Source organism: Glycine max, chromosome 1 (genome assembly GCF_000004515.6).
Source record: "Glycine max cultivar Williams 82 chromosome 1, Glycine_max_v4.0, whole genome shotgun sequence".
Taxonomy (NCBI): Eukaryota; Viridiplantae; Streptophyta; class Magnoliopsida; order Fabales; family Fabaceae; genus Glycine; species Glycine max.
Genome location: NC_016088.4, coordinates 45,398,882 through 45,470,970, shown reverse-complemented (window position 1 = coordinate 45,470,970; position 72,089 = coordinate 45,398,882). Strand labels below are relative to the sequence as shown.

Genomic DNA, 72,089 nt, shown 5'->3' with positions numbered 1-72,089 from the left:
GTAGGCATATTAGAAAATTAGCTAATTATGTATAGAATGATACATAGGTTGCAACCAATTCTCTCTATTGTCTGCTATTGGATTGTAGCATAATGCATTTCATTTATAAAAGTTTGCCCCTATGTATCCTGAATGTTGCACCATATCTTCATTGCATTTGGTTGAAAAGTTTTGATTCATTTCTTATATAATTCTTTTACTTTATTTGTTCTATAATTTTAGGTGGAAATAGTGAAAGTTTGTCGAGAACTTGGTCTTGGTCCTGGAGGATTCTATCAACCGGGTTATGCAAATGGAGCGAAACTTCGATTGAAGATGATGTGTCTTGGTATGGACTGGAATCCTCAGTCTTATAAATATGGAAAGAAACGGGTGATTGATGGTAGCAAGCCACCGAGTATTCCCTATCACTTCAGTCAACTGGTTATAAGAGCAATCCAAGAAGCACATTCTATAATTAAAAAGGAAAATAGAGTATTCAAAGTGGAGGACGAACTTCCTTCAATGACTCCTGATATATGCATTGTCAATTTTTATACAAACAATGGAAAGCTTGGTCTCCATCAGGTCAGCTCCTTTACTTCCTACACTACCATGGTTTGCATTTTCAATGCGAGAAAGAACTCATAAATATTTGGATATTGTAGACGTGTCCCAAGAAAGTTGAAAAGATATCATAGATATCTGATAAATTCTTCTCTTCCAACATTCCTAATTTTCACTTGTGGCATTCCTTTTTTTTTGTTTTTTATATAAAATGGAAAGGACATTTGTTGAACATTTTGGTTGAAATCTTGATATGATATTTGGTTGTTCTAGTCAGTGTGGTGATTGTCACATTGGTGTATCTGCAGATTGCTGAGTACTGAAGCATTAAGCTACTGTCTTATGCTTCTGGCATAAATGAATGCTGTTTTATCGAGTATCTAATGTCTCATCCATTTATTTTGTTAGCCATTCTTTGATAACATGGACAAACTCTCATGCTTCTATCATGAAACTACTCGGTGCAGGATAACGATGAAAGCAGAGAAAGTCTCCGAAAAGGGTTGCCTGTTGTGTCCTTCTCTATTGGCGATTCAGCAGAATTTCTTTATGGGGATGAGAGGAATGTAGAGAAGGCAGATAGTGTATTGCTAGAATCAGGAGATGTGTTGATATTTGGTGGTGAATCTCGACATGTTTTCCATGGTGTGTCATCAGTCTTACCAAATTCAGCCCCAAAGGAATTGTTGAGAGATACTTGTCTTTGTCCTGGTCGCCTCAATCTTACATTCAGACAGTATTAAACTATTAATGACCCCTCATCTGTACTCTGAAGCAATGCCATTGTTTTTGTTATTTACATGCTTTTATAGTTATAGGTTATTGTCCAAGTGAATTGTGTAAAGTGAACATTAATAGCTTGAATGTCACTAGTGTTCGTAGTATTAAATATGTAGTTAGCTAGTTGGATTTAGTTCACTATTTGAAGTTGTGATCAACAACGCAGATTCTTGATGAGTTAATTTCCATGTCATATTTGATCAAAATTACCTAGGCTTTTGATGGCTTTCTTCCCTGTTCAGGATTGTTGATGAAAATTCTGTTTAGTATAAACTGCTGCAATACTTTCTTGTGAAGATATATATTTGATAAGTTAAATATATTCATGTAATTTTAAGTTATATGTGTGCTAAGCATGAAATAAATTATATATGTGTTCTAGTGCGCCTGCATGTGTGGGAAAATTTTTAGTATTACCTACTAATTAGAAATTATTTTATTTTTAATTATATAACAATAAATGCTTGGGTGACAATATAGTATTTTAAAAAAAAATAATATACTTCAATTAAAATTTTATATTAGTATAATACATCCTATAAATTGTTTAATTTATAAGTAAGAATTTTAATAATGAAATTTTCAATATGATTTAAAGTGGTTTTATAAATATGATCCAGTGATCCGATTGACACTAATTGTGGAAGTGATTCAATTCTGAAAATGTTATCTATATTAGTTGGTACAAGTGGTTTAGAGTTTGAAGTCTGATATTGGATATGATATTAATCTTGTTGGATGAAGATTTCTAATTTTGTATGTGTTTGTAAACTCTAACAATGATAAGTCATGTCTTTCAATAATAAATACCTTATATTAATATTATAGTAAAAAACAGTTAAGTCTATTAGAGTTAAAACTTTATAAATTAATAATATCAGGATCTGAGAAATTTATTAATTTAGAGAGTTATTAATTTATCGATAAATTAATAATTATTAATTTAAAGAGTTTTTAAGTAATTATACTGTACATACCAAACAAAAAGTAAATTAGTCTATGTCTCTTAGAATTACATTGCATTAGGACTCAATGGTAAGTTGGCATATATAATTACATAATGTGTTAGATATTCAAATCATATCACAAGATGGCTCTCATTTAAAGTACAAATAGACTTGAACTTTAAAGGAAAACGCAATATGAATCATATTTCAATTTCAATAAGTGTAATATATTTTTTTCAGTTTCTATGAATTATTAATTTATGATTTTCTTGGGACCGAAAATTATAAAGGATCTCACGAAAAATTATTATCTTATTATTTTATCGAGTTTTTCAATTTTTTACATTGGCCAAGTCGGGACCGGACAAATTTATTATTTTAGAGAGTTTATTAATTTACCGAGTATTAATTTTAAGAGTTTCTACTATACTTTCTTATGATCTTTTAAGTTTTAAATTTGAATTATTTTGATTCTATAACTTTCAAATTTGAGTCATTTTAGTCTTTTATCTTACTAGTAGTATAAATTATTGTGAAGTATGTTTTATAACCATCACAAAATGAAAATACTAATGATATGTTAAGTTAATGAAAAGATTAAATTGAATCAAATTTGAAAGACAAAGAATCAAAATAAATTTTTTGAAAACATAAAAGATAAAATTTAATATAAAAAAATTGAATAAAGGAATAAAAGTATAATTTAGTCCAAATAATACAATATTAAATAGGCTTAATTGAATTTTTTTTCTCATACTTCAATTTATGTATAAATTTAATCTTCTTAAATTTAATTGATAATCAATGTGAAATATAATTTAAAAAATAAAGAAAAAAATAAGCCATTTTTATTTTTTATGTGTTTATATATTTTCCTTTCTTAATATAGACAAATTATTGACATGTCACATTTTAGTTATATTTTTATTAATTACTGGATATGATTTAAGGTAAAAAAAGAAATTTTAACAATTAAAAATTTATTAAAACTCAGCAAAAATAATTACAGTTAAAAGAGACTTCAAGCATAAATTAATTAAAACTAAATTAGGACCCGTGCAATGCATGAGTGGATTGTTGTGTTACTTAATATGTATTTCTCACAAAATATTTAGATCAATTTGCAAATTTATTGTAAATATTTTTTTAATCTTAAGAATGTTTTTCCTAAGAATACAAAGAAACTATTTTTTTGGGTTTTTTTTTTTAAAAAAAATGTGTAATATATGTGGCAATACTTATTTTATTATGTTTTAACAAATGTGCGAATAAATTTCCGATCCCATATTCCCAAGAATAAATAAATAAAACATGAAACTAACACTCCAAATTATTTATCAAGCAAGTTGGTAATATTTTATCTACATAATCAATTATTATTTACTTTAATGCCATTAACTTTGTATATATTTACATTAGCAAAACATATACTGCATTATATATTAATATTTAACAAAATGTGTACTGCATTATAGCCTTTAAGGGTATAGTATTATATCTACATTATTTTTAATTGAGAATCCTACCTATATGCAAAATTCCAAAACGTTTATTGCATCCCATTTTGGATTTTGCTCGTGAACAATTCCTTTGCAATATGACACAATTCTGAACTCACTGAATTGGCTTTCAAGACATGCTACCGCTACCCTATCCTAGCAGCATATACCATCAAAAAGCTGCATAAAACCATACCAGCTAGAATCAAATTGCAACAAACATCCACATAAGAGTCTCAATAAATACACCAAGATTTGGGTCTAAGCAAGCATGAATCTAACTCAATACCCTCTTCCTCCTCCCACCTCTAATATATTAGGGTTCCACCATAATTACCCTCACACCATCAACATGACAATGGATATTTACAATCACAATGAAGCATTTCCAAGTACCAAGAGACCAAAATAACCATCTCCACAATCTCTTTCAAGTATCTCCTCTCTTTATAATAAAAATAGTTGAAATTTTGTTGTCTCAAATCATCCACACTGGTGCATAATTTAATCATGAAACAAAAATGACTTCAAAGAATTACTTAGAGTTCTCCCACGTTTTAATGCCTTCGACATCTTTGTTTTTGTACATAAAAGGAAAGTACATAGCAACAAAGAATCATGACTCCATGAGACTACAAACCCAAAGAGTAATAACTTTATGGAATATTGAAATAAGTCAGAATCAAGTCATTCAACTGCTATTCATTTTGAAGCATAATTTTAACCTATTTTTTCTTTTTTTTTAAAGTAAAACTTGCATTAAATTTGGGTTGGACAAAGGAGAACCTAATTTTAAACCTTTTTTTTTTGGCTTTTTTACCAATCAGGGGTAAAAAAATTGTTATTTTCCAATCGAGGTATATTTTAAAAAATTATCCAAGACGGGATAAGTCGTAACAGGTGTTACGACTTCTAATTTACAAGTCGTAACACCTGTCACGACTTGTTATTTTTTTAACTGAAGTCGTAAAAATATTTACGACTTTAGTGCAAAGCTTTTTTTTATGACTTTAAAGTCGTATTTTTTTTATTTTTAAAAACAGAAGTTGTATTTTGTTTTACAATTTTAAAGTCATAAATGTTCTTTTTTAATTTTTTAAAAGTTTACGACTTCAAAGTCATAAATCTATTTTTTTTTCTTAAAATATCTGCTTTTTTACTATTTATAGTCATGTTTTTGTTATGTTAACCTTTTTTACAAGTACATGACTAAAATAACTTATAATTTTTATGTTTTTTTTTATTTGTATTGTGTGTTTTATATTAATCTACTAATTATGTTGTTTTTTTATTTTTATTGATAGATTATTTAAACTTTAAATAAAAAATATTTAAAGTAAACTATATTAAAAATATATATAACATGTTTTAAATAATAAAACATTAAAATAAAATAATAACATATCAAATAAAATCGCAAAAAATATACTAATAAAATTAACTTAATATTGTTTATTGCATTTTTAAATATATTTTTTTAAATTTTTATTTAAAATAAAAATAAAACTGTAAAAAATATTAAATTTAAAAGAAAAATAGATTTACGTAAAGAAAAAAAGGTTAACATAACAAAAATATGACTACAAATAGTAAAAAAGCAGATTTAAAGTCCCTTTCAAAAATTAAAAAAAAAAACATTTACAACTCGTAAAATAAAATAAGACTTTCGTTTTTAAATATAAAAAAATACGACTTTAAAGACTTTATAAATTAATAATATCAGGTCTGAGAAATTTATTAATTTAGAGAGTTATTAATTTATCGATAAATTAATAATTATTAATTTAAAGAGTTTTTAAATAACTATACTGTACATATCAAACAAAAAGGTAAATTAGTCTATGTCTCTTAGAATTACATTGCATTAGGACTCAAATGAGTAAGTTTGGCATATATAAATTACATCAATGTGTTAGAGTATTCAAATCATATCTCACAAGATGGCTTCTCATTTAAAAGGTATTGCAAATAGACTTGAACTTTAAAGAAAAACGGGCAATTACTGAATCATATTTCATATTTCAATAGAGTGTAATATATTTTTTTCAGTTTCTATAAATTATTAATTTATGATTTTCTTGGGACCAAAAATTATAAAAGGATCTCATGAAAAATTATTATCTTATTATTTTATCGAGTTTTTCAATTTTTTACATTAGCCTAAGTTGGGACCAGACAAATTTATTATTTTAGAGAGTTTATTAATTTACCAAGTATTAATTTTAAGAGTTTCTACTATACTTTCTTATGATCTTTTAAGTTTTAAATTTGAATTATTTTGATTCTATAACTTTCAAATTTGAGTCATTTTAGTCTTTTATCTTACTAGTAGTATAAATTATTGTGAAGTATGTTTTATAACCATCACAAAATGAAAAATACTAATGATATGTTAAGTTAATGAAAAGATTAAATTGAATCAAATTTGAAGACAAAGAATCAAAATAAATTTTTTGAAAACATAAAAGATAAATTTAATATAAAAAAATTGAATAAAGGATAAAGTATAATTTAGTCCAAATAATACAATATTAAATAGGCTTAATGAATTTTTTTTCTCATACTTCAATTTATGTATAAATTTAATCTTCTTAAATTTAATTGATAATCAATGTGAAATATAATTTAAAAAATAAAGAAAAAAATAAGCCATTTTTATTTTTTATGTGTTTATATATTTTCCTTTCTTAATATAGACAAATTATTGACATGTCACATTTTAGTTATATTTTTATTAATTACTGGATATGATTTAAGGTAAAAAAAGAAATTTTAAAATTAAAAATTTATTAAACTCAGCAAAAATAATTACAGTTAAAAGAGACTTCAAGCATAAATTATTAAAACTAAATAGGACCCGTGCAATGCATGAGTGGATTGTTGTGTTACTTAATATGTATTTCTCACAAAATATTTAGATCAATTTGCAAATTTATTGTAAATATTTTTTTAATCTTTAAGAATGTTTTTCCTAAGAATACAAAGAAACTATTTTTTGGGTTTTTTTTTTTTAAAAAAATGTGTAATATATGTGGCAATACTTATTTTATTATGTTTTAACAAATGTGCGAATAAATTTCCGATCCCATATTCCCAAGAATAAATAAATAAAACATGAAACTAACACTCCAAATTATTTATCAAGCAAGTTGGTAATATTTTATCTACATAATCAATTATTATTTACTTTAATGCCATTAACTTTGTATATATTTACATTAGCAAAACATATACTGCATTATATATTAATATTTAACAAAATGTGTACTGCATTATAGCCTTTAAGGGTATAGTATTATATCTACATTATTTTTAATTGAGAATCCTACCTATATGCAAAATTCCAAACGTTTATTGCATCCCATTTTGGATTTTGCTCGTGAACAATTCCTTTGCAATATGACACAATTCTGAACTCACTGAATTGGCTTTCAAGACATGCTACCGCTACCCTATCTAGCAGCATATACCATCAAAAAAGCTGCATAAAACCATACCAGCTAGAATCAAATTGCAACAAACATCCACATAAGAGTCTCAATAAATACACCAAGATTTGGGTCTAAGCAAGCATGAATCTAACTCAATACCCTCTTCCTCCTCCCACCTCTAATATATTAGGGTTCCACCATAATTACCCTCACACCATCAACATGACAATGGATATTTACAATCACAATGAAGCATTTCCAAGTACCAAGAGACCAAAATAACCATCTCCACAATCTCTTTCAAGTATCTCCTCTCTTTATAATAAAAATAGTTGGAATTTTGTTGTCTCAAATCATCCACACTGGTGCATAATTTAATCATGAAACAAAAATGACTTCAAGAATTACTTAGAGTTCTCCCACGTTTTAATGCCTTCGACATCTTTGTTTTTGTACATAAAAGGAAAGTACATAGCAACAAAAGAATCATGACTCCATGAGACTACAAACCCAAAGAGTAATAACTTTATGGAATATTGAAATAAGTCAGAATCAAGTCATTCAACTGCTAATTCATTTTGAAGCATAATTTTTAACCTATTTTTCTTTTTTTTTAAAGTAAAACTTGCATTAAATTTGGGTTGGACAAAGGAGAACCTAATTTTAAACCTTTTTTTTTTGGCTTTTTTTACCAATCAGGGGTAAAAAAAATTGTTATTTTCCAATCGAGGGTATATTTTAAAAAATTATCCAAGACGGGATAAGTCGTAACAGGTGTACGATTCTAATTTACAAGTCGTAACACCTGTCACGACTTGTTATTTTTTTAACTGAAGTCGTAAAAATATTTACGACTTTAGTGCAAAGCTTTTTTTATGACTTTAAAGTCGTATTTTTTTTATTTTTAAAAACAGAAGTTGTATTTTGTTTTACAATTTTAAAGTCATAAATGTTCTTTTTTAATTTTTTAAAAGTTTACGACTTCAAAGTCATAAATCTATTTTTTTTTCTTAAAATATCTGCTTTTTTACTATTTATAGTCATGTTTTTGTTATGTTAACCTTTTTTACAAGTACATGACTAAAATAACTTATAATTTTTATGTTTTTTTTTATTTGTATTGTGTGTATTATATTAATGTATTAATTATGTTATTTTTAATTTTTATTGATAGATTATTTAAACTTTAAATAAAAAAATTTAAAGTAAACTATATTAAAAATATATATAACATGTTTTAAATAATAAAACATTAAAATAAAATAATAACATATCAAATAAAATCACAAAAAATATACTAATAAAATCAACTTAATATTATTTATTATATATTTAAATATATTTTTTAAATTTTTTATTTAAAATAAAAATAAAACCATAAAAATATTAAATTTAAAAGAAAAAACAGAATTACGAAAAGAAAAAAAATAGGTTAACATAACAAAAACATGTTTACAAATAGTAAAAAAGCATTTAAAAAAATTTAAAAAAAAAAAAAAAATTTTACAGATTTTAAAGTTGTAAAACAAAATATGACTTTCGTTTTAAAAAAAAAGACTTTAAAGTCGTAAAAAAATAACATTTGCACTGAAATCGTACATATTTTTACGACTTCAATTAAAAAATAACAAGTCGTAAAGGTGTTACTGACTTCTGAAGTTAGAAATTTTTTAAAATATACCTTGGAAATTGTAAAATTTTTTACCCCTATTAATAAAAAAGCCTTTTTTTTTACCCTCTAATTTTTTTTCCCCCTTTTTTTTTTATACATGGCACAAAAAATATTCATTCAATATAAAAAAAATAGTATGTGGAATTTTTTTAATTGAAATTCAATAATATTGGATAGATAACCAAACACCTTAGTAAGTTTCAATAACTAAAAATTTAAGTAAATAACTAAAAGAAAATACATAATGACAATAAAAACCACCAATAAAAAATGAATAATTATCACTCGGATAATAAGGTAATATGCACATTATATGAGACACATGAAATTGAACACCAAAATGCAGGAAAAAATGCATAATCGTAAATAATTTGGTTGTCCTCCGGTGAGACTTGTATGTTTAACAAATTCCACACCATACACCTAGGAAAAAAGTATAAGAAAACATAAATTAGTAATATATATATACACACACAGCAATTCTCCTTTTTTTCATAAAGTAAAACTGGAAGAAGAGATGAACTCATATATACTCAGAAGACAATTAACCTTCTCTTCTCTTCTAGTTATGTCAATGTTCAATAACGGACAATGCACCAATTTCTTGAATAGTGGTGAGCATGATCCTAAGTTGTTACATTTACAAAACTCGTTCTTTAAATTCTCTTTGTCTACATATGTCAAATGATAACTTATACAGGCAGGTGAATTCATAATTTCTTATTCTTGATCCTTAGCCAATGCAAAGTTAGATTTAAAGTCCCTTTCAAAAATTAAAAAAAAAAACATTTACAACTCGTAAAATAAAATAAGACTTTCGTTTTTAAATATAAAAAAATACGACTTTAAAGTCGTAAAAAAAAAAGCTTTGCACTGAAGTCATAAATATTATTATGACTTCAATTAAAAAAAATAACAAGTCGTAATAAGTATTATGACTTCTAAGTTAGAAGATTTTTTAAAATATACCTTGGAAAATTGTAAAATTTTTTACCCCCTATTAATAAAAAAGCCCTTTTTTTTTACCCCTCTAATTTTTTTTCCCCCCTTTTTTTTTTATACATGGCACAAAAAATATTCATTCAATATAAAAAAAATAGTATGTGGAATTTTTTTTAATTGAAATTCAATAATATTGGATAGATAACCAAACACCTTAGTAAGTTTCAATAACTAAAAATTTAAGTAAATAACTAAAAGAAATACATAATGACAATAAAAACCACCAATAAAAAAATGAATAATTATCACTCGGATAATAAGGTAATATGCACATTATATGAGACACATGAAATTGAACACCAAAATGCAGGAAAAAATGCATAATCGTAAAATAATTTGGTTGTCCTCCGGTGAGACTTGTATGTTTAACAAATTCCACACCATACACCTAGGAAAAAAGTATAAGAAAACATAAATTTAGTAATATATATATACACACACAGCAATTCTCCTTTTTTTCATAAAGTAAAACTGGAAGAAGAGATGAACTCATATATACTCAGAAGACAATTAACCTTCTCTTCTCTTCTAGTTATGTCAATTGTTCAATAACGGACAATGCACCAATTTCTTGAATAGTGGTGAGCATGATCCTAGTTTGTTACATTTACAAAACTCGTTCTTTAAATTCTCTTTGTCTACATATGTCAACTGATAACTTATACAGGCAGGTGAATTCATAATTTCTTATTCTTGATCCTTAGCCAATGCAAAGTTAACATGTTGTATGATAAGAATTTAAACTCTGATTATTATAGACTTTAATTTTATATATATATATATATATATAACATGTTAAAAAATTGACAGGCTATTTCTTCATAATTCATAGTTATCATCAAGAATCTAAAATAAAACTCAAATTAAACTAATATCATTGAAATAAAATATTTTCTTTAAGTTGATCTAGCTACTTTTGGTACTATATAAAGGACCAAAAGATTGTCATGGAAATATAGTGAACTTACGTTGTTCTGAAAATAAAATAGTAATTCATGATCTACAAAATAAGTTTGAAAAACTTTAAAAGCAAAAGATTGAAGAAAAAAGAACTCTAACTCTTTGGCTATGAAAGCATTTCACTTCCTCGATCAGGTGCATTTTGCCATTAAAACTCTTATTCTTAGGAAGAGAGAAACCAAGTTGTAATATTTTATTAGAAAATAATTTAATCAAAGGATAAGACATCCAAAAATGAACCGTGATTAATAACCCAAAATAAAAGAACCAGATAGTAAGAATGTGAATGAAAAAAGGCCATGAACCAAGAGATATTAGACATGTATGCTTTTAATTAACATCACAATAAATATGTAGTCATCTTTAATCTTGACGGATTTAACTTTTAAAAATGATATAGCAAAATGACTATAATTAAAAGCATTTTTAATTGATATTACCTTGGTGCTATTGTCCACTCATCTTTATTTTCATTTTCCTGCTGCAAGCTTCCTTCTTCAATTTGGTAAATGTCAAAATTTGACAAAATCAGTAGAAAAAAATAAGTAACATATGTATGGGAAAACACATACAGGAAATGGATATTTCTCACCATACAAACGAAAAAAAAACATAAGTTATTGTCCAAACCCATAAATCACACCAAACCAACACAATCAAAGAAAAACACAACCAAATAAAATTAAAACAAATAATGAAAAAAAAATTAAGGAAAATGAAGAAGTGGGTATGGTGAGAAATGATAGAAGACTGACACATATGTGTCCTCGCCAATTAGCTCCAACTTCTCGAAACAAATGATGCTTCTTTAACCCCACAAAGGAGACTCGTTCACGTTGAGTTGCCCAGGGGTTGCCATAGCCATTACTCCTCCTCGCAAATCCTAGAGGCTCTTCTTCTGCCCTTAAAAAACACCGAAGCCGAAGAGTATCGAAAGAGGATCTTTTGCATCAAGTGATCGAGGGAGAAAGGGGTTGAGTTAAAAACCATGCATGTACACGTTACAATGTTTCGAAGATTACATAACACTGATAACGAAGAGACTACAATTAATTGGACGGCTGTCTCCTCTAGTAATGATAATTTATTGTAGGAGTTAATTGTGGATTATAAAGGGTTATATAGAAATGAGCATTCAAAATTACAATTTAAACCCTAATTTCAGCGGGGAAAGTGATTGGAGAAGTAACTCGATTTATATATTAAGATATATGTTAAATAACGTGTTTTACGTTTATATATACTCTATGCAGAGGAGAGTGCTAATCATCTTGATCTCCTTTCGATGATAAACACGATTAGGCGAATCGAATTGCACACGTTTAAAAGATACCTCTTCATTTTTATTTTTATTAAAAAAAGTATGTAGGTATGCACAATTCTAGTGACTTTATTTTATATATCAGGACAGGTGTTCCCCACTCAAGCCCAATGTATTTTTACAGATTGGAGCATTTGGAGCATATGCCCAAAATGTGATTAAATAGGAATCGGCTTGAATCATGTTTGGTATGTTGTCATCAGTTGCCTATAGCAAGGGATGATAATGGGTAAGTTTTGAATAGGCTTTTTTTTATATATAGTACTTACTTTTATGTGTGTGTTTAAAAATAATATATGTATCTGGTTTAATTTATATCCATATAATGAGTAATTTTAATCTTATTTTCATACTCGTTGGGAATTTATATACAGATACTTGCACCACGACCCATACTTTATTTATATATAAGGTTAATTAATAATAATAAATTAATAAAAATTAATTAAAATAATTACTACAATTAAAATAAAAAATCATTCTTAAATAATCTAAACATAATATTAAAAAGTATACACATAATATTAAAAACAAACAAATATAATATTGATTCGTCCAAACTTAGGTCATAAATAAAAAAAATTACAAAGATAATCTCTAACATAACAATTGTTAAAGTTAATGTTCTAATCTTTTAACAATTTCTGCAAAATTCACTTTTAGTTCATAAACAAAATTTTTGCATTTTTTATCCTATACTTTTTTTTTTGTTAATTGTTTTAGTCTATATTATCAAGAAGTAACATTAACTCATGATGCGACATCCACAATGGTAGCCAAGTGACTTGGAAGATCATTACCCTATCAAACATGACAACTGTGTGTAGGTAAATTATGTTTTTAATCTCACTTCAACTAGTCTAACGTCATCAATTAGTTTGAAAAGATGAGGAATTAAAAATATAGTTGATAAAAAAAATTACATGTGCCAGTCAAGCTAGACTTCTTGATGACAGAAAAAGTCATGTGAGTTGTGACTATCCATGTGATTGTCATCTCATCAATTAACGCTTCTACTCATAGCATGGACTAAAACTATTAATAGAGAAAAATATATATATGGATGAAAACACCAAAAAATTTGTTTATGAACTATAGGTGGATTTTGAAAAAAAATTGGAACCAAAAATATAATTATCCCTATTACCAAATATGTTTCTCAAATATGGAAAAAGGTAGAATCTTGGTTTTCAAAAAAACAAAAGTTAAAAATGTTTGTCAAACATACTTTTATTTCTTAGCTAAAATATATTTTTTGTCCCTATAAAATAAAAAATGTTTGTTTTGGTCCTTGCAATTTTTTTTGTATGTTTTTAGTTCTTAAAAATTGAAATATATATCCTTGTTTGGCCTGGAGCTAGGTTTGGGTTAATTGAGTCTAGCTTCAAACCAAACAATGGTACATTTCGATTTTACAGGAACTAAAAATATACAAAATAATTAGCAAGAATAAAAGACAAGCATTTTCAATTTTATAGGAACAAAAAATATATTTTAGCCAAAATTATATAAAATCGTTAAAAAATAATTTTTTTTTTGTGAAATTATATGAAATGCCCAACAACGTCAATAACCTCCCCGGCTTTCCTAATGGCAATCTCATCAAGAACCTCCCTAGCTTCCCCAATGGCATCCTCATCAAGAACCTCCCAGGCTTCCCCAATGGCATCCTTAGCAGTGAGCTCATGGACCACTGTCAGAAGCAATCCAATGGTTTTTTACCAAGATCGACTCTATCATCATCGTCAAGCTCCTCTTGTAATCCAACTCTGGCAATGACCTCGATGACTGTTGGAACAACAAGATCTCTCACTCTCATTTATACTCTGATTGAATAGCGTTGTCATTCTCTTCTTTAACTAGTGCAAACGAGGACAAACACAAGTTTCTATTCTTTATGTTAAAGATTTTCCTCCCCGTTAAGTCAATTGATGCGGTAAAATTTTCCTAGGTTCTTTGTGTCACTTATAGTGACGAGAAGAAGAGTATGAGTTGTATGGTAGAGGATGATCTAAGTTGACGTAAAAAAAGAGAAAATGAAAAAAATTTGTTTTTGGTCCTTGTGAATTAGTTCCTGTAAAATCGAAATATACCATTGTCTGGTTTGGAGCTAGGTTCAACTAACCTAAACCTAGCTCTAGCTAAATGGTGATATATTTCAATTTTATAAGGACTAAAAACATAAAATTATTTTTAAGGTGATAAAAATGAACATTTTTTTTATATTATAAGGACAAAAAATATATTTTAACCTACTTTCTTTCTATCCTATATTTATTAAATTTTATTTTTATCCTATTTATATAAGATATGATTTTATTACCATACTAATCAACATAATGAAAGTATAATACCTACTCCTATTTTTTTTAGGAAGTATATACCTACTTAAGTGCATGTCATTTTTATTTTATTTAAAAATTGATTGAGAATATTTTAAGAAATAATACAAGATTACTAGTAAATTAATGCACAATATAAAAATATAATAATTGAAACTGAAATAATATAATTTAAGAAATTGATCTTCAAATAAGTGTTTAAAACTAATTAAAAAATATAATTATAATTATTCAAAATTATATTTCTACTCATAAAATTAAATTAAAATTTATATAAAAAATAACATTTAAACATATCCAGCGAGGTAAATCTCGATGATCCTAAATCTCTTAAAAAAGGTTTATCATGAACTACTATTAAACTCATCCATTCTTTCAAAAGGTTACAAAAACTTACGAAAAGATTTCAAAAAGTTGACCAAAGATCATTTGAAACTTAAGAAAATCCTTCAAGATCAAGTAGATGTTTTACTGGATGAGTGATAACGGCTGTCGAATTGATTTAAAACAAATAAAACTAGGAAATGCTACAATACAAGATTAACCTAGGTCGACTCAAAGATACAACTCAATTTGGTTCCTACTTTCATTCACTTATAAACAGTAAGGGGAATTTCAATGAATAGTTTATAGGTATTGGAAAGAAATGCAAAAATGTAGAACAGAGATATGAAATCTAAACTGAAACAAAGTTTAGTTGCAGAATGTGACATCCTCTATCTCGACATACATATAAATAAATAAAACATATAAAAATACAAAATTTAATTGAACCAATTTTATTTAAATCACGTACACAAATTCATGTAGGTAAAATGATCATATTCGCTTCACTATTATCAAATTAAAAACTTATCAAATAAGAGTATGAAAACATATCTAGCCCAAAACAAGGTCATCCAATTTTTTTTATAAAAGAAAACAAGTTAAGCAACAGAGTAACATAAAGTAACATGTTCAGAATATTATGAAAATAATATAGAAACTCATGTCCCAATGTCACATCCTATGAAAGCATTGTATTTCAACATCTTCTAACATGAGGTTCTTCATAGATATCCACCTAACCATCTGCTTCCATGAACACAAAGTTCGAGATCATCGCTGGGTCCAAACACAAATAACACATAGGGAGTGAGCTATCACATTCCTAACTAAAATACAGATAAACAAATACATAGGCAAAATACATTATAAAAATATTTATCACATAACTCAACTTACTACAATTCACGTCACTTCTCCACTTTATTATTTAAAACTCATTTTTCAATCACCAATCACATTACACATGAATCACACACTCAATTCAAAACCTAACAACACTCATCAATTTCATAATAAATAATTCACATGCGTTATGCAACAATTATACTAAGACTCAAGCCTATCTGCAATGTGGTACCATGTCAGTGAAAAACAATACCAAGTTGCTTAGGAGTACATAAGAAGATATGTCACACAATGGGTATGTCAAGTCACTCTCACTAAGTAAAATTATAAGGTGACCAATCAGGGCAGGGCCACTCTGTTTTACGAGAATGCTCCAACCATGTGGGATCAACATAGGCTTAAAAGAGCATTGGAGCCGAGTGTATTTACCCCCAAGGCCAAGACTCTGAAAAATCCGTTAAGGTCTCACCTTCTTGATTCAAGTCCAACCCCTAAAACAAATTTTGCACACAGACACTGCTCATGAATTGTACAATACCCACGACCTCACACTTATTTTCAAACATATTTAACACATTGCGCTATAATTTAACATCTCAGGTTCCTAAATTGGAACCCTACACCTTTTTAACACCTCGTGTATTGCACTACAATTTAACACCCAAGGTTCCTAACTTGGAACCCTACACTTTCATTTTAACACCTCGTGCATAAACATTTTTCTCAAGGTAAACACTAGTGAGATTATTGTATAATTCACAACTCACAACACTATTAATTGTCACATTAAGTATTAACCACACACTTATTCACAACCATATCTCATATCCACAATTTAACATCTCACGATATCACAATCCACCATCACATGTTTACGTGTATCTCGCAAATTAATACCTGTTCAACTTTGCACTTATACTCAATCGCAATACTAATGTTATAATCTCAAGGCAACATGTTATCTTACAATTCATCACATATTCAATTTATCACTTACACACAAGTTAAATCACAATTTCATGATCCTAATATAACAATTTATCACGCTAATTGTTAGTTGTCATTTATGACAAACTTTGGTATTGAATAGTTTCATGAAATTAGCATCTTTCCTTCAATTTATGGTTCTTTTTGTAGGAGTTGTACATATTTTTATGTTTAGTTTGATTTTACTCAGTAGATACTCCCATTTTGTGAATTAATACTGAAACCACATCAATTTCAGGTTAAAAGAAGAGAAGGTCTAGCAGTTGGTGTCAAGCTAAGCAAGGCATATGCGCTTAGCGAGTGACATCCGCTAAGAGAGACACTCAACTATCTTAGCGCATTGGGAAACCCTAAAAGAGGATTAGTCACAGATGCCCACGCCTAGCGCGCCGTCATCTCACCCAGCGAGTCGATCGTGTGTCCCTTCGCGCACTCAGCGCGCCCAGCTTGTTAAGCCAGATTTTACTAACTCGCGCTTAACGAGCCAATCTCGCTAAGTGAGCCTTCAGAATCTGAAACATCAAGGAGCTTTTAAAACACTAAAGTGGGCGTAAAATAAAGAGAGAAGTAAAAAAATAGAGCAAGAGAGGAAGCTAGAACGACAGAGTCTCAGGCTCCAAGAGAGTTTAGGTTAGAGAAGTGATTTTAGGGTTCTAGAGGTTGGAGGAGACATCCTTAACCATTTGTAGCCTTTATCTTTCCTCAAAACCTATCCTTGTGCTGAAAGTTGCTAACTTATAATGGAAGGCTAAATCTCTTGTTGGGGAGTTCTGCTGAACCTTTGATGTAATATTCTCTTACTATCTATTTAAAGTTGTTTTTATGTGTCCATTGCTTCTATCTATGCTTTTTTTTCTATATGCTTGTAGCTTGATCACCCATTTGTATGCATAGTTAGGATTTTTAGTACTGGAAAGTGCTTTAAAACCTTAGAACTTGATAGAGCAAGCTAGAAAATGTAGAAGCAAGCTTCATGATGAATCAAGATTGATTCAAAGAGTTTTGATGATAACAAAAATGATGACAAAAAGCTCAAAAGTCAAGAACACTTCATGATAACAAAGATGATGATCTCAAGAATCAAAGAATGAGTTCAAGATTGAATCAAGAACATTTCAAGATTCAAGAGGAAATTTGATTTCAAGAATCAAGAATCAAGTTTCAAGATCCAAGTTCCAAGAATCAAGATCAAGATTCAAGACTAAAGATTCAAGAATCAAGAGAAGACTCAATCAAGATAAGTATTAAAAAGTTTTTTCAAAAACTGAGTAGCACATGAATTTTTCTCAAAAAATTTTTACCAAAGGGTTTTTACTCTCTAGTAATCGATTACCAGATTGTTGTAATCGATTACCAGTAGCAAAATGTTTTTCAAAAAGCCTTCAACTGAATTTACAACATTCCAATTGATTTCAAAATGTTGTAATCAATTACAATAATTTGGTAATCGATTACCAATGTGTTTGAACATTGGAATTCAAATTTAATTGTGAAGAGTCACATCCTTTCACAAAAAAGCTTTGTGTAAACACTGATTTGGTAATCGATTACCAGTGATAGTTTCTGAACAAAATCAAAAGATGTAACTCTTCCAATAGTTTTCAAATTTTTCTAAAAGTTAAAACTTTTCCAAATGGTCTTTAAGTTTTTCTAAAGGTTATAACTCTTCTAATGGTCTCTTGACTAGACTTGAAGAGTCTATAAAAGCAAGGCTTTGATTTGCATTTCAATGATCTTTTCAATTCATTCTTTAGACAACAAACTTTTGCCAATTGATTTCTGAATCTCTTTGAACTTCTTCTTCTTCCTTTTGCCAAAAGCTTTCCAAATTTTTCTGGTTTTTCAAACCTTAAAAAATGTGTTTTTCATCTTTTTCATTCCCTTCTCCCTTTGCCAAAAAGAATTCGCCAAGGACAAACCGCCTGAATTCTTTTTGTGTCTCTCTTCTCCCTTTTCCAAAAGAACAAAGGACTAACTTCCTGAATTCTTTTGTGTCTCCCTTCTCCCTAGTCAAAGAATTCAAAATGACACAGTCTGAGAATTCTTTTGATTCTTCCTTTTCCCATATACAAAAGATTTCAAAGGACTAACCGCCTGAGAATTCTTTTGTATCCCCATTCACAAAGTTTCAAAGGTTTAACCGCCTGAGAACTTTGTCTTAACACATTGGAGGGTACATCTTTTGTGGTACAAGTAGAGGATGCATCTACTTGGGTTATTGACTGAGAACAAGAGAAGGTACATCTCTTGTGGATCAGTTCTAGTGGAGGGTACATCCACTAGGTTGTTCAAAGAGAACAAGGGAGGGTACATCCCTTGTGGATTTTTGCTTGTAAAAGGATTTTTACAAGGTTGAAAAGAAATCTCAAGGACCGCAGGTCGCTTGGGGACTGGATGTAGGCACAGGTTGTTGCTGAACCAGTATAAAAACTCTTATGTATTTGTTTCCTTCTTCCCTACTCTTTTAATTTCCGCTGTGCACTTTAATTCCCGTTTTTACTTTTGGTTAAGTTTCTTCTCTATCCTTCATTTACTTAACAACATAGTAAAAGCCTTAGAAGAGTAAATTTTTAATCAGTAAAGGTTTAAGAATAATTAATTCAACCCCCCCTTCTTAATTATTCTGAGGCCACTTGATCCAACAGAAAACTGTATGTCTGGGGACGGAGTGCAGCAATCTAGTCCTTATTATGTTGTAATCGTAATGAAACTCTTTTAGACTAAGTTTTTTGAGGGATCAAGGACGAGGTTTAAATAGAGTTAGGCCCATTCACTCGAGGAATCTTGGTTTAGGTAGTTTTTCAGCATAAGAACACTAAAATAACGTTAAATAGAGAAAAACATTTAGCAACATCAAAGTAAGTTAGTAGAATAACCCAACGCTTGTTACTTGACCGTTTTACTTCTCAACTTTTAGATATTTTAATCTGTAGTTAATTATACTTTTAGACAAAAACCCTATTCAACATCTACTTGCTTTATACAAGTGTTTGCTCATTGAACATATATTTTCTGAATGAACTAAGTTTCCTGTGATTTGATACTCGGTTCTTATCGTTTTATATTACTTGTGCGACTCATTACACTTGCTGATTAGCATCTCAGAATATTATCGAACAAGTTTTTGCTGCAACCACTAATCTAGTAAATCTTATCCAAAACACAAACAAATTATACAAAAATATTTCTCACAACATGGGGAGTAAAACCCCTCAAACAATTTCACATAATCATATAGGAAGAATTACAAAACAATAAACATCCCCAAAATAAATCCCAATTTAATCCTCTAAGGACCCCTACGCATGTTCATTCTAATCCCAATTGCAATAAACTCATCCCTTACCTCTAAACGGGCTCACGTGTGTAGTTTGACAACAATATCGGCATCTCTAACGGTTTCCTAATATTTCTCAAATTTTTCCTTTGGTTGTTCTACTAAGGTTTCCGAGCATTAGAGAGAAGAAGAAGGGATTGAAGCCTCCATTCTATTGTCCATGTGCGAGGGTAATTTCTCTCACCAAAAATATTATTTTATAAATCCCAACGATGGGGATCTGAAAAAATGTGTCATGCATCTAGTGTCTAAATTTCATGACAATCCAACGGTTAACAAATCCAAGATCATAGTTTTACCGGGATAGGTTAGGGTGTTTGTGGGAAAAACGAAGAGTTACTTGCGAGGGACATTTCCCTCATCACAGACATCATTTCATACATTCGTACATCCCAATGGTGGGTATGTGCGAAAATGAGTTCTGAACCTAGTGTTCAAATTTCATGACGATCCAACGGTTAGCAAGTCTGGATCGTCTTTTTACTTATATAGATTTGGATGTATGCGAGAAATAGAGAAAGGGAAGGAAAAAGGGAAAACAAAATTGAGAGGAAGAGACAGTGTAGAGATGTATCATAAATATAAAAAATGACCTAATATGTCTCTATTTATAGTTAGGGTACTCTCAACCTATTATTTATGAGTAAATAGGCATTTTGGTCCCTGACTTTTGACTCTTTTTGCAATTTAGTCCCTAATCTTTTTGAAATGTAAAAAATAGTCCTTATCTTTGCATAACTTTTGCAAAATAGTCATTGCCGTTAAATTTAAAAGTAACACCATTAGTGAGATGCATTGTTGGCAATTTTAGTGCCACATAGACTATCCAACATGGCAATTTTGGAGGTTTCAATTAACTCCTTCCGATGAGAGCCATGGAGGAGAAAGATTGGAATGATGACAGCCTCACCATGACCATCGTTTCTCATCACTGTTTCGACAATGATTCTGAAGCGCCAAGCTTCTCCATCTCCATCATCGAGGTTCTTTACTTCCCAATCCCACTACACTCTCCATGAATTTCCCAACCAACTAACATTTACTCTTCTTCTCGCAGAACATGAAGGACGAATATGTCCTATTCCTGTGGCCCTACAGCGTAGTTCTTGCCTAGTATGTTTGGCAGCACAATCATCGATTTTCAGGAGCCAACGTTGTTGAGGTACCCTCTTATTTCAAATTCTTGTCTAATGTTATGTGCTCATTTATTATTCTCCATTATTTTTTCTTATTGTATTCATGCATCTAGGTGCTGGAACTTCCTTGCTTGGCTTGGTTGCAGCAAAACTCGGTGCCTGTGTCACTCTTACCGATGACTTCACTAGATTAGGGGTATTACACTATTACCATCCAATTTTTATTTTATATACTTTTATAAAGATTTCAAATAAACTATTGTCAATCACCAAGCACGTGGATCAATTGCTACATGATTGTTCTGATTTAATCAATCATCTTTAGTTTAAGTCTTGCCTTGGGTTTACAGCTGTGTTGCGATGAATAATTGAGGAGGCACTTACGTGTGAAAACTCACACTCTGGGAAAATTCACACTCTTATTATTACTATTACTGTTATTATTATTATTATTATTATTATTATTATTATTATTATTATTATTATTACACTCATCCACCGACACACGTTTCTCGTTCACAAACTCTTTCCCCTAATTCCCAGAAGAAGTGTTTCCATCGCGCCAAGTAAACACCCCTCTCCCCTTCGGAACACTGTTCTCCCAACACCCTTCGTAATGGTTCCCGCTCTTCCACACCAGCACACTATTACTGGAGATGGTGTCATTCTTCCACTCTCCGACGTACTCGTTCCCGTTGCTCCACGTGTACCTCCCTTCCCTTCTTGCAGGTTGCACCTCCAAAACCCTTAAGACTTCACCATGTTGGAATTGAGAGGAGAAAAGCTTTAGAAATCCTAATTTGAGGAAGAAGAAGCAAGTGAGAAAGAAAATATTTGACAACTTTTTAAATTTTGCATCAAAGTCCAGTCTACATGTCACAATTTGGAACAATTTGTCACGTTGGATAGTCTATGTGACACTAAAATTGCCAACAATACACCTCACTAACGACGTTACTTTTAAATTTAATGGCAAGGACTATTTTGCAAAACTTATGCAAAGATAGAGACTATTTTTTACATTTCAAAAAGATAGGAACTAATTTGCAAAAGGGATCAAAAGTCAGGGACCAAAATGTCTATTTACTCTATTTTATTATTTTATAAACAGGAACTCTATTTTACTCCCTCTTAAATGAATAAATAAAATATCATTTTTATTTTCCTTCAAACCATTATTTTAATTAATAAAATTATTTCTCTATATTTATTTAATTATAAGAACCTCATTATTTTTTCTGAAACTATTTATTTTTAAATAAAATCCTTTTTAATTTATTTTACGAAAAAATGGGATGTTACACAGAATATAAAAAAAATTGCACAAATAGGTTGTAAAACATATTTGAAATCATCAATCCAATTCACCAAACCAATGCAAAAGAACTATCATAGTTCTATAGAGAATGATCATGTTATGAAAATTCAATCAATATCATTAGAGTTAGTTCAATCAAATTAATCTCTAAATTCATTGAGATTGCAAATTAGTTGGAATATCATCCAAACAACCTGTGATTAAATATCGAAATTAGGAAATGAATCCATAACCTAATTCATTTTCAATCCTAAGCCTATTCATAATCATGAAAATTGAAAATAGGATGGAAGAAAAAGATGAACATTCACACATAATTAAAATACTAAACCAAAACTCGAATTCAGTCTTATTTGGAGTAGATCCTTCGATTGATTGAGTATTTAGACTTTCATGATCACCACCAGTGGAAGAGCCACGGAATTTGTGTAAGAAAAAGGAAGAACAAAAGTGAAAAGAGGGAGAAGAATGAAGAACACTGGAGAGCAAATGAGAGAAAATATTTTGATCCTAAAGATTGCATAACAAGTAACTAAATCTGTTTATGGTACAAAATGAAGTAATTAACTAACTTCTACTAATATATACAATTACAACTCAGAAGGAAGGGATGGGCCTTCTAATTAAACTAATTATGCAAACTAAAGCCCAAATTCGCAGCCCAATTATGCAAGTGCAGAGGTTCTGACTTCCCAACCCAATTTGACCCTCTAAATGATTGAATTGGCCCAAGCTTATTTCATACAAAATTGAATATCTTTAACTTATATTTTCAAGGACTACTCACATTCTCCATTTGGAGTTCTGTAGTGTCCTATAGGCCCTGCATAAGGCAGATAGGTCAAGTAAGCACAAAAATCCAAAAATAAGCTATAATTATCAATTAAGCTCAATCATTTTTCTAAGACCAAAATTAAGTTAAAGTGAGAAAATAGGATTCAAAGAAGTGTCAATTAAGCTAAAAAGAATAGAAAAATACTAAACTACAAATGCTTAATCGACGAGTCCACTTAAACATGTGATGCTTGTGTAATTCTTAAGGAAAAAACGTCTAAGCTATGCCTTAAGAATGAGACAATCACCAAAGAAAAATCTACTCTTCTTAAGAAATTTTAGGAGTTGGAAAACCAACTAAAAGATCTTTAAAAGGATATAAAGGAGCTAAAAGAACTTCATGATTATCAGAAAGAAGTGATCTATAGAGAGAATGTGCACAAACACACAAAGATTATGTAGACCTTAAAATAAGTAAACATAATCTTTGGGTGGAATGTGAAGAGCACCAAAGATTTGTAAAAATTTTGAATGATAAGCTTTTAATGAATCAAGAATGTAAGGGTTAACCTCAAGATGTTGTCAAACTTCATGAGGAAAATGGAACCTTAAAAACTACAATAGCCAAATTTGTTAATCAGACAAAAAATCTTGAAAAACTGTTAGGATACAGTAGAAGTTCCTCAGATAAATATAGTAATGGATATGATGGGGAGATCTATTTTCATGATGAAGACATTATTGTCTACCACTTTTGTGGTAAGGTTGGACAAATGACGTCCAAGTGTAGGGGTCAACCTAAAAAAGGTGCATCCAATACATTTTTGGTTAACACAAAAGGATCCAAAAAGATTTGGGTACCTAAGAAAAAACTAATTCCTATTGTAGATGTCCTTGATAGCAGGAAACAAATGTCTATCATGGTACCAGGACAATGGCTGCTCACAGTACATGATAGGAGAAAAGTGTATGCTCCAATGCATGACTCTCTATCATGGTGGAATCATCACTTTCAAAGGCAATAAAAAAGGAAGAATAACAAAAGTGGGTAACATAGGTATCCATCCTACCCATCTATTGATCATTTTTATTTGTTGAAGGGCTCAAACACAATCTGTTGAGCATAAGTCAATTATGTGATAATGCATATGGTGTTTCCTTTAACAAGGATGAGTATGTTTATAAAATGAAAAGATGGGCCCTCCCTATTCTCTGCCAAGAGAAAAGGTAACCTCTACAAGATCATATTGGGGGAACTTTTAGATCAAAAGGTATCATGTTTATTGTTTGTCACTCACTAGCTATGATATAAAAAAACTTGGTCATGTAAGTTGGAGGTTAATCTCTAATCTGTAGAAAAACAACCTTGTAAGAGGATTACCAATTATGTCATATAAAGATTATTTACTTTGTGAGGCATATCAAAAGGGGAAACAAGTTAATAACGCTTTCTAATAAAAACATTGTTTCCACCTTAAGAGCTTTGCAATTATTGCACCTTGATTTGTTTGGTCTAACCAGAACTGTGTCCACCAGTGGAAAGAGGTATGGACTTCTCATAGTGGACGACTACTCTAGATGGATATGGGACATGTTTCTAAACTAAAAGGATGAGTCTTTATATATCTTCTTTAAATTTTGTAAACGTGTTCAAAATGAAAAAGGAGTATGCATTACTTCAATCAGAAGTGATCATGGAGGAGAATTTGAGAACGATATGTTTCAACTGTTCTGTGAAGAAAATGATATTCTTCACAATTTTTCAACACCTAGAACACCTAAACAAAATGGGGTAGTTGAAAGAAAGAACAAATGTTTATAAGAGATGGTTAGAACCATGCTCAATGATAATTTAACTTTTAAGCACTTATGAGCTGAAGCAATAAATACTGCATGTTATCTTCAAAACAGGATTTACATTAGACCTATTCTTAAAAAGAGTCCTTATGAATTGTGGAAGGGACGAAAACCCAATATATCATATTTCCATCTATTTGGATGTAAATGTTTCATTCTTAACACTATGGATAACTTGGGAAAGTTTTACTCACAAAGTGATAATGGAACATTTCTTGAGTACTTTGAAACATCTAAGGTATTCAGAGTTTACAACTCAAGAACCTTAGTAGTTGAAGAAGCTATTCATGTGAAGTTTAATGAAAATAAGTCTCATAAAGATCTATTAGAGCTAGATGAATTCTTTACAGATCTTAGACAAGACGACGACACAACAGAAAAAGGTTCATCCAGTCAAAACCCAGAAACAAAAATGTTCACTCGACAAGAACTTCAAGAAGAAGTAAGGGAACCCATTGAACACATCATGAGAATAAATCACCCAAAAAGTCAAATTAGTGGTGACCCAACAGATCATGTTTAGACAAGATCATCACTTAGATCGCAAGGGCACACTGCATTGATTTCAGAAGTAAAGCCCAAACACATTGATAATGCAATGCAAGATGATAACTGGGTAAAAGTTATCCAAGAAGAACTTGATCAATTTCAAAAGAATGATGTTCAGAAGTTTATAGAGCTACTAAAATGAAAGAAAGTTGTTGAAGCAAAATGGGTCTTCCACAACAAACTGGATGAAAATGAATTTTTTAAGCTAATGCAAATAGAATTTGAGATGAGCATGATAGGAGAGTTAAATTTTTTTCTCGGACTTCAAATAAAGCAAACAAGCAATGGTATCTACATCATCCAAAGAAATTATGTGAAAAGAACTATTGAAGAAATTCAACATGAACAATGCAAAAGAAATGAAGACACCCATACACCGCACAACATATCTAGGACTAGATGAAGAATCAACAAAGGTGGACGGGACTCAATACAGAGCAATGATTGGATCATTGCTTTATCTCGTAGCATCCAGACCTGATATCATGTTCAGTGTTTGCTTATGTGTGAGATTTCAATAAGAACCAAGGGAAGTACATCTAATTGTAGTTAAACGCATTATTAGATATCTAATTGGAACTTCTAATCTTGGTTTTCTGTTCAAAAGAAGAGAAAATTTTAGGCTCACAAGTTTCTATGATGCTGACCATGTTGGTGACAAAGTTGAAAGGAAGAGCACAAGTGGAAGCTACCACTTTATTGGTGGTAATTTAGTTACATGGGTATTTGAGAAGCAAGGCTCAACTGTGTTGTCCATTGCTGAAGCAGAATACATGTAAATATCTAGTTGTTGTGCTTAACTCCTTTGGATAAAGAACCAGCTTAAGGGCTACAGTATCTATAAGATTGAAATTCTCATCTATTGTGATAACAAAATTGTCATTAGTCTTTCTAAAAATCCAAATTGTATTCTAGAGCTAAGCATATAGAAATCAAGTATCATTTTATAAGAGACCATGTTTAGAATAGGACAATGGATCTACAGTTTATACCCACTGATGATCAACTTGCTGACATTTTCACAAAACCCTTAACTGAAGAAAAACTGATTTTGTTAAGAAATCACCTTGGAATGGTGTTTATAAACGAATGAATTGATATATATATATATATATATATATATATATATATATATATATATATATATATATATATATATATGTCATCTACTGTCTCATCAGAGGACATATTGTCCAAAGAATCTTAGCACACACATGCATCATTCAATATATGGATGCTCACTCACACATTTATATTTATTAAGTAAAACGTAGTGTTTCCATAAATGAATGTTGTAACGCTTTTTGCTGAGTTAACTCTTGGATGGCGAGCTTAATGGTTATTTTTTCAAGCCCATGATAAACCCTTAAACAACAGAGACTCTTGATGTCACTCTCACTCTATCTTAGAATACACTTCATCTTCCTATCTATGACCAAACCCTTTCTTTGACCTTACTCCTAACCTCTCCTATGGCCGCTTCAAACTTATATGTTGTCAAAATCATTTCAATTGTAGAGATAACCACCATTTGTACTTAGAATGAGCCTTCTATACACATTGACCATTTCTTCGATATCCAAGAACTTGAGAAGGTTGGTCTCAAACTCAAGGAGACCCTTCTCTTTTGTGTAGAAACGTATTTTTTCAACGAACCACAGACTATCTATTCGGAACTCATCAGAATAATCTAGAGGAATGTTGAGTTTTCCAACTACAAGGTAATCATGTCCAAATTTCTGGGAACCAAAGTAGTGCTTTCTAGAGATTCTATTGCCAAGGCCACTGGGTGCCTTCATGAGGGAAGCACTTATCAAGAAGGATGGGAGAAAAACTATAAATCCCATGTGGCAAGGGCTCTGTACAAAGAGAATATTGATAAAGCTGGTGAACAAAAGATTATCATTTACAACTTGATGTGTAAGAGGGCAAAGATTTGGGCTAACATTCTTAACAAGAGTGTTCTACACAAAGCAGGGTCAAAGACATCTCTATTAGATCTCCACAAGTTTGTTCTCTCCCACTTGATGGAGAATCTTCCATTTGACTTGCCTCACATAATCTACATCAACATTCTCAGTCATTTAAAGGGCTTAAGTGGTCTAGACGATAACTACTATGTTGTCCTAATCAACAATGTGCTTTGGGATCAAGGAGTATATCATGTCTTCGACAAGATGGACAGCAACTCAAAGCACACAATCATACCCAAAGGTTATGTTGTTGCTAAACAACAAAAATTAAGCAAAAATAATTAGATGGTTGTTATAAAACAAAACCTGAAGGAAGCTCCTCAGGTGGACTTGGACGCAATCAATAAGAGGAAGCAAAAAAGGCTAGCCAAGGCCATATTTTATAAAGACAAAGGTCTCAACAATTTTGGCATTGCTAGGAAAATTCAAAAGATCATGAATGAAAAATAGAAGAAGAAGAAGAAGAAGAAGAAAAGGAAATAGTCTCAAAGGGAAGAAGAAGAAGAAGAGAAACTGATAGCAAGAGAGCACAAAAATAAGAAGAGACACAAGCAGTCTGATACGTCCATCTTTGTGTGTTATGTAGAAGAAATATTAGTACCACAAAGGTTGAAAGACCCGGGTGAAACTGATGACGATGAAGGACTTATGTAGGTTGTTATTCAAAAGTGAAAGGTTGTGACTTAGGCTGTACCTACCCCAAAGAGAACAAAGGTTGCCAAACCAGCTCCTGTGCCCAAAGAATCTGTCATTTTGTCCACCATCCAAAGACACATCAAGACAAGGGCTACCAAAGCCAATCCCAAGATTGGTAAGAAAGAATGGATGATTTCCTTCACTGACAACAAGGAGAATTTTGCTTCATCCTCTTTAGATAGTGAGTCCATTGATGACACTTTTGTCTCTCCTCTTCATAAGCATACACTCCCTACACCCAAACAACATCCACCTTCATGTGCAAATGTATCTTAATGATCAAGCCACTACCTCCCCACTATGGTTGCACATCTCAAAGGCCATTGATATCAAGATCATTGCCGATGAAGTGTGTCCTTGTCTACCCATTTGGCATATTGCTAAGAAAAAGGGTTTCGAGTTGTAATACAATGAAGAGATGCCCTCAAGGTAGATGATGGTTGAAGTTTTCAACTATCCAAGGGATTTGAGTTATTTTTTTAGAAGCTTGTTCGTGCTCCAGACACATACGATGCCAGAACCTTTTGGAATCAAATTATGTGGGTTAACACCTTAAAGGCCTCCTCATCTAGTCATGATGGAAGCGACAATGTTGTTCAACATGATATCATTCAAGTGTTATGTCCAATTAGGAAGTATCACTTTGATGATGCTTATGTGTGTTTCACAAAGGATGCATACATCTACTCATTCATCCAACACCTTCAACGTCTTCCCACTATTCAATATGAAGGAACCTATGATCTTTTCAAGATGAGTGAAAAAAAGGATAATAGATCATGTGCCTAAGCTCCATGATACACAAAAAGAGAATAGAAATCAAGAAGAAGAGTTGGTTGTTGCTACTATTGAAAATAACAAAGCTGCTTCTATACAAGTCGAAGCTTCCGCTAAAGTTATGGACGATAACATTGTACATGAGATCATTACTGATCTTAAAAACATTGGTGTTGTGGACAAGACCCCATAGATGTCCAATGAAGCTCCAGATGATGAGGTTGCCCCTCAAGACAAAGAATCCGCGTCCAAGCAGTCAACAACCTTAAATGAAACTACATCAAGGGAGAAGGGTGAACATGATGTTGTCATCATCTGCTCCATAAGGTCAAGACCTATCCCTTTAAACTATGCATCACTGACTGTTGTGACCAAAGAGCAAGTGCAAGATATGATAGGTCAAGCAAAGGACTATTTTGCTAAACAACAAAGGCAAGGAAACGACCAATTTGAGCTCTCCATACAAAACACAATTACTACTCAATTTTCCAACCTCGATGTTGTTCTTCTTCAAAATCTTCAACAGGCTTAAATGATCATGCTAGGAGTTGTTGTTACACCTGCACCCGTGCCTACACTCGTATCCCCAACACTTAAACTTACACCACTACCTCCACTTACTCAACCTCCACCACCACCTCAAGTTCAAGACTGACTATGATGTCCATCATTATTTCTCTCTTCAAATCCATCGTCTTTTTGTTTATGACAAAAGGGGGAGATAAAGAAATTTTGGTTGTAAGCATACTTGATAAATAAAAGTGGTTTGGAGCATTTTTTGTGTTATTTCGTTGTTGCCATACATATATACTAGCATGATTTAGTATTTTTTTTATATCATCATCATTCTACAAAGCTACTGAACTCAAGGGGAGTTTAAATGTTTTACACTTCTCATAATCATGCTTCTCTATATTTTTATCATCTTGATTATGTTTTATGTTAGTCAAAATTTATATATTTTTTCATCATAAAAAAGGGGGAGATGTGGAGTTTAAATGCTTTACACTTCTCATAATCATGCTTCTCTACATTTTTATCGTCTTGATTATGTTTTATGTTAGTCAAAATTTATATTGTTTGTTATCATAAAAAAAGAAAAGATTGCTAGGTCTGGACGACCATTCATACCTTAAACTTTAATGTTTACAAAAAGTATAAATTGTTGATAATTTAATGAGTTGATATTAAGTGGACAGGACTAACTTTGTTAAAGAACTTAATTGTTATCTACATATCTCGTCCATACTCAAATTGGAAAATGTTTTGCTAAGAGATAACCAACATCCAACACGCTGTAAAACCAATAGCATCCACTCGTTACGATAATCAATGTTATACACTAAGTGTGTTCAACACTCACATCCAATTGATATAAGTCTCTTACATACTCTTACATGTGACACCCCGTGAAGTACGAAAAGGTTATGCTAGTAGAAAAGAAAATTGTACATATTCTCACTCTAAAATTCATTTTGTCTCTCTTTATTTGAATTACTAACATTTGAATTTAAGTAAATGACATAATAGAAGAAAATAGAAGGTCTATATAAAATATTCCTCAAGGGTTACATTTGAAGAGAACAAGGAGCACATGCTTCAATGTGACTCTTTTCGTCCAATTGAGACTAACACTCAAATTGCAAATTTTGACAATTTTTGTTTACAAACCGTGACAGTTTTTAACCTCACTATATTTATTATTATTTTACAAAAATAAAATAATTACAATATAAAAATTGATGTTTTAAAATAGTGGTAATTTTTAACCACCAATATATTATCATTTTGAAATTTTAAAAAAAATTACATTCATCAATTGGACAAAAAAGGCCACATTGAAAAAAAAAAATTAAAACTAACTGCTAATTGAAAATTTAAAAAATATAAAAAATTAATTGAACATTTTAAATAAACGAAGATACCAAATTCGTAATTAAATCTATATTCTTCGATAATGTCTTCCCTTTTAGCTGGGTTAACTGACTTAACTCCTAAAATGAGACTAAAATGTAATTTGCAGCTGCATTTATTGCGAAAAGCTTTGGTAACTATTTACAATATTTGCCTTCAATCTCAGTTTGATCTCTTTGCAACAATCTGTACAAAATCACACGCACAATGGTTTAAACTTGAAGCCCTAACTCGTTGTTGTGTCCCTTAGCATTGACTCTTTGATGATCATGGAACATTGATTCCACCGGCAGGGACCCCAACCTTAGTGTGCTGCCGCCACCATTGCTGCACCCACCACCACAACCAAGACTCCTACTTCAGTCTCTGGATTGACCTCAACGAGATCCCTTCGCCTTCCTCTTCCTTGAAGTTGATCGACCAAAAATTTTCTATAATTTTTTTTTATAATAAAAAAATTATGTTAAAATTGTTAACTAGTCGTGGTACAGTGAATCGGATGCATAGCTTTATTGTTTGATCTTTTATTCGAAAAATTATTGTTAGATAAAGACAAAATCCTTTAATTTTAGTCATTAATTTATTTTGCACTTTTATTGCTATCCCGAACCATCTTGGTGTTGTTCCTATCCGTTCCTCGTTAAAGATCATCCATTTTTTTCTCGAACATTCCTATGAAAGTTGTTGGCATATATATCTTAATGGCTTATTGCTTTCGTATTTGGGGATGTTTTGTCCCTTTTTATGAAAATGCTGTCTTCATGATGGGTTCGGTTCAGTGCCTATTATATCAAATTTATAATGACAACCAATAGCCAAATATACATAAACACGTAGACATCAATGATGATGGAAAATTGGTTGTGGAAATCCTACACCGCAAACAAAAACAAAAGTGTCATCAGAATGTTGAAAGCCTACACATTCTCTGATGTGGAAAACCTACAATGCTGAAACTGAACCTTTCTTTTGTATATTTTTATCTCAATAAACAAGGTCTATGAATTGATAATGATTTGGATACATTTAGTTTAATGACATTTTTTACGGTGTTTCCGTTAATTTAGAGGTATTAATACGGTTGATTTTTCGACTAATAAAAATCAAGCTGTATTATTATATTATTATTTTAAAATTTAATGATAATTTGAAAAAAGAAACTTTAGTTTTTTTATAAAATTGTTAACAAAAGATTAATTTAAAGCAAAAAAAGAGAGAGTAAGGATATGCTAATTAGCATAATAACAAGCAATACGATATAACAATAAATCAAGAAAGTGATAAAAAAATTCACAATTTTAAAATTTTGAATCCCATTCTTATTATTTTAAGTCTTTGAATTTTAGATATTTTATATATCTGTCTTATGTTTTTTTTTTATATTGAGAGTTTAATTCTTAATTTGTTTTATATTTCTTGCTTAATTAAAACGTTAAAATTATGCAAAAAAAATTGATAAAACACTGAAAAATAAAATAAAATATAAAATACCTAAAGAGAATTATATATACCTTTTGTATATAAAAAATACATTAAATTATATAAAAATTGAAAAGCACAAAATTGACATATATAACTTTTAAGAGAATCATTTAAAATACCTAAAATTTGTAAAATACAAAGACTTAAAAAAAAGTTAAGAATAAAATTCAAAATTTTAAAATTGGGGATAAAAAATTAATCTTTTAAAATTTCAAAATTGTAGATAAAAAATACCCTTGATTTTTTTTTATCACTCTCTGTATTTTTAGTCACATCTTTTCCCATCATAAAAAGAAAATAAACTTAAAGAGATTAAGTTTGTTTTTTTTCCTTAAATTAATATTTTGTTTTTTTTTAAAAGAAGTAACTTTCTTTTTTTCAAATTATCATTAAATTTTAAAATAATAATATAATAATACAGTTTGATTACTAGTGGTTGAAAAAATCAACTGTATCAATACTCCAAATTAACGGGACACAATAGAAATTCCCTAGCTTAATATATATGCCAACGACTTTTAAGTTTATTTGCTATAATGGGAAAAGATAACCTAAGTACCTTGAAATTTTCCTCTTTTTATAGATATATACCAATTTTATCCTAATTTTAATTTTAGAGTGCTTATTTATAAGAAAATAAAGTTTAAGAAAATTAAATACTCTTTTTTCTTATTTTTATCCGTTTAGGTATTATTTTTTAAATATTTACTTTCCATTTACTAATATATTTAATATATATAAATTATATGAAAATTCATATATTTCTTATATTTAATAAATATTTTATATTCAACAAATATTTTATTTATCAATATTATAACAAGTAATTATATTTTATATTTAATAAATATAATAATAAATTTTTTTTTTATAAATAACCAATAAGCCATTGGTCTTAATGGTACTGGGATTAGTTCTCTTAAACAAGGTCTTTAGTGAAGCCTTATGAAGGAAAAAATGTGATTATGAATTTATGATAGAAGACCAACTGAAGGTAACTAATTATGTTTCAAATGAATCTTAACCATTAACAAAACTTATGCATACTCCATGTCCATATGTAATCCAGAAAATTTGTTTATAGATAGATATTATTTTTTTCCATATATATAGATTGATATGAAAAATTATATTTTTTAAAAAAATTATTTATTCTAATGAATCTATTTTATTTGATAATATAACATTTAATAATACATTTAATATTAATTAATATCATTAATTAATAAATACACTAAATGATACCATATAAAATAATTTCTATTTTAAAATATATTTTTAAACTATTTTTGTAAAATGATAATTTTTCTTAATTTATATATGTTTAGGTAAGAATTTTTAATTTTTACTATCCATTTACTAATATATTTCTAATATATAAATTATATAATAATTCATGTAAATTTAATAAATATTTTATATTCTTAAATATAATATTTTTTGGTACATATTCCATAAATATAATATTTATCAATATTATTATAGTTAATTGTATTTAATATTTAATAAATAAATAATTAATTCAAATTTAAAAATCTGTATGTATGTAAATATACTAATAATTTGTTGATCAAAGTAAAATTAAGTTTAAATCGCTAAAGGTCCAACTAAATTTTCTGGTGTAAATTATCCATTGACAAAAGCCAATATTCATAGAAAGAAAAATGTATAGATATTAATTTTGTAATTATTTATTTTAATTTTTTTGTAATAATTACTTTTTCATTTCATGTACATATATCCGTATGAAAAAGCTATATTTAATAAAAAAATACTAAACCTATTTAATTTAATATCAGTAATGTTGATTAAATATTATATTTAATGAATGCAGTAATTAATATTATACAAGAAATTTGCATTTCAAATATATTTTATCAACTAAATTCTTTTTTTAAAATAAAAATAATGAATAATTCAATTTAGGCATATTTATGTATTATTTTTAAATTTATAGTTTTTATTTAATAATATAATTTTTTATACAGTATAGAAAAAGTCATATATTTACTAAATATAAATATTTTGTTACATGAATGTATTGAATATTGATACTCAAGATTGATTGATATACATAAAAGATGAGTAAGTATTTGAGTTCACATTAATTCACGCAACTTACTTAATCAATTAAGTTAAATTTGTTACTTATGATAGAATACTTTTGCAAATGGAATAAACATCTTGTACAATGACAAAAGGTCCAAATCTAGTGAGACCATATGAAAATTTATATTTTAAATGAAAAAAATCCTTTATTTTGTTTTAGAAATATAATTAAAAAATTAATTTAAATAAATTCATACTGTAGTATTGTCTATAGTTATTTAATCGTAATTCTTTTTATAATATATTTTTCTTTTATAAAAATATTTTAAAATCATATTTATGTCAATTTATAGTCAACTTAGAGTATTCACAATAGGAGCTATTTAATAGATTGCTTATAAAAAATTTATTTTATGTGTTATATGTAATTTTGAGTTGTTTAAAATTTGAGAGAGTTATTTATATAAATTTGTAATAGTACTAAATATAAGAGAGAGAAAAGAGATTATTTGTGAATCAAGTAACTTAATAAAAATATGCATGTGAGAGAAAATTAATTGAGTTGCTTAAAATTGAGTTAACATAAATTGGATTGTTAACCATAAAGACCATTGGAGATGCTTTAACAATAAAAGAATATTTACACTAGTATATTAAAACTAAACTCTAGGGGTGTTCACTAATGTCTATTAGTTACCCAATCTGACTTAATTATATTGAGTTTGAATTTTTTTAAAGTGTTTGGATCAAACCGAACCATTCAATAAAGATTCGATTATAATTGAATTGAATAATGATTTTTTTATTGTTTTTAACTCGACTTAACTCATAACATATGATTGAATTTATTAATATATATATATATATATATATATATATATATATATATATATATTATTAAATACAAAATACATTAATTTTTAGTTCACATAGTTTATTAAATTAAATTACCCATATTTTTTTCTTTTTAAAGTTGTTATTTTTATCTTTGTCTTGAGTTTGTTTATGTTTTTCTCATGTTAATACAATATTTTATTTCCATCTAAAATAAAAATATTATATTAATATTGAGATCATCAATTCTATTAATAAATTATTTTCATAATTTAATCTTTTTTAGTATATTTAGTCATTATATAGTTACAAAATTTTAGATAAAAATAAATTATTATTATAAAAAAAATATTTTACAAATAAAAAAAATATTTTAAAAATATTCATATTTATTTAACCCAATCAGACCTAATCAATGAAATTGATTTGGGTTGGACTTATAAAAATTTGTACATACTTAACCAGACCTAACATATACAATTTTAATTAAGTTGAATAACGAATTTAATCAAATCTGATCAAACCCACAAACAATTCTATTAAACCCCACAATTAACTAGAAAATAAATGGAATAAATAATATTCAAATTCAAAGAAATTTATATTTTGTTTTATATCAATATATATTACAACAAAAAATCCTCCCCATTTTTTTAGGCATGTGACTTTTTGGTAAATCAAAATCTTTATTTCTCCTTCAATTAGAAAGAAAATTGTGAAATTGGCACATTACCCACCCATTCATGCTATTATCCCATTTAACAAAACTCCAACCTTGCATGGTAGTAAGTAAATTATGGTCGGGTACAGAAAAAAAAATGTCCCAGTTGAGTGAATATAGACAAAACCTTATTTAATTATTTTAAAACAGTAAATTCCAAAACTGTAATTTTCACCAACTTCGAGGGTAATCCATATTACTCACCCACTCAAATCTGCGCACGTCATCACCCTCTCACTGTTCTTCTCCCTATATAACACTTCCCCATTCATCCTTCTTTGTCATTCTCCATTTCCACACTCTCATCAGATTCGGGTCGGGTTAGCGTTATCGGATAACTTCGCCCATAAATTCTCTGTTTACGGGGCGAAAATGACAGTATTCTTAGCCACGAGGCTCGTGTTGCGGAGATCCCCGCCGCTTCTCTGGCGGCGCAGCTTTTCTCGGGCGGCGGTAGAGGCCGAAAAGGACACTGTTGCCGTGCCGTCGCTTCCGTTGTTCGATTACTCTCCGCCTCCGTATGCGGGGCCCACCGCTGACGAGATTCTGGCAAAGCGCAGGGAGTATCTGAGTCCTTCCATCTTGCACTTCTACAAGAATCCCGTGAGTCCGCGCACCATCCGATTATTTCCCCATAAATATGATAAGAGTTTAACGTTCATTCACTTGATTAGTGTATCAGTAACTCATAAAAATCTCCGTGTAGAAGCTTTAGATAATATTGATCGGACAACGGTCTAAAAATTGAATTGATCGGACGAACGAATTAGTGTGTTTCGATTGCCGATTTCAATCTCGGCCTATATCCAACCGTCATTCAAGGAAGCATTTTTTTTTTTCCTTTCTTTTACAGTGAAAGTTGTTGAGTTTGTGTCATATATACACCCCGTTTAAAACGGTAAGCAAACAAGCTTTTATTCTTAAAAAAGAAATGTGAGTGAATGTACCAATAGTTTAATGTTTTTTGTTATTAAACAAATAAGTTACGAAAAACCGATACACATTTAATTTTTTTTTTCTGCAACAATATATAATTAATGAGAAAGAAATGATTCTGTGGGGGGTGGGGTGGTGGTGCAGGTGAACATAGTGGAGGGTAAGAAGCAGTACCTGTTTGACGAGAAGGGGAGAAGGTACGTGGATGCGTTTGGAGGGATTGCTACGGTGTGCTGCGGGCACTGTCACCCTGATGTGGTCGAAGCCATAGTCAACCAAACCAAAAAGTTGCAGCACTCCACAGTTCTCTACCTTAACAACGCCATCGCCGATTTCGCTCAAGCTTTGACTTCCAAGCTTCCCGGTAATCTCAAGGTTTGCTCCCTTTTTCCACCCTCTTTTCGTTACAGAGTTATTTTATTTGATTTAATTACTGATCACTGTAAGGAAAAATGTAAGTTGGATTAAATGCAAAAAGTCATAGATTTGATATATGTGTTAATAGAAATTAACTTTTTAATAAATTTAATAAATTAACATTTACTTATAAAAAATCTGATTTGATCACTATACATGATAACTCTTTAACATGTGTTTATTCCTGCATAAGCCTATGAGTTACTTAGTTTTGTTATAGTTAAATATGAAAACTAGCTTTTCCAGATTTTTTTGTTTTACCAGATTTTTTTGTTTTATAAAAATATTAAAACTGAATTTTTGAAATGTCTTTTATTCTTTTGAAACTTTCATGATTGTCATAATTTTTTAGTTTAAAAACTTGTTATATATATATATATATATATATATATATATATATATATATATATAAATAAATAAATAAAACTTCCCCCTTTTTGCGATTTAAATGACGATAAACGTGAATGAGAAACGTTACTTTCAACGTTAACAATAATTGTTTCTTTATTCTTATTTGCAAATATAAAATTATAACATTTCCCAAACCAACAGGCCAGGGATAGATGAGATTTTGTTTTTATTAAGCAGTGGCGGAACTTGAATTCATTGTATGACGGGAAAAAAGTTAAATTTTTATTTTAAGATCAAAGATGGTATGAATTATTCATTGTGAATCATTAGAGGCTCAGAGTCAATAAAAAATTGTTTTAAAAAACATTTTTACTGCTTCTGGCTAGAAAGGAAAGAAAAAAGCGAACCAAAACTAAGGACTATTTTGTACAAAGTTACTTTTGCTCGGATTTAAAATTTTAATAATGCCTTGATTATTGAGGAAAATTTAATCTTACGAGGGATATGACTACTACTTAAACAATAATAATCGTAACTAAAACAATTATTTGTGTTAACATGTGCCTTTTGACTGAAATACTTTTGAGAAGGTGTACGTAACTAAAATGAATTTTGTTAATTTGGTATGGGATGCAATAGACAAAAGAAATCACCCAGATAAATAATAGTTGTTCTTACGTCTTACTCCAAAATTGGAGGATCCTTAGCTCCAATATCCATATGAAGTTCAAAATTTTGGGAGCTGCTGCCACGTAAGCCACTATCCCAAGAGATGGGCATGTTTTAATGATCGAGGTAGAGTTTGGTATTTTATTTGTTTTTTTTTTCTTTGCTTCTCGGTATTTTATTTGTAAAATATTGTTTCCTTTGTCCATATATAAGTATGTTAACGGGGTTAATGGGATTGAGACGCCATTCGTTGCGTGGCATGGTATCGATGCTAGCACATGGTTTAGTACCAACCAATAAATAATATGCATGTCATTGTTCTGTCAAAAAAAATGCATGTCATTGTCGCACGATAGATATATAAACGATCAATGTTAAGTTTACAGTGAAAAATAAAATAAAAAATCTCCACTATCAACATTAAAATAACACAAACTATGAAATATGATTATTTATAGGAATATTATCGGGCTACTAATTATATTTGCTGAACTATATATTTCTCAATTTAATTTTAATCAGAGAACCACGTTTGAAACTGCTAGTATAATAGATTTACTAGATACTGTTTCAATATTAGATATTTCTTTTAGTATCCTTTCAATTTGATGTGTGAATTAGGTGGCTAGTGAAAATAATGGAATTAATAAAGATATTTATATTTATTTTTTATGAGTACATTTTGATTTAAGTTGAGATTATAATAAACCCTTTGTCTTTGTGTTCTTAATTATCTTACTCTCAGGTGGTGTTTTTCACAAACTCTGGAACAGAAGCAAACGAATTGGCGATACTGATTGCAAGGTTATACACAGGGTGTCATGACATAATATCTCTAAGGAATGCTTATCATGGTAATGCAGCTGGGACAATGGGAGCTACAGCTCAAAGCATCTGGAAATTTAATGTAGTACAGGTATAAGCAAATAAATATTTATTAGTGTATTTTAAAATATTATATAGGATTTTTTTTAAAATACTACTTACATGAAATCCTGTACAGAAATTAACCCCAAAACAAACGAAAAGCAATACAAGTAGTGTTAAGAAAAATAAAATAAAAAGATTCCCCGTTTACGGTGAATGAATCATATCTCTTTTCTTTCATTTCTTTGAAACAAATAATTTAAAAATCAACCAGGCCACAAGTGCACGTAATTGATGGCATAGTTGAGTGGAATGTCACATCTTGGTAGCTAACTCATTTTTTAAAACATCAACATCAACGCTGTTTAGCTACAATAATGGACTGGTCACTGGTGTCACGGGTTACAGGTAGCTACGTATCAAGTATCGAGTATCAACCACTAAAGGGAAGTTCATATTTAAAATGGAATTTTATATTTTATTTTAATCCTTCGATTCATAAAAAAAAACTTCATTAATTTAAAATTCAATTAGAATGTAAATAAAATTTAATAAAAAATTATTATTATAAAAAATAAACTTAAATAATATCTAAATAATTTAATTTTAACACATTAATTACTTATGTTAGTTTGTTAAATTGACTTTAGTACTTTATAGTGGGTTGAAAATTTTATATTGACTACTTATATACTAAAAAATAGTGTATAATTTAATAATTGTTGTTAAACTTATGAATGATCTCATCATACTAAAAAATGTTTAATCTTGCATGTTTTATGAAATATCCCGTCCTCAACATAATTTGAGAGTATGTTGGAGATTCCACCTTAGCTCTAATATATATAATTAAAAATAAGAAAAGAAATAATGCTCCCTTATTTGTTTGGATTGAGTTAAATCGACACTCAAATTTTAAGAAATGGAAACTAACGTTCCATATTATAGTCCTAAGTGCCGTCTGCTTCAAGATTTGAAAGTCCACCATCCCATGAGCAAATGATATCGCAACTATGTCGTGTCTGATTTGGCTTCTTTTAATAGAGTAAAGATATATAAAATGTTCCTATCTTTGGAATTTTACAGTTTCATACGAATATATCATCAAATTTATAGGACTCTTAAAGATAAGTTTTATGTTCTTGGAGTAGTGTATTTCTCATTAGTACTACGGAAGTAATGTGCTCTCTTCCTTGCTTGTACCCAATTAAACTCGATTATTTTTTATTTTATATTGTGATAAAAAATTATATTTAATTTCATTACGTTTTTTATACTCGTGCTTTTAACCTATTCATATTATATTTTGACATCTTGTTTTTTAATTTTTGATATTTATTAATTGCATTAAAAAAATTCTTATGGTGGTCATTTGATCAAGTTGTTTTGTTAAATGTTATCACAGTTGAATATGAAAAAAAAATCTAAAATGTAAGAACTAAAACTTGAATTGTTTAAAAGCTACGATTCCCACAAGCTCAATTAACTTAATTAAGCCAGCATGTTATGTATCATTTGTTGGTTTTGCCTATTCTGTCTGTTGTAATCCTCAACCATTTTGGCTATGAATCTGAACATGTATTGCACTGTTTACCTAATATGTTCTTGTGCTGGCATTGTCAACAGAGTGGTGTTCATCATGCAGTAAATCCAGACCCTTATAGAGGCATTTTCGGTTCTGATGGAGAGAAGTATGCAAGAGATGTACAAGATATCATTAACTTCGGAACTTCTGGAAATGTTGCAGCCTTCATTTCTGAAGCCATACAGGTATCAGGCCAAAATCAAATGCATATTATAGACAGATCCAACTTTCTTCTTCCTTTTTGCTTTTTCTTTCCTTTTTATATTGTTGCATGCCCTGAGTAAGTAACAAGATATAATAAATTAATTTATGATTAAAGGAATAACAATAACACACCTTGATACTGTTTTTTGTTTGTGATAGGGAGTGGGGGGTATCATTGAATTGGCTCCTGGTTACTTGCCAGCTGTGTACAATACCATTAAAAAAACAGGAGGACTTTTCATTGCTGATGAGGTTCAGGCTGGCTTTGGTCGCACTGGTAGCCATTTCTGGGGATTTGAGGCCCACAATGTTGTTCCTGACATAGTGACAATGGCTAAGGTATCTTTTCTATTGGTGTTGCTGATATGAGCGCAGTTAGCTAAGTTTCAAGTTGTGGTTGTAGTCACAGTTGCAATTTCGTTACGATCCTTGACATTGCGCGAAATTGCAGACAAATGTGGCTGCAATTGCAGTCACAATGCGGTTGTGGAGAATCCAAAACCAAAATGCTTGATGTTGTGGCTGAAATTGTGATTGCGAACTGTTTTTATAAAAACCTTGTTGGTTAAGTTGATTACTAATACTTTCTAAAACCGTACAATATGCACCAAAAAATACTTATTTATCTGATCATGAAATGATAAGAAGGCATAAACTTGTGAATGCACGAATGTCTAATCTGTTGGCCTCTTTATTCTAATTTGGCAGGGCATTGGAAATGGCATTCCCCTTGGTGCTGTTGTAACTACTCCTGAGATCGCAGAGGTCTTAACCCGCCGGAGCTACTTTAACACATTTGGTGGCAACCCTGTTTGTACTGCTGCAGGGTTGGCTGTTTTAAAAGTAATAGAGAAAGAGCAGCTTCAACAAAACGCGTTTGTGGTTGGATCCTATTTGAAAGAAAGGCTCACTGCCCTCAAGGACAAATATGAATGTAATATTTTTCACCACTTCTTATTCCTTCCCATTATAATTATACATACATATAGGAATTCCTTCTAAGCAGAATTAGGTTATGTTTGGATAAAAGTTGGGAACATACTTTTGGGAATTCCAATTTAGCATAAAAGAAGATGAAAGAATTTGTTACTTTAAGAGTAAAACTACTTTTGAGCTCCCCCAAGTCACATCCAAACATGATTTCATTTTTTTCTAAAAATTTTATAACCAAACTGGTTTCTTCTGCAGTAATTGGTGATGTGAGGGGAAGAGGCCTAATGCTAGGAGTTGAACTTGTCACTGATCGTGAACTTAAAACTCCAGCAAAAGGTGAAACGCTGCATGTAATGGACCAAATGAAAGGTAAAATCCATATCCCTCTACATACGTATTTTGGTTCTAGCCATACTTTTCTTCTATAACTAACCTGCCATTCTGCATTACTACAGAATTAGGAGTACTTATTGGTAAGGGTGGTTACTATGGAAATGTCTTCAGAATTACACCCCCGTTGTGTTTCACCAAAGAAGATGCAGGTTAGACTCGGCCTCAATGTCTCTCTTTGTTAGCACTATACAGCATGTACTAGTTTGTGTTACTTACAATTTGTGTATTCTGTTGGTTGCAGACTTTGTAGCAGACGCAATGGACTTGACCTTGTCTAGAATGTGAAGCTGAGCCAAGATCCTAGCTTTAATAAAAGTCTATTATATCATAAATGAAACTGTATTATCTCATCTCCATAGCTGGTAAAAATTACATAGATGCAGACTTATATAGCTAAAATAGCAGACCAATCTACTGTGATCTTAGGCTATGCATGAGCCAACAACTCGTTGTCTCTTGTTTGATGTTTATCTTTCCAAATGAATGAGCCAACAACTCGTTGTCTCTTGCTTTGTCGTTTATCTTTTCTCGTAGCATGTTATTAGCTTAATATCTTTTTCACTATTGCCTATCATTTCCCATGACCCCATCTCTATTTACTTATTATTGCCAAAACTGATAATTTGGCAATTGGAAGTTTCTAGCAAATAACAGCACATTCTTCATAGAAAAAAAAAGTTATTTCGTTTGCTTTGGCCAGCTTCTATTATAAAGTATGCCCCAGCCCCACGACATGGGTAGAGCTTAGAACAAAGCTTCATTTTAAAATGTTTGTCTGCCTTATCTATTGTGATTTGTGACACAGTTCTATTGGTACCTTCATGGGACCATATTTCGTTTTACATCATTGCTTATCTGGGTTCTGAGTTATGCGCGTCCACCTTTGTTTTCTTTAATTAATTTCCAAAAATTTGATAGTTTATTTTTTATTTTTTTATTTTATTTTATTTAATAAACCAAGGTTAGCTGACTTCACCTTAGAGCTTGCAATTCCAACTAGATTGACACCCCAAACACTAAAGATTCTCAGCCACCAACCAAGAAATGCATTCTAAAGGAAAGAAAATACAAAAGACCATGGGGGCAAACCCATGGGAGGGAAATCAAGAGAATGTATAGTTAGACAAACCTATTCTATTTCTATTCAACTCTGCTGCAATGAAAATAGGAGCAGAATTCCACCAACAAAAATCATTGAGAGAAGAAGCAAAATGGGCTAGTTTGTCTGTACAAATATTGTCTTCTCTAAAGATGTGACCTACTACAAAAAGTATATTTTTGTTAACTCTAAACAGTATAACAAAAGTATGATTGGAAAAAGTTTGCACTACCAGAATGAAGTTACTTTCCAGTCAGAGGTTTCTCTAAGTATAACCATCATTTTTTTCATATTGATTTAAGGCAAAGAACATTCTTTGACATTGATCATAGGCTTTGGTTGATATTGAGAATCATTAATTAATTGTGAAAAAAATTTCATTAGAACTGAGATTGAGAAAAATTGGTACTAGTGAATCATAATTCTTAGTCACTTTTACTATCACTTGAATCTCTCTCCTGCAATAGTTTATTTGTTTTTTCTTTTAAAAATCAAAAACCACAAAAATACTTAAATCTTCTTTTGAATTATCTCAATTGTTTAGTTTATTTTTGTGGTTTTTGATATTTAAAAGAAAAAATAAATAAACTTTTGCAAGAAAGAGATTTAAGTGATAATAAAAGTGACATGAGATTATGATTTACTAGTACCAATTTTTTTTCAAATTCAGTTATAACGAAATTCCTTTCATTGTTAATTACCGATTCTCAAAGTCAACTAAAACCTATAATTAAGGTCGAATGATACTCTTTGTCTTAAATTAATACTCCAATGATCATGGATATATCAATTTAAGTCAAAGGATATAATCAATCCATGGATGATCAATTAAGGATTAACTAATTTATTGGAGATTACCAAAACAGTTTGATCATGCAATTTAGTATAAAACATTCTCTACTTAGGTCTACCAAAAATACGCAAATGATCACCACGGTACATTAAATTAAGCATAGGATTGATCAATTCCCAAATAAACAATAAAAATGAAAAAGAAAATTAATTAACATAAAACATTGAGGAATTCCATTAAGAACAGAAAAATGAGTACAATTAGACAGTTACATCATCACCCAAATTAGGTTGACTAGCCGCTCATGATCAAAGTAAAACTAAAAAGCCTATGAGAAATTAGCATAGACATACCACAAGGTAGGAACGATGATTAGGATCCATCCTCATGATGTTGTCCACGCTTCAAAACTTTCAAAACCCCTTAAAGTGTTCTCAAATTTATAAATTAGGTCAAAGATACAGAAAATAGTCCATATTTATAGCTTTAAAGATATTAGCTAGAAAGATACACTATGGTTGTGCTGAACTCCACCACGGTCGCGGTTGGAAACTTGTGACGTTGAAGCTTTGAGACGTTGTGAAATGACTACATCCCTTATGGTGTGGCCTACGACTGTCATCCAAGGCTTACACTATTCAGAAGGGATGTCATCATTTTACCATGACCGTCATGTTCACCACGAATGTGTTAGATGTACTACAGCCGATTAAGTGGCAAAGTCTTCAAACAAATCTCCAGGCAAGAGTACGAGTTTTCACTCTTTTTACTTAATTAAGAAGCTATACTCTCCAAGACAAAACTAACACCTAAAATGAATTTTGCCAAGAAAATGATGCAAATGACTCAAAAACTCACAAACATAACTGAAGAAAGTGGTTTATCACCCTTGTCCTAAGCTTTTTCAATAGCGAGGATAGCATCCATAAACTCTAACAACAACTGAATTTTTTTACCCAAGTTGGCTGTGCAATAGCCTAAGAAGCTACCTATATGATTTCTGAAGATGCCAGCCCAGCCCGCTACCCCCGGACAGCCCAAGGGCGATTCGTCTGAGTTGCACTTGACCCAATTCTCTTTGGGCAGATACCACATGACCTCCTTAATCCTGTCAGCTCTTCTGGGATGACCGTTGATGTCAAGCTTCTTCATGATTTGGAACTCAGATATAGAGGAGTTCATAACTGCCTTGGTGTGATTTCCTGTCATCTTAATCTTGCTGGAAATCATGGAGATTGCAGAAGAGAAAGGGACCAACTTATTGTGAAAATGCAATTGGTTTCTGCTATACCAGATGGCACCACACAACGAAACTTATTGATGCTAGGAAAACGTCCTTCATCTGAGGGGACCAGGAAGATCTTTCAAAAGCTAGGATAGTAAAACTGGATTGTGTATCTATGTGGCAAGATAGAAGTGAACCCCGCCAATTCCACAAACTATCCGCGAAACTGTATCTCGACATTAAATGATCATAGGATTCACAATTCTTGCCGCAAAGACTACGCATGGAAACAATGGTAACTCTTCTATCCCACAAATGGTCATCCATAGGAAGTAGGAAGTAGAAGGCATGAGTCTTCACACAACAAAGGATGCGGAAGGATAAATTTGGGGTGTCATTTTCTTGAAACAGAGGATAGGCGCAGGCTGAGGCGTCACAAAAGAGTAAGCTAGCTTTAAAGTGAGCTCACCTGATTCGGATGGATTCCAGATGAGAATGTCCCAACCCACCATCAGCTTTAGGACAACAAAGCTTGTGCCAAGAAACAATACAAAGCCTTTTATTCAGCACTTCCCTAGACCAAATGAAATTTCTAGTCCAACAGTCAATGTCTTTCAAAAGACAAAACCTGCCAAGCATATACAGAGAAACTGTATAGAAGCATACCGTGAATGACAGAGTTGACAAGCTGAATTCTCCCCATTATGGACAAAATGGAGCCCTTCCAAGAGGCCAACTTACACTTAATTTTATCAGCAACGCAATAGAGGTGCCTTCTCGTTGGCTTCCCTTTGAAGATAGGGACTCCAAAATAGTTGAAAGGGATATCACTATGGAAGTACTGAAGCAAATCAGAGATAACACGCAGCCTTTGACCAGGAATAGATCCAATAAAGATTTTAGACTTGTGCTTGCTAATCACTTGACCAAAACTATCCTTATAAAGCTGAAAAAAATTTATGAGATTATGCACATTTCTGGAGGTCCCCTTGCAAAAAATCATTATGTCATCTGCGTGCATGACATGAGACCGCGTTAAAGACCCCATTGGGACGGATCATAGGTAGCAACTTTCCTTCAGAAATCAACATAGATAGTTCCCTGCTCAAGACATCTTTGGCGATACAAAGAGGGGGATAGGGGATCTCCTTGTCTTACACCCCTTTGACAAGAGAAGAAACCCACAGGTTCTCCATTAACAGAGATAGAGAGCTTTGCAGATAATAAAATTACTCGGATCCAATTACAAAAGGTGTGGCTATACCCAAATTTATTTAGGACAGAGATGAGGAAGTCCCTGTCCAGGGTATCAAAAGCCTTCACAATGTCGATCTTTAAGGCCAAGTTCCCACCAAAGACTTTTTTGTCTAACATATTTATAACTTCTGAAGTGACACAAGTGCAGTCCTTGATAGTTTAAATAGATAAAGAAAGGAAGATATAAAATAAGTCTAGATATGAGATGCTATTCAGTAAAATTTGAAACTCCACATTTGTGGGCTACCTTCAATAGCAAAATTTCACGGTCTGGATCTTTCTACCAAAGATGGGTTTTTGATTTTGTGACATGTTTTCTATGAATAATTATTGAATTGATTTATATGAAGAATGGATCTTTAGTGTTGCTTCTGTGCAAATGGTATAAACGTGAACAAACTGATCATATCTTAGCATAAAGCTTATAAACCAAGCTTAATCCTTGTTAATTTAAGTCTTTACAAAACATCAGTAATAGTAAGATTGGGTTGATCATAGAATAGTAGAAACATCATCTATTGTTAATGCACTGAAATTTCTGATTTAGTTGCTGAATTTTCTTATGTGTATTTATTTTTATGCTTTATGCAGCGTAGTAAGTGTGTGTTCAGTAAGTGTGTTGACTCTTGCTGGAGTGTGTTTTAAGCTTTGTATTTATGATGGGTAGATGAGCTAAGTAACTATTGTTCTGTTTTATGAGAATATATGTATTGGACACCAATCATTTCAACTACTGCATGAATGAATATCGGACTTCCACTTCTTTTTTGAGAGCATTTTTCTTATTTATGAGTTTGTGAATCTCTTGTGCCAACATATATTGGGTAAAAAAAAAAGTAGAAACAACAAATAATTTTGTTTCAGACTTTCAAGAGTCGATGTGGTATGTTCTATAGTTTTAATATGGCCGCATTTGTTCTTCTTCTGTCTATCTTAGGGTGGGAATAAAAGCAAGTCTCAAGTTATGACTAAATTATCTAAAACACTAATATTTGTGACTTCAAATTCCATATTTGAAAAGAGAACAAAACAAGATACAAGGTTAAAAATATTACGTTCGATTTTGTTCCAATATGTGTCCAAAAGCTAGAAAATATGAGGGAGAATTTTTTTTCTAAAACAATACTCCCTTCAGTTTTTTTTTTTCCTAAATATGCCCGCATATATTTTTCTTATATTTGAATATGGAGGGAGTAAATTTTGGAAAGAGAACAAAACAAGACACAAAGTTAAAAAAAATATATTCCCATCATACGCAAATATAAGAAAAAAAATATAATTTTATACTAATTAAAAAATAATTAAGTTCATTTTTTTTATTTCACATGAAAAAGAATTACATTTCCTAAACTATCCTTAATCATAATGATCACATTTAAATAAACAAAAGGATATTTTTGTAACAATGACATTAAATAAAATTAAATTAGTTGAAATTTGCTTCTTCTTTTATTTGTGTAAAATTAAAACACAACGAAAAAAAAAACCAAGATTACAACTTACCAGAGGATGTACTCAAATGGATCCAGAAATCTTATAAAGGGGTTCAAAATTTTCTTATAATTATTTAAATGTATAACTTTTAATCTTGAAACTAATTTTTACACATAAAATTGAAACTAATTTTTATATTAAACCATAATAACTTTAATTTTTATCATAATAATAGTAATAACAACAACAAACACACATCTAGTTCTACATAATTTTACATTAATCACTCTAAACATTACAATAGAACAACGAAAGATGCTTCATCTAAGCCGGACAAGTATCGAAAATGTCATTGAAGATGTTGTGGAAGATCCTTGCCTTACCAACCAATCAGCACACTAATTCAACATTTATATTTGTAGTGAGAAGCCTTCGCATATATTTTAGTCCACCAAACTTAACATTATTTCACTTATATTTAAGTCCAAATGAATACATTTAAAGCATGAAGTTAGAAAGCAAACTTGATTTATTACTTTTTTTGTTTTGGTACCTCCATACAAGCTACTTCCTTCATTTTATTATAAGCAACGAAAATCACTTATTTTATTGTCTCAAATATAAACAAAAGTTTGATGATATCAAATTGGATCAATATCACAAATAACAACATCTGAGTTATCAAATCAATTCATCATCAAGAATTAAATAGTATAACATAGGAAGATCTTTTATCCTTACTAAATAAAACAAAAAAAAACTTTTTTTTTATGGAATTCAAAATTTCGTTTCTTTTCTTATTAGGAATAAGATTTTGTTTATCAATTTTATTCCCTTTCACACAAAAAAATGAATGTCTTTCACTAATAACTATTTTTTATTGAAACTATCTTCAAAATTCCTTCATTTAATATGGGCAAATACATTTTTTTCACATTTGATATCAAGATTCAATGAAAGGTAGTTTGGGAAAAAAAGTTTTTGTTTTTTTTGTTTTGGGATTAACATAATTTAATGAAATCAATTAATTTCTTAATAAGTGTGAAATCAATTCTTTTTTTTGCTTAATAGAGACCGGAAAAAAGTAAGTTCTACATGTTTTTCACATGCATTCCATTTGGATTTTGGTACACTTCTGTGTCGAGTGAGCTCCCAGTTGGAAGAGGGAAGAGGGTCGGAACATATAAAATAACTTTGAATCTCTAGTCTATTTAAGATTCAAGTGGACTCCTAGTTGGAAGAGGATTGAGACATATAAAATAACTTTGAATCTCAAGTTTGTTTATGATACAAGGTATATGGTCAAGAACACATCTAGAAGGGGGCGGCCAGGAGCCCGAGACACCCCTCCTTTGGAACTTTTTATGTGTGTGGGTGCGTGCATGTGCGTGTATAAGTTAATTAGGATAAAATTATATTTAATTAATTTTGTATCTTGTTATTATGATAATGGTTAAAGTTAATTAGTATAAAATTAGTTGTGTTTATTATTATATAACAATTAAGGATATTAACATTTAATATAAAAATTACTTTCAATTTTGTATGTAAAAATAGTAAACTTTTTTTAAAAATTTAGTACTATGTAGTAGGACATTTAAACAATTATAAAGAAAAAAAAACAACCCTTCTTTATAAGATTTTTGAATTCATCCTTATATATGGTGAATAAGGTTGAAGAAGCATAGGGTATTTGGAGTCTTTGACTATAGTCCTGTGTCTTGTATATGATTGATAAAATACAAAATCCTCTAAATTATAAACTTCTTCCAATAACCATAAAGTCAAGAAAACAATTGAATGTCTAATAATTAATTGATCTACATAGTTTAAAGGATTGTTAAAAAAATAATTGTAAGAAATTAAGAACACAATAATCAGCACTACATATAACAATATTTAACCATCATAACATAAAACAAATAGCCCTTTGTTGAGGATCATTCCATTTTGGATAATGCTCTCCTTACTTCTTTGATCATTCACTACATGAGGGGAAAAACAAAAGGAAAGGTTGGAGGGTGGCTCTCAAAATTGACATCAACAAAGCTTTTGACAGGGTAGAATGAAGTTTTCCCTTTAGTGTTTTGAAAAAATGGACTTTCATGATAAATGGATATCTTGGGCGAATCTTTGTCCCTCGTCTGTACAATTCTCTATTGTTATTAATGGTGATCCTGTATGACAAATTTCTCCTTGGAGAGGATTAAGACAAGGTGACCCATTATCCTACCTTTTTATTTTGTGTACTGAGGAACTTTTAGCTTTACTAAAAAATAGAGAGGTGAGGGGAGAGATCCATGGTATGGAGGTGTGTAGAGGGGCTCCATCCTTCTCACATCTTTTATTTGTTGATGATTATTTTATTTTTTGTAGGCAGGTGATAAAGAAATTACAACTCTCAAGGAGATACCTAGACATGTATGGTTCAGGTCAAATTATTAACTTCTAAAAGTAAAAAAAAAACTCAGCTCTAACACCCAGCAAAATCAAAGAAAACACATTTCATAATATCTTGGACTGATTGAAAGCATTGGATCTAGCAAATACTTGGGACTACCTTCCATTGTTGGAAAAGGAAGAAAGCAAACTTTGAAGGTGCATAAACCACTGGACTAGCAAGCAACTCTTAAAAGTTGGTAAAGAGATTCTTATTAAATTAGTTGCTTAATCCATCCCCACTTATTGTATAAGTATCTATTTGTTGCCTTCCACTCTACAAGATGATTTGCAGAAAATGATGAACTCCTTCTGGTAGGGTTCGAATACTCAACAAAGTAGAGGAATCAACTAGTTAAATGGGGACAAAATGACTATGAAAACATAGTTTGGAGGCCTAGGCTTTAGAAATTCGCACGCCTTTAACCTCTCCATGCTAGGGAAGCAAGGTTGAGATTGGTGACCAACCAAGATACTATAGTTGTTAAAGTTTTCAAAGTCAAATATTTTTAGTCAATGGATTTCTTGGACGCACAGCTAAGGCATAATTCAAGTTTTATATGACGTATTATCCATGCTTTATGGATAGTGGTGAAAGAAGGATTACAATGATGAATTTGAAATAGAAATTTAGTCAACACTTTGACTGAACCTTGGCTCACAAAAGGTAATAATTCCTATGTCTCATCCAACAATTTTGTTGGCAATCCTAATTTGAAAGTGGGGGATCTCATTGATCATAATTCACTAGCATGGAAGAAAGATATGGTGGAAGCTAATTTCAATACAATAGATATTGAAAATATTCCATCTATTCCCCTTCTTCACAAGAAGGATATGGACAAATTAATTTGGAAATTCTCTCCCAATGGTGAATACATAGTTAGAAGTGCATATCACAATGTCATGAATAACTTGTTGGATACGAGCCATTTAAAGAGAGAAAGCAATTGGATGAATATTTGGCAGCTTAATTCCCTTCCAAAAATAAAACATTTTCTTTGGAGATTCTTGAGGGGATGTCTTCCAACCCGTGAAAACCTTAGAAAGAAAAATGTCATTTGTCCACTTGAATTCATGTGTTGTGGCTCCCATATTGAAAATGAATGGCATATTTTCTTAGCTTGTGATCATGAAAAAAAATATCAATCAAAGCTAATTTATGGGAGAAAATTGAGAAAAATTGGAATGAAGAAAGAGAGTTTTTCTCCTTTCATCTTTAATCTTCTGCATGATTCTAGTTCAAATTTAAGAGCAAAGATTGGTGCCATTTTATGGAGTTTTTGGAAATGTAGGAACACAAAGTCATGGGACAATTTGGACACACATCTAGCAGTGGCATTTTCAACAACTATGCAACATTTCTCATAGTGAAAGCATGCACGTTCATCAACCAAACGATACCTCCCTCCTCCCACAACCAACATAGCAACATTATTTAGCTCGCCACAATAGAACTTCATAAAATGCAACCTAGATGCTTCTATTTTCTAGGATTCAAACTCTTTTGGCATTGGCTTGTGTTTGAGAGACTCGCATTGAAGTTTTATCAAGCCAAAGACCATCACTGTAACAGGTACTCCATCTCTAGAGGTAGCTGAAGCTTGGGCACTCAAGCAAGCACTCTCCTGGACCTGTCAGCTCAACTCCAAAACATAATTTTTGAGATGGATTGAAAATTGGTGGTAGATAATTTCGAAAGTCGCTCTAAAGAGGTTCTATAGATTTTCATGTCATTCTTAACAATTGTAGAATAGAAACATCTCATTGTCCAAACTCTAAGAGTTTGTTTGGATGAGGAAATTTAAAATTCTGAGAATTTTTAAATTCTAAGAATTTCAAATACTTTAATTGAAATTCTTTTATTTTCACAATTTTGTGTTTGGATAAAAAAATTAAAATTGTGAGGGTGAAAGAAAATGAATGCAAAGAGAAGAGAATATATGATTGATGTGCTTCCAAAGAGAAAAATACTGATGCAGCATAGAAAGTCGCAGGGGAATCGAAACACAGTGGCGTACACCACCACACCCGACCACAACATTCAGTCAATGGTGCAAGACATGGCCCAGACCTTCCGTGCCGATAAGCACCTTCGTCGTGTGATGGGTAGCGACAGCTGCTCCCCTGATTGGCGGATGCAGTTCTACGTGTCCCCCTACCCCACACTTGATCGATGCTCCACAAGCTCAGACGGTGTTTCTTGAAGAAGAGGATCATCGGTGTGAGGGAAGAGTCGCGAGTTTGAGAACAAGATTTCGGAAACTTTCAGGTGGAAGAGAGGATGAAGGTTATAAAAGAAATACACAAATGTTTTGAAAGATTCTTCTATCAAGAAGAGAATTTCAATTTCTCACCTTTTAGAAGGAAATTGAAATTTCACATTTTTAGTTGTTTAAAATTCTGTTTTAAAATTCTAAAAATTTAAATTCTTCATTAAAAGACATACAAACAACGAATTTTAGATTACAAAAATTTAAATTCTCTGATAAATTACTTTCCTCAGTTAAAATTCTATTCAAACGTACTCTAAGGGAGTTTTGTAAAGAGGCAAGCAAATTTTGTAGCTCACAATCTCGCAAGGTCTTCAAAATCTTATGCTACCTCTGGTAAATTTAACTACATCTCTTCTTGTCACAAATCATGAATAAAATGATATAACTATGTTTCCTTAAAAAAAAGCTAAAACAATAACCCAAGCGTGTTTTTTTTATTGATTAACTTCTAGGCGGGTTTGGAAACTATGATTTATAGTTCTGGAGATATACTTCTAGAATATGTATATATTTTTCAATAAAATATCACTTAAGAATTAAGATAGTTGACGAGAAATAAAAAAAGATGATAAACGCATATCTTTTACCCATGTTTGCTAGTCATATTTTTATCCTATCATTAGTGGCATTTAAATCCTATCTAAAATCTTATTTTCATCTTACTTTTATTATTCTTTAAACCCTAATTTTAAACTATCTTCACCATATGTTCATTATATAATACTACGTTTCCATCATTATTATACAATATTTTATGTTTTTCCTTCATATGACACTACATTTTAATGTACACTCATCACTAACTTTATATATTATACACCTTAATTACAAAACAAAAATTTTGATGATGTTTTCTTTCCTTGAAGTGTGTTGAATCATTTTCTAATCCAAGTTTACGTCAATGATTTAGTGTCACATAAAGTTAGTGATGAATGTACCTTAAACACATCGCCAAATGAAGGAAAATGCAAAATATTATATAATTATGATGAAAATATAATATTATATAATGAATATATGGTGAATATAGTTTAAAATTACGATTTAAATAATAATAAAGATAATATGAAAATAAGATTTTAAATACGATTTAAAGAACATTACTGATAGGATGAAAATAAGACTAACAAACATGAGTATAAGATAAACGTTTATTTTTTTTATTTCTCATCAACCATCCTACTTCTTAAAGAAAAAGGTATAATGGGTAAGTGAGAGATAGAAAGGGGTAATGGGTGTACTTAGTAAAACGGGAGTGTAAATAGCAAGAACCTTTTAATAATTCTCAGGTTAATGGAAATAATTAAAATACGGAAGACTAAAACTGCATAAACTAAACTATGAAGACTTAAGGTATAATTAAACACTTTTTAATATGAAACCTATAAAATTATCACGAGGCATGCAAAGTAAAAGGTAGTCAGCTATAAATGCTATTTAGTTGTATTAAGAGTCGATTAAGAGAATGAAGAGTGAGAATGTGAGATATACTATTTTCTTGTAAGTCAGCTGCTATCAGGCTAGACTTGTTTTGATAGTAGAATTAATCGACTCTTCCTATCCATAAATGTAGGCATGTTTTAAATCGGCAGCAATTATTTATGGTGCTTTTGAGTTAATTTTCTCAATTATTTATATTTATACGTAAGCATGCGAAAAGCTAGTTTAATTTGGGGGAGGAAAATTGTCTAATAAGCATTATAAAAAATACTTTATATACCTAGTCAACCTTTGACTTTAATTTGGAGAGTAAAGGTAATTATATGATTAGACGCATTTATAAAAAGCTAAACATGAAGAATGATATAGGCTCTAATATTATAATAGAATTGAGAATAATTAAACTCTACTGCAGAAACTTGACGGGGAATTAAGGATTACTCTAGTCATTATAAGCATTTAAATCACATATATCAAATATTAATACTTAGTACGTTTCGGTGTTTCAAATCTGTTCAGTTTTGGAATGAAAAAAGCCTTCAAAATGTAAACTGCATATAAGTTTTTTCTATATACTCTGCTGATCCTATAGCCTTGATATATTCACTTCAAGACCGATCGAGGTTTCAGATCTCATACTTAACTACTAGAATATATGAAGTATAATGGACTCCATATTTTTCTGAACAAATAAACAATTGAAAAAGAGAGAGGAAAAGAGGAAGAGGCCAGGGAGCAAAAAAGAAAGCATCACATGAACTTTAATTTTGATCTAAATATATTTAGGGCTAAATATATTTATAGCCAGTGTATGTGTTTGATCTAAATGTATTTAATTTTGATATAAATATATTCTCTTTCATATATTTTCTCATCAATCTCTTTATTTTCCATTACCAACAGTGTGTTTGAACACATTACATATGCACGTTTTCCCTCATTTTCATGTCAAATTCCCAAGAGACATAAAAGCTTATGAGAGTGGCTTCTGCATCAAAAGTGGATCCATGCATATCCAAATATACACATTATATCACTTATCACATCGATTTTTTCTGTTTCTTTTTATTTTTCTTTCCATATATCCTATTCCTACACTCATCCACCCTAAATTTAGAACATACACTCCTGTATTCAGTTTCCTTGCAAGTTGTCTAACTAACTCTTCTTCATTTCTAATTGAATCTTTTATACCTTATAATGAATCATATGACACCTAACTGAATATCTGCCAGCTCAGTCACCTAAGCTAAATGTATTCACAATCAAAGACTATAGACAATTATCCAATTAGTTTTTATTAGATTTCTCATGAATTACGTAATCTAGAAACATTAATGATGAAATACTTTAAGTAATATGTAACTAAAATTAGATTTTATCTTTATAATTAGAACCGACTTTTAATGTATGCTAACTTGTATTACATTTAATTGAAAATACATTAAACACCATCTAAATGTAACTAAAAATACTATACTTTAGTTTTATTATCATAAGATACATGAAAAACTATCTATCTTTCCAAGATAATATAATAAATTTAAAGATGTATGTGAACAGGTAAATGTTAAATTTATATATACAAAACCATGACCACGGGCAGGAAACGTGAATTTAACATGACACCCATTTTATAAACAAAGTTTTTCATCTTTTCTCAACTTTTTTTCCCTTTGGATTTGATAGTTTCAGACTTGCCATCTTCTAGAGCACATCAGATAACATGCGATACATTGGAAATTCTACATGACATAATTTTGAGGAAAGATTTTTTTATACACCTCTAACTAAAAGTCTAAAACATTTCAGCCATGACTCCCACACACCATGAAGCTTCAAATTCTAACTCTTTATACAAATAGAAAATTTGAAAATTTCTATTATGTCTTGCATATGATATACAGAACCTACACACAGACATATGAAACTCTATATATCAAAAGCAACCGTTAAATGGTACTACTTGGCAAGTTTATTGCACAAACACAAAGATTAATGAAGTATCGTTGCACCATACAATTAACATATATATAGCAATAAAAGAGAATACAGACTATTAACTAAGACAAGAACAAAGGAGACTGAATTATAATAAAACTTCTAATCAAAATTCTTAGTCACACAAAATTCACCATGAATTTCACTTTTCATATGGGGAAAAAAATAAAGAGTAATTAAAGCATACTGCATATAGATATGATCTATAAGCTAACTAGCTATAGCAAGCTAGCGATCAGGCCTACCCATCATTGATGTCATCATGGGAGTAATAATCCTGCCAGAAACCGCTTCGTCGGTTGGCCGGAAACGCCGCGAGCCGGAAAATCTCACCCACGACACTAAAACGAAAGCCATATCTATGAACGGATGTGCATATTCGTTGTACATGTGAATGCACTTCCTTAGAAGCACAACGCTCAACATAGATATGAACACCGTGAATCTAGCCATTTTGCACTTTTCTGCTTCTTGGTGTTCTCGCCTTGACAACAACTGTGTCTTGATTTGTTTCTTCTATCCTACAAGAATGTTGCTTTTTACTAAGGTACCCTTGTTTCAGTGTTGTACTTGTGATGATTGGTAGGAGCACTAAATGAACTATAAGTTTACAGTTCATGGTAGTAAATAATTATTTATGACGATCATATACTTCCTTTGGATTTTTAAATACAGTATAAGCAAAAAAAAAAAAAAAAAAAAAAAACTTAAAATCAGACTGATTAAGAATATTTGTTGCTGTAAAAAAAGAATATGTATTAAATTCATCTTATTTTCTTAATTTCATAAAAAAATTATGTTTCCTAAACTACCCTTAACTATATTATTGGAGATGATACTTAAACGACATTTTTGAAATAATAAAATTATAAAGAATAAAATTAATTAAAATTTACTTATATTTCAATCCATCAAATTTATACATTTTTTATATTTGAATGTGAAAAGAATATAGAAAGAGTTTAATGTCTATGTTTTATCAGTGTAAAACTGTTTTACATTATTATTAAATCATAAATTATTATTTAAATTATTTTAAAATAATTATTTTAAAAATTAACAAATTTATTATATATGATAAATTATGATCAGATATAATTATGTAAAAAAATTTAAACTTTTAGTGCACAATTATTTTTGTACACTTTGTCATGTACAAATGCACATCTATTTTTAATGTTACTAACCTATTATCCCATTACTTTAATAATCACTAGTTGAAAAGAAAGGCACTCCGTGCCTTTTCTATCAATATATTTTTATATATTTTAGAGTTAGTTATAATTATATATAGTTGAGTTTTTTTATTAAAAATAAAAGATAGCTAAGAGATGTAAATAATTGTCATGATTAAAGAGTTAAATTTTTTAATAATTATTGTGATAATGGCTAGTTTTGAGAGTCGTTGAAGGTGCTGTTAAAAAAATTGGTTGAAGGACAAAACGGTTTGAAAATGTGTACAATAAATATGAATTCCCTTATTATTAACTAGCAAAAACACAGGGATTGTCATGCCTTTATGTCTGTATTTCTATTGTATTATATTGTATATAAATTAAAAAAACATAAACATTATCGTACATTTATTTTATTGTTGGAAAAATAATTTTTATATTTCTTTTTAAAAAAACACATTTCAAGTTTTTTGGAATAAAAATAAAATTAAAGGAAGTAGTGAGATAGTTTAGGATTTTAAAAACAAAATGAAATGATAATATTTAAGTAATACTGATTTATTTAAGAAAAAGTTAAGAAAGTAGTGAGATCGTGTGAAATCTTAAATTTAAAAAGATATTGTTTTTTTTTTCTAAATAGCAATAGTTAGTTTACAATGTTGATACTTGAAAGAGTTAAAAAAAATCTACTTTATCCAATATAGTCTTTAACAAATATGAATCTCATAGCATTTGTTTACAATAAAAAAGGAATAAAACAAAATCGATTCCCATAATAGCCGCGAACGAGATGGGATCATCCTAAACTGTGAAATCGGAGTTGTGAGAGAGCTATAGCAGTGTTGTGCTACTAGAAATTTTTTAGGAAATACGATTAAATTCTAAAAATTATTTTGAACTATAATATTTTTAAAAAGAAAAACATGTAAATTTAATTTATAAATAATTAAAATTGATTTAAAATCATAATGGGCAAAGCGGTAATTGTACTGAAAAGAATTGTCAGAGGCATTCACAAAGGCGGATACAAAAAACAAAAAAAAAAAAAAAAGAAGAAGAAAAAGAGTATTGAGTGCCAGCGAAAGGAAATGAGAATGAGCACATCTTGGAGACATTGATGCAATCGAAGGAACTGATGGCCTAAAATTGTAACCATTGGCATTGCCTTCTTGGGTGCCATGTGATGAAAGTGACGACATTGTTTATTATGCAAAAACATGCCTACGTTGCAGTTTCGCGATTTTTAATAAATAAATTATTAAATTATCGTCATCAGCTATTCAGCTTCACTAGTCAAAAAAGTTTTCTTTAGCAATTTTAAAACTTTAAAATAAAGTGAAAAAAATTAAGGATCCCGATCTTCTGCAGTAAAAACAAAAAACAGCAGAACGATATTGTCCCTTCAATCATTTTTTTTTTTTACGTAGTTATAATTTTAAAATAAAAAGCTATAACATAATAATATGATGAACTCCATTGCCCGTTGTTTCTTTACAGCCGTGGAATATCTGTATTTAATAAGGTTCAAGGATAGGATTTACGGTAGATCACCTTGAACGATACATTATGGCACCATCAAGGGATTTAGAGTAGAGAAAAGATTGTTGCAGTTGGAACCCCGTTGGGTTTGCAGTATATTTGATTAGGGAAAGATATGGTTCATTTAATTTTGATAAAAATGATAAAAAAAACAATCCGAGAACTTGTGAGACTCAAGTCTTTCCATTTTGAGTTTTCTATGTATAAACTGAGTATGGAATTCTTTCCAAGACTCAAAATTTCATACTCAAGTTTTGATTGTGGGACTCGAGTTTTGGTTGTGGAACTCAAGTATTTCGACTTAAACTCCTTAAAACAAAAGTTTTATGCCTCCTAATCCTTCTCAAGTTTGTTTCATTTCTTACTTAATTATTGACCCTTATTCAATTTTATAGCCCTAAATGGATCATTATAGCCTATCTTGGATAATGAATAAAGTTTACAAAATATTCCTAAGTCATTGGCTAGGGTTTTCAAATACTTGTATAATTTTTCATTCTTTTGACTTTGTCTTTGTTTTCATGTTTGAGAGTGCTGGAAGGATTCGCTTTGTCATCATCAAAACTTCTCATAAGTCTCTTCATGTTTGAGAGACTTCAAGTAGGAGGTCATGATTTATATTTAAATTTACATGTTTTTATTTTATTTTTAACTACTTTAGCAATTGATTTTCTCAAACACTAGCATATATGTTTAGTAATAAGCTTGACCACTTGCTCCAAGAAGTCTCAAATGGGCAATCAGCTTTGTAACCTTGATCTGACAATCTTGAAACCATCATTGTTGGCGAGCAACATGAGGAACACTTTCATTGACCCTTATCGGAATATCCCAAATTTTGAGTTAGAAATAAATCACGAGAACACTCTTTTCAAAACTCTTGCTATTTTATTATATTAAATTAATTGATTAGAAATAACATATATATTGTTATTGTCGCTATTATTGTTGTTGTTGTTATTTGGTGTTAGAGGAATGTTAGATTTTGGTTTCTTATAAATAAAACACTTAAAAAATGTTGAATTCTAGTGTTGGGTTTTATGATGAAAACTCTAGAAAGACAACATCATAACTTGAGTTGTACTTGTTCGTTTGAGGTGTTATTTGTGTTATTGAAAGCTTGCTGAAAAAGTTATGATTCATCTTTGTACCTCAGAAACCAAAAATAGCTTATATTTAGGCATTTTTTTTATATCCTTGGAATTGAATTTAATTATTGATGTTAGATGTGTTTGTTTTGTCCTTTTAGGCATGTTCATGGTTGATAATGATAGAAATATGTTAGATTCTAGTTCTACGAACTTACGCTGAGTTTTGGGGAGTTTAGGAGACTTTGGAGGCAAGACATCATGCTCAATTTTAGTACGTTCATGCTGATTTTCTTGACAAAATTCGTCAACTCTAAATGTAAAAACGAGTAGGAAAATGATGGAATTAAGAAAAGTTGTATCCCTAGATGTTAGCAAACTATGGAATTTGGTTTCACTCAAAAAGGATGTCTACAACTCCAGAAATTATCATTTTAGTGAGTAAAGGTCAAGTTGTCAGGATCTGTAAATAATTTCATGTTCTTTTCAATTTTAGGAATAGTAGACTACAAAACTAGATCTTGAGGTCAACATAAAAGTTATAGATAATTATCTTAGATTTCTAACAAGATAAGAATCAACTTGATAGAATTAGTATAATTATATATATTACATTTACAACCTATGTGTGTGTGTGTGTGTGTGTGGGATGTGGTTAAGCTTAATCGAAAATAGCATGAATAATTTGAAGTATGACTCCATCATTAGGGGAGTTATCTGGTTTGGAATCTCTTTATGGATCATGTTGATCCCATGGGTTGGAGCATCCTAGCAAGACCAATTAACCTAACGCACCACCAATATACTCATCTGAGTGAAAGTGTGACATTGAGTTTCCTATGGTGTGGAAATCTGTCGATTGCAAGTCCTCGTGAGCTTCTTTCAAAATATTTTTAATTGGTACTACATGTGCTAACACCCAATTTTGTCCTCTCATGTTTATCTATTAATTATTATTATTATTATTATCTCTTTTTGCTTAATATCCCCAATTTGTGTCATTCCACATTTGAAAAAAGAAAAAAGAAGCAAACATTCTAGTGCTAACATTCTTTGACATTCCAAAGCTGGCATTCTCATGAGATGACAAACTTGACGATAAATTGGAAGCACAGGCATGGTGGTTCGAGTTCTGGGAGGGAGAGGCAAAAATTTTGTTGAAATTGAAGAAAGAAAGAAGGTATTGAGAGTTTTTTGATAGAAAGGAGAAAAAAATTAGAAGGAAAACACGCAGAGAGTTAAGAGAGTTACCTGAGTACAAAACAAATCTCAGTGAAAGAGTAGTCGAGTATGGTGAATCAAGGCAAGGAGTTTAGCACATAATAGGTAATCTTTCTCTTTACAATGTAATTCCTTTGACTTTCTTCCCATATCTATGTATCTTTTTTTTTCATTTGGAACACATAAGATGTAATCTACCTTGTTTATCTATTATGTTATGTAATATGCTATGCAACATACTTCTTTCTATCTATCCTATGCATGTTATGATTATGTGATAGAATAAGAGTGTTAGTAAAAAAATTAATTTTGTGACACTATCATTCCTAATTCATTTTGATTTGGGGATAGTGTGGAGACCTTGTTAGGCTATTTTCAACCAGCAGGTAAAGCTATTTGGTTTGGGCCTGGTTCATGTTGATATAAGGAAATTCGATAAGGGATTTAAATCATGCACTCCAATGTGTGTATCTTGCACCCTTATTTTTGTTTGTGTATCCTACACCCCCTATTTCTATTTGAAAATACCAAACTACCCTTCCTTAACCCTCACATCTTCCTGTTTGTGCGAATTACTCCTATAACGACATCTCTTTCACCCGTGACGACAACTTCTTCTCCCAAGACTTCACATTCTTCACGACAACCTCATGACCTCTTCCTCACAAGTCATGATGCCACAAAATGTTTTTAAAATACATAAAATGTTTTTTTTTTAATTTGAACCATTATTTTTTACTGATATGGAACATAAATTTTGGAAGCTATTTTTTACTGCTATGGAACATCTATTTTGAAAATTATTTTTTACTATTACGTAACACTTATTCCAAAAAGTGGAAACTATTTTTTTATTGTTATAGAACACCTATTATGGAAACTATTTTTTACTATTATGAAACACCTATTCCGAAACTACTTTTTATTGTTATGGAATGCCTATTGAAGAAGCTATTTTTTTACTGTAATAAAATGACTATTTCAGAAACTATTTTTTACTGTTATGAAACACCTATTCCGGATGGTAAAACTATTTTTTACTATTATGTAATACCTATTTTGAAAATTATTTTATACTGTTATAGAACACATATTCCAGAAAGGTATAATATAAAAAGGATAATTTGAAAATTTTAAAAATTTAGGAGGTGCAAAATTTGAATATGCACTACTAAAAAAATACTTTCAACGACGGTTCTAAAAGACTTTTCATGACGATTCTCAAATTGTCTTAAAAGGTAAAATTTTTAAGACGGTTTTGTCAAGAACAGACTTAGAAATTATTTTTTGAAAAAAAAAGGATGCTTTTAAGATTGTTTTCAAGAAAAACCATCATAGAAATTGGATTTTCTAAGATGGTTCTTTGGAAAATGTTCTTAGAATGTGTTCTTTTTTTAAAAAAAATTATAATATGGTTTTTTCGAAAACCGTCTTAGAAAGTAAAGTATACTTTTTAAGATGATTCTCGAAAAAATCATCTTCAAATGTATTTTAAAAAAAAATTAAAAAATTAGAGGATTCTAAGACGTTTCTGTGAGGGAGGGTCTTAGAAAGTCCACTCTCTAAGACAATCTTTTCAAGAACTGTCTTAGAAAGTGGAATTTATTATTTATAAATTACTTATTTTAAAAATCAATATTTCTATTTGAAAACAAAACCATTGTTTATAATATATTAAAAGTAAAATATAAACCAAAAACTATTTTATCCTTATTTAAATGTATTAAAAGAAAAACATCTTGATTACAGATATACTAAATGAAGTAGAGAAAAAAGTAGGAATCTATATGTAATATATACATACCAAAAAAAAATTTGAAGCTAAATAAAACAAAACATATGTCAACATTGGTGAAAAAAAAATCATAATTCTTTAATATTGAAGACAACATAATTCTCATTTAGTTCCTTACTTCAGATTAAAAAAAAAAACTAAAAATAAAGAACATAATCAATTTAAATAAAAGGTAATGGAACACATAGTTTAATACCACAATTATATAATGGTAATTTTCTCTCACCCTTAACTGACATTTGGTGGCACAAAAATTTCCTCTATTTTTAGTTGTTGCCTCATTCTTTCTTGTGTTCAAATTCCTGATCCAATAATATAAATATTTAAGAGAAAATGACAAATAAAGGTAAATAGCATATGTATTTTATGAACTTGGTTACTTTTTAAACAAAAGGGTCACATGCATGACATTGATATTTGTGAATGTAGTAAATCACATTGAAACAATTTAATCTACCATTTCATGATGTGTAGTATGATAAGGTTATCAAAAGATAATGTTTTCCTTAAAGTGCTTACTGGACTAGCACATAGTTTTTCATGTTTAAGGATATGATATTTTTTTAAAGGAAAAACTTCAAAATTGAGCCCAAGAACACTAGCTGAGACAACACTTTAAATTAATGTTTGCTAGCATAGTATAGTTTATGGGGAATAATATCCCATAATAAAATTTAGAACATCTAAGCTTCCCAAATATCACCAAAGGGCATGTTTATTTATATTTGTCCAACCAAGATTCCATTCTTGAAAAATGATTTCTTGGGGCACAAATCACAAAACCATGAGATGGAAGAAAGAATTTCTTTTTTTCACCTGAAGACAAATACATGTTCAAGACTTCAATGAAATCTAAAACAAACCGGCACAATGAAACTACGTCAAAACCTTAGTCACCAAGGTCATTGCCATGAACACTCAAGTTATCATTATTCTTTGACAACATCCCTGCATGCAAAATAATTAGTCATTTGAGAAAGTAATGACATGCTGCCTGAGCTTAATATCCCAAGATATTTTTTTTCTAAAATTTCCAAGACTTCTATTTACTTGTTTCTTTCTTCAGTTACTTTTCTCTCTCTTATACATTTCACTCCAAAATTGACCAAATAATGAAATTGACTAAAACAATTTGTCATTAAAAAACTTATCCTCCCCCATTTTCTAAATGACAGTAGGAAAAAAAACATTATCGACGTACTTGTTTCGGCAAGTGGCCTGAAAGAACGAATGGCTTGGCGTAGATTGTTTTTGGACCTCAAGATTATCTTCTCGACTAAGTTGCGTGATAATTTTATTCCTTCCTCTTTTCCAAAATCTAAACAAGTTGTTGACTCAAAAGCATGAAAAAAATAAACAAATCAAAAGCCTTATCAAATAACGTAACATTAGTGGTTAATTTGGTGTCTTCTTAAAACGTTAGTGAAGAATCTATGATTTTTTTTTACATCTAAGTTGTATAAAATCCATTTCTAGAGTTTTTACTCATAATTTAAAAGAACATCAAACTTAGTGTAAAAGGAGAAATTGTAAAAACTTTAAGGATTTCCTAGATTAACAATTATAGGGAACAAACAAAATTTTAAAACCTATGATTCTCATATATAAATAAACAACGCGTACCTTTCTCCATAGTGAGACTTCTCTTCGGTGTGCGTTGATTTCTTGAAAGAGGAGAAAAATAATATTTCACTCTCTTGACTATTCTTGTCATCTCTCTACGTTTGTGATTGCTAGAGATTAGAGATGACACTTTTCTGTCAGGAAGGGGACCTTGTTTCACATTAGTGGGTATTAACCCCTTTTATAACCACGACTCTCATTAAGTAGTATTTACCTTTATAAACTTCTACTATTTAACCCAATTACAATTCAGTCTCTAATTATTAATTATTTATTTATTAATCCTTACATAAGTCACATGCATGTCACATGAGACATTAATTCTAACATTCTCTCACTTGACTCATGTGATATTACTAAACATTATGGACTTAATAAATAAATAGTTTAAATTAACATAATGTGCATTAAAATGACTAAACCATTCTATACATTGGGTAGATAATAATTTCATGATTAAAAATAGGAACCAATTCGAGTTATAACGATTGTACATCACTTAATCGACATAGCCCCTTCCATGTACTACAAATTAGTCTTCTTCTTAATATCACCATTAGTTAGGAGTACATAATTGGTCCAACATAATATTTTTATTCAAGATAAAACCTGTTAACATTACTCTAATACAAAGATGCATGCAAACATAGAGAACAGGTAATCAGAAACATATCATAAATGAGCTCAGAGTGTCACTAAAATGCATAAGGTGAATTACACTTAATGATCATCAATAACAATAATGTTCATACTTTCAACATGTTCTATAAATGTCTTGGACGTTAATCCCTTTGTCAAAGGATCAACTATCATAAAATTTGTGCTAATATGTTCTATTGACACTCTTTGTTTCTGAACTTCTTCCTTCACGATAAAGTACTTCAACTCCATATGCTTAGCACCCTTAGAGTACTTGTCATTCTTAGAAAAAAATATTGTTGCAGAGTTATCACGATACATTTTCAACAGCCTAGCAATACTGTCGACAATTTCAAGCTCTGAAATAAAGTTCCCCAATCAATTAGCCTCAATTGTAGCCTTAAAACATGCTACAAATTCAGCTTTCATGGTACATGCAACAACAATTGATGCATACAAAATTGCTTCCATTTGTTTTCATTCCATATTATTTCTAGGACATTGTGCGAGACTAAATTTGTCTCATTTCTAAACTAGAACAAGTGATGTTGAATACCTTTCCATCCTGAATTTCTCTAGTACTTTATTGATATATGTTTTCTGAGATAAGCCTAACAATCCTTATGATCTATTACAAAATATTTTTATCCCTATCACATAGCTTACCTCACCCTTATCTTTCACTTCAAAGTTGCTAGAGAGAAATTTCTTAGTCTCATGAAGAAGACCAAAATCATTAATTGCATGCAAGATATCAACAACATACAGAATTAGAAAAATAACCTTACTCCCACTAACCTTCAGATATATACACCAATTAACTATATTTTTCTTAACTCTAAAGGAAACAATGATATCATTAAACTTCAAATAGCATTGGTGGGAATCTTGCTTAAGACCATATATTGATTTCATTAATTTGCACACCATGTGTTCATTTCCTTCAACTGAAAACCCCATTGGTTGGTCCATATAAACATTCTCCTCTAAATCTCCATTAAGAAACACAGTTTTCACATTCATCTGATGTAGCTCCAAGTCTTAATGGACTACTAATGTCATGATAGTCTTGAAGGAATCCTTTCGTGAGAAAGATGAAAACGTCTCTCAATATCATCATTCTGAGTAAATCCCTTAGCAATAAGTCTAGGCTTGTAACGTTCAAGGTTTCCATTAGATTCACGTTTAGTCTTGAAGACCCACTTACAACCAACTCTCTTACAATCCTTTGGCAATTCTACAAGGTCTCAAACACCATTATGTTTCATGGAATTTATCTCTTCTTTCATGGCATTTAACTACTTCTCATAATTATCACAGCTTACGGTTTGTGAAAACAAAACTGAATCATTATCATTAATGCTTAAGTCTATTTCTATTTCATGTAGGTATACTACATAGTCATTTGAAATAGTTGGTCTCCTTTCTCTTTGAGACATCCTTAATGCTACTTCTTGCAGTTCTTCCACAATAGGTTCATTATGTATCATAAGCTCATTATTGTGTTGTTCCTCTTTATTATTTTTAGAACAACAACTAAAGGAGAAATCACCTTACTGCTAGAGGCACAAGCTAAATGGACTTACACTCTAACTTCTTTAATTTCCACATCTTGTGGAATTGTACTCTCATTGATTTTAGCATTTTCAATGAACCTTCATTTTCAGTTTGGACAATTCTCATACTATGATTAAGACAATAAAATATATACCCCTTTGACTTTTCTGGATAACAAATGAAATATTCACTTATTATAAATCCTTATTTTTGTCTGGCAACCCCAAACATACAAGTGTCTTATACTAGGTGTCCTATTCATCCACAGTTTAAAAGGTGTCTTTGGAACTACCTTACTAGGAACCCTATTCAGCAAATACATGACAGTTTTCAAGATATACATCCACAAAGATACGGGTAAAGTTGAATTGCTTGACATACTCCTAACCATATCCATTAAAGTTCTATTATGCCTTTCTGATACATCATTTTGTTGTGGTGTACCAGACATTGTGTATTGCGCACAAATGTCATGTTTATGAAGAAGTTTAGCAAATGGAATTGGGTGTTGCCCAATTTCATCGTATCTCCCGTAATGCTCACCACCTTTATTAGATCTAATAACTTTCACCTTTTATCTAATTGTCTTTCTACTTCATTCAAGTAAATTTCTAAGGCATCCACTGCCTGAGATTTCTCATGTAGTAAGTAGACATAAGTGTAACGTGAATAATCATCAATAAAGGTGATAAAGTATCTTTCCTTTCTAAAAGAATTAACATCAAAAGGTTCACAAATATCAATACCCACAATTTCAAGAAGCTGAGTGCTTCTTGTAGCTCATTTCTTTGTATGTTTTGTTTGTTTTCCCTTAATAAAATCTACACAAATATTTAGATCTATAAAATCTAGATCAGGAATAATTTCATTCTTTATTAATCTTTCAATCCTTTCTCTAGAAATGTGACCTAAACATTTATGCCACAAAAAACAGATCGTTCATTCACTAAACTATGTTTAGTGCCAACATTATGATGTAGCATTCAAATGGTCTCAGCATACAAACCATCTAATTTCAATTTATATAAATCATCACAAAGAACACCAATACCAATGATTATGCTTAAATAAACTAAAACATCTATTACCAAAATTAAAAGAGTATCCAGTAACATCAAGTTTAGACAATAAAACTAAATTCCTAGATAAACTAGGTACATAAAGAGTTTCTAGTAAATCTAAATGATGTCCAGTGTCAAGTTTTAATCGATAAGTCTTGACTGCTTCCACTGGAGCTTTTACTCTATTCCTATGAAAACGAACTTCTTATTTGGGCCTATGGTTTAGATTGTAAGGAATCCTTGCATAGTGTTAGAAACACGAGTCGTACATCCAAAATCAATCCACCATGTATTATGAGGAATTTCCGTTAAGTTTGATTCAAAACATACATGAGCATCAGGCTGACCTTTATTTTTGAACCAAGACTTACGCTTTAGGCAATCCTTCTGGAAGTGTCCATATTTCCCACAAAATTTGTAATTATTACCCTTTGATACCTTCTTTTGGATTTGCAAAGAGTCTTCATTGATCTTTAATGGCCTTTTACCTTTATCATGCTTCTTCATAAATTTCTTTTCAACTCCTTGATTCCCTTGGTGGCTTACATAATGGATTGAGTGACTTCCTAAATTCTTAAGCCCTGTTTCTTTCTGGACTAACAACAACAACAACAACAACAACAACAACGCCTTATCCCACTAGGTGGGGTCGGCTACATGGATCAACTTCCGCCATAATGTTCTATCAAGTACCATACTTCTATCCAAACCATTAATTTCGAGATCCTTTTTGATAACCTCTCTTATAGTCTTTTTGGGTCTTCCTCTGCCTCGAATTGTTTGTCTTCTCTCCATCTGGTCTACTCTCCTCACTACAGAGTCTACCGGTCTTCTCTCTACATGCCCAAACCACCTAAGTCTATTTTCCACCATCTTCTCTACAATAGGCGCTACTCCAACCCTCTCTCTAATAGCTTCGTTTCTAATTTTATCCTATCGAGTCTTACCACACATCCACCGCAACATCCTCATCTCCGCTACACCTACTTTATTCTCATGTTGGCTCTTGACCGCCCAACATTCTGTTCCGTACAAAATCGCCGGTCTTACCGCAGTCCGATAAAACTTTCCCTTTAGCTTGATCGGTACCTTTGCATCACATAACACCCCCGATGCTTTTCTCCATTTCATCCATCCTGCTTGAATGCGATGATTCACATCCCCTTCAATTTCCCCATCATCCTGTATTACAGACCCAAGATATTTAAACCGTGTGACTTGAGGGATAATATGGTCTCCTATTTTCACCTCTGAGTTAGAAACCCTCCTTCTTTTGTTGAACTTACATTCCATATACTCCGATTTGCTTCTGCTTAGGCGAAAGCCATGTGTTTCTAGAGCTCGTCTCCAAGTTTCCAACCTCTCATTCAACTCCTCCCTCGACTCTCCAAGGAGGACTATGTCATCTGCAAAAAGCATGCATCTCGGCGCTATCTCTTGGATTTGTTCCGTGAGGACATCCAGAATTAAGGTAAAAAGGTAGGGGCTAAGGGTTGACCCTTGATGTAAACCAATTATGATGGGAAAATCGTCTGACTCTCCACCCTGTGTCCTAACACTAGTCGATACCCTATCATACATATCTTGGATAGCTCGAATATATGCAACCCTAACCCCTTTCTTCTCTAGAGCTTTCCACAAAATCTCTCTAGGCACTCTATCATACGCTTTCTCCAAGTCAATAAAAATCAAGTGCAAGTCTTGTTGGGCCATGCGATATTGCTCCATCACCCGCCGTAATAAATAAATCGCTTCCATGGTCGACCTTCCCGGCATGAAACCAAATTGATTCTCAGTAACTTGAGTCTCCTTTCTTAATCTCCGTTCGATCACTCTTTCCCATAATTTCATGGTATGACTCATGAGCTTGATTCCCCTATAATTTGCACAATTTTGTATATCCCCCTTGTTCTTATAGATTGGCACTAACGTGCTTCTCCTCCATTCCTCCGGCATGCGTTTTGACCTCAAAATTTCGTTAGAGTTCGGTGAGCCACTCAAGACCTCTATCTCCAAGAGCCATTCTTTCTGGACTAACATACTGTGCAATTCATGCACATTCAATTTATCTTTCATGGTATTATAGCTCATTTGGAACGGGCCATACTCAGACGATAATGAGTTCAAAATAAACTGAATAAGGAAGTTCTCATTCATAATCATTCCCAAGGTCTTAAGTCTTGCTGCAATGTTTGTCATCTCAATGACATGTTCATGCATAATACGCAAACCATCAAACTTCATGGTGGTCAGTGTACTCATTAATGTCCCAGCAAGAGACTTAGCAGCTGTTTGAGAGCTCTCCCACTAACCTCATAAACTCTTTAGCATTATTAGTCTTAGGGAGAGTTGTCTTAATACTGTTTGCAACATTCATTTTCATGAACATTAGACTGAATTTGATAGATTTTTCCCAAGCTTCATAATGGATTTTCTCTTCACAATAAAATTTACATAAATGTTTTGAGACATAAAACACATGTCATACATATGATTTGTTCAAATAACGATCAATGTATATTGATGTTCTCCTTTGAGTGGTACACCAACACACAACATACAAACATGATGATGCTAATAAAATTCTTAACATTATTTAGCAATTAAATATGCACCAATTAGTAGTACCTATTTCCTTTGGGTATATAAATAAAACTAATGATACACACAAATCGCCTACAATTATATTCATTAATTATAAGAACAACTAATCAATCTTTGGGCGATCTATAAATGCCTTATAACAATGAATTTCAATTACCTAGAAACCAATAATCATATAATTTAGCATCCATTATTTTATGAGTGATTGAAATAATTATTAATTTGAAATTAAATAACCTTATAAATTTGGTCACTTTGGTGACTAACAAATTCATCATACATTTAATTCCAATCAAATACATGACATGCACATCCTTATTGCGATTAACAATTTATAGCCATTTTATTTCAGGCCATAAAATAATATTCACATTTATTTTTCTTTTGCATTCAAACACGTTCAAGCAAATATGTAACATATACATATTTGTTGCTAGCAACAATTTCAAAGAATTCACATTAATTTAATTTCAAGATATAAACTTTCAATCCTTTAATCACGTTTAATAATAATATTAAAAAAAGTGGGATTGAGAATAGTAAAAATGGGCTACAAATAGCAATTCCTAGTCCATACCCGCTGCGCTTTCTTTCTCCGCCTTCAAAACAATCCGTGTACTTTCTTCATTCCAAATAAATGGGTAACGTGCGTACACTGCGGCAGCACAAGCTTTTCATGTATTAGTGCATTAATTAAAGCAAGCAATACAAAATTGACTTATTTTTCTAATAATATACTTTCTCGAAAAAAAATCAAAATCTCCATTTTTTTATTTACAAAATATCATATTTACAGCACAAAAATAAAAATTTTAAATTTGATAATTAAGGTTCATCATAATTGAAAAAAAATAAATCATTATTAGAGAATTAGAAATTTTATAACTCGATACCACATGCAAAAATTTTAAAGATTTCCTAAATTAACAATTATAAGAAACAAATGAAAACTTAAAACCTATTATTCTCACCTATAAATAAATAATGAGTGCATCTCTCCATAGTTAGACTTCTTTTCCGTGTGTATTTCGATTTCTTGGGAAAAGAGATAAATAAGATTTAACTCCTTTGACTACTCTTTCTGTCTCTCTATGTTTGTGATGACTAAAAGTTAGATAAGCCACTTTTCTACTAGAAAAGGAATCTTGTTTCACATTAATGAATATTAATCCCTTTTATAATCACTATTTTCATAAGTAGTAATTACCTTTATAAACTTTTCCTATTTAACCCAATTATAATTTAATCTCTAATTATTAATTATTCATTTATTAATCCTTACATTAATCATATACTCTCATATGTTAAACATAAATTCTAACAGAAACATCCACTGTGATGTGAATCTCTAATCTTTATAAAAGCTAATAATGGATCTGAAAATGGGAAGA

General features: G+C 30.5%; 2 protein-coding genes and 1 pseudogene across 2 annotated transcripts in view; all 3 read left to right on the top strand.

Annotated features, from left to right (window-relative positions):
• LOC100818496 (uncharacterized) overlaps positions 1–1,532 on the top strand; it is a 3,780-nt gene extending 2,248 nt beyond the window's left edge. Inside the window, exons 3-4 of the mRNA XM_003516369.4 lie at positions 223–567; positions 1,014–1,532. Of these exons, the coding sequence (XP_003516417.2) occupies positions 223–567; positions 1,014–1,289 (621 nt within the window). The 3' untranslated portion in view covers positions 1,290–1,532. The remainder of the gene's footprint in view (positions 1–222; positions 568–1,013) is intronic.
• A 19,340-nt stretch (positions 1,533–20,872) lies between these two features.
• LOC100817958 (uncharacterized) lies at positions 20,873–21,884 on the top strand (annotated as a pseudogene).
• Positions 21,885–36,318: 14,434 nt separating this feature from the next.
• LOC100170733 (alanine--glyoxylate aminotransferase 2 homolog 2, mitochondrial) lies at positions 36,319–42,953 on the top strand. Its single transcript, XM_003516950.4, has 9 exons — positions 36,319–36,680; positions 37,158–37,388; positions 39,196–39,366; positions 40,944–41,087; positions 41,266–41,445; positions 41,815–42,040; positions 42,295–42,408; positions 42,495–42,581; positions 42,674–42,953. Exons 1-9 carry the CDS (start codon positions 36,450–36,452, stop codon positions 42,715–42,717), a joined length of 1,428 nt encoding a protein of 475 aa, XP_003516998.1. The 5' UTR covers positions 36,319–36,449; the 3' UTR covers positions 42,718–42,953.
• Positions 42,954–72,089: the final 29,136 nt, after the last annotated feature.

Bases quoted from the DNA above. Each gene is read 5' to 3' on its own strand.
- LOC100170733 (XM_003516950.4), top strand. From the start codon at position 36,450: ATGACAGTATTCTTAGCCACGAGGCTCGTGTTGCGGAGATCCCCGCCG. The intron at 37,389-39,195 runs GTTTGCTCCCTT...TCTTACTCTCAG, and splicing joins AGCTTCCCGGTAATCTCAAG to GTGGTGTTTTTCACAAACTC. The intron at 42,409-42,494 runs GTAAAATCCATA...GCATTACTACAG, and splicing joins TGTAATGGACCAAATGAAAG to AATTAGGAGTACTTATTGGT.